Genomic DNA, 72,089 nt, shown 5'->3' with positions numbered 1-72,089 from the left:
GGATGAAATGAGTGAGCCCGAGGAGCTGGTCGTGTCCTCAGCATCACTGCCACCCCCTTCTTACTTCCAAGGCATCCTCTGCTGTGGTCCTTTGCTGGCCTCCTCCCTGGGTGACTCGAGCACTCACCATGGGATGAGGGTCTCCAGCCTTGACTGCTCACAGCATCTCTTCCTCATCCTTCTCCTCCCTTTTTACTTCAGTGGGAATTAGGACTTTCCCAGGAACCAGTCTGGGTGGATCAGAGTTACAGCCGGTTCTTGACATGCCCAGAGCTGAGCAACCAAGGGCCAGTTGTCAAGTTGCCGGGTCCAAAAGAGCAGAGGAAACTCAGGCTCGCCTCGTGCCAAGGTCTCCGTCCAACGGGATCTGATCCAGCGGTACTCTCTGGGCTCCTCACTTGATACTTTAGAATCCTGTGAGATTCACAAACCAGACACTGTGATTTTCAACTTAGTGAGAGACCTATAAGTGATTTGTCCAATGCAAGGCCAAAGTCAACAACAGGACAAACGCCAGGGGATGAGGAGCCAGAGGCACCGCTCAGCCCGGTTCAATCAGTTTAACAAACACTCACTGAGAACCAAGACATCGTTAGACCCAGTGCAGAAAACAAGGGCCCAGAGCAGCAGCAACTGAGACCTGTCTCTCCCTGCTCCCAGGAAGAGGGAGCAGACCTCGGGAATTCAGAGAGGGAAGTGGGGGTCCTGGAGCAGGAGTGACCGAACCAATCCAGGGGCTCAGGGGAAACTGGCAACGTGGTAGAAATGCGAGGAATGGAAGAATTGCCAAGCAGAAAGTGGAAGAGGGAAGCGAAGAGAATAGTGTGGTTCAGTTAAGTTTATTCGCTCAGTTGTGTCTGACTTTTTGCGATCCCGTGAATCACAGCACGCCAGGCCTCCCTGTCCATCACCAACTCCTGGAGTTCACTGAGACGCACGTCCATCGAGTCAGTGATGCCATCCAGCCATCTCATCCTCTGTCGTCCCCTTCTCCTCCTGCCCCCAATCCCTCCCAGCATCAGAGTCTTTTCCAATGAGTCAACTCTTCGCATGAGGTGGCCAAAGTACTGGAGTTTCAGCTTCAGCATCATTCCTCCCAAAGAAATCCCAGGGCTGATCTCCTTCAGAATGGACTGGTAGGATCTCCTTGCAGTCCAAGGGACTCTCAAGAGTCTTCTCCAACACCACAGTTCAATAGTGTGGTCCACTTCTGCAAAGGGCAAAGGAAAGAGCCACACACCCTGAGAAAAATTCCCTTCTGCTAACTCGGGGGCCAAGGTGGCAGAACCCGAGCTGTTATTACAGAGGTGGAAGAGGAGGAAGGGGGTTAGACCACAGGATAAAATGATAGATTATCGTGGAATATTACTCAGCCATAAAAAGGAATGCATTTGAGTCAGTTCTAATGAGGTGGATGAACCTAGAACCTATTGTACAGAGTGAAGTAAGTCAGAAAGAGAAAGATAAATGCCGTATTCTAACACATATATTCAGAATCTAGAAAAATGGTACTGAAGAATTTATTTACAGGGCAACAGTGGAGAAGCAGACATAGAGAATAGTTATGAACATGGGGAGAAGGGAGGAGAGGGTGAGAAATAGTAACACGGAAAGTTACATTACCATATGTAAAATAGATAGCTAACAGCTGTATGGCTCAGAAAAAAAAAAAAGATTATCAATACTTTTTAGCATATGTTTTAAATACCAGCTATTCATAAACAGTCCATGCTACTCTCTCTATTCATCTCACGCTCTCCCCAACCCTTGTCTATAAGTCTGTTCTCGAAGTCTGTGTCTCCATTGCTGCTCTGCAAACAGGTTCGTCGGTACCACATACACTAACATCTGTAAAGACAGAGCCAATGGGAGCTTGCTGTTTGACCTAGGGAACTCAAGCTGGGCTCTGTGATAACCTAGAGGGGTGGGAATGGACAGGAGGTGGGAGGGAGACTCAGGAGGGAGGGGACATATATACACCTATGGTTAATTCACGGTGATGTGTGACAGAAATCAAACCAATATTGTAAAGCAATCAACAATCAATTAAAAATAAATATTTTTTTTAAAGGGCCAGAAAAGTGCAAAATCAGAGACTCTAAATGTTGCATTAATTTGCTAATTGTCTTCAGAAAATATTAGCTAACAGTGACTTGGAAATACAGTGTGGTCTGTTTTATGTATGCAGGCTTTTATCTTAGGGAATAATCTAGGTCATCTCCTTTAAGCACCACGGTAGGAAATGTATAATTGGTATTGTATTGTTTTATTAATGAGAGTATTCTCCATCAATTGTTTCATTAAATTTTACAGTAAGGGGAAATGCCATAAGCACTGTTTTTCACCACTCTCTACCAAGGTTTTAAGTCTCATTTCTCTCGACTATTATTAAAAATACACAAATGATTTTATTTATTAGAATAACAACTAATATAGGAAATACACATAAAAACATTCAGTTATCATCATGCTAAATTTGGCAGCTATCAATTCCGACATGATCTCCATTACTCACATGAATACATTGTCTATTCCTGAAATGCTCTGCTGCATCAGATTTTAACTGAGTAGATCTTTGAGAGAAAGGTTTGTGTGTGCTGTGTCTTCTCAATGCATTTCCCACGCTTCTGGGACCCACACTGGGATGTTTAAGAAACAACAGTTTTTGCCGTCTGGTGCAGAGCTCTGTTTCAGTTGATCCTGGAGGCGCCCCTGTCTCCTGGGTGGCCTGGTGGCCTGTGGTTCAGTATTCCTCCAGGAAAGACTTCCCGGGTGGGCTTTGGGGAATGTGGATAGTGGCCCACAGACCTGCAGGAATTACTGCAGCTTTGACTGTGGCCCCTGCTTTGACCGGTAGCCCCCGGCCAGCAGGCAAGCACCCTAGGGGTACCACACCCCCCACCAGTGAGAAATCTTTACTCCAAGATTCCATATGTACTGATACATTTTTCACTGCATTCTTCCCTCTGATTGTAAACTCCATGAAAACAGGGCTGTGCTGTGCTCAGTGGGGTCTGACTCTTTGTGACCCCATGGACTGTAGCCCACATGGCTCCTTTGTCCATTGAATTCTCCAGGCAAAAATACTGGATGGAGTAAGTTGCCATTTCCTCCTCCAGAGGATCTTCCTCACCCAGGGATGGAACCCACCTCTCCTAAACTAGCAGGCAGATTCTTTGCCACTGAGTCACCTGGGGAATTGTATGAAAATAGGGACCACGACCATTTTAGTCACCCATTTTCACAGCAGGAGCAGAGCTCTTGGTACCTGGTGAGAGTGATGCACTGAATGCGTGCATCCTTGCCATGCATGAAAATTCACAGATGGAAGCCCTGGCCCTATGGCGTGGTGGTATTTGAAGGTGATTAGGTTCAGATGAGGTCATGAGGATGTGCCCCCCCCCAGTGGGATTAGTGCCCTTATGAAAAGAGGGAGAGACAGGAGATCCCCCTCATTCTCCAGATGCTCGCACCATGGAGGGCCTTGTGAGGACATAGGGAGCCTCGCCACTGGCCGCTGTTGGAACAACATAGACTGGGCGGCCTAAACAACAGAGATTGATTTCTCACCATCCTGGAGGCTAGAGGTCAGAGGTCAGCCTCTTATTCCCTTGGGGACAATGTGACCTGAGCTCTGAAGGGAGAGTAAAAGGTCAACTGGACGAAGAGGAGGTGATGAGAAACAGGATTCCAGGAGCGGGGGCCACAGGCGCCGACACGGGTGGCGAGCACACGACATGCAGAGACAGAGGCGGGGAGAGGGGTGAGGCTGGGGGGCAGCGGTGCAGACCCTGCCATGCTTCATCACACCCGGCAAGGACTTTCATCGTCATCCTGACCCTGCCCTGCCTTAAGAAGGGATTCTTGCCTGGAGAATTCCACAGACGGAGGAGTCTGGTGGGCTACGGTCCTCAGACTCGCAAAGAGTCGGATATGACTCAGGGACTTGCACTTTCACTGTGGGCTTCTCTGGTGGCTCAGTCTGAAAAGAATCTGACTGCCATGCAGGAGAAACCAGTTTGATTCCTGGGTCAGGAAGATCCCCCCTGGAGGAGGGCATGGCAACCCACTGCAGTATTCTTGCCTGGAGAAATCCCCGTGGACGGAGGAGCCTGGCGGGCTGCAGTCCATGGGGTCACAAAGAGTTGGACACGACTGGGCGACTAAGCACAGCACAAGAAAGTTTACTCTGACTTGCTAATGAAGCAAATTCTCTCATTATTCATTGTTAGGGAACCACCTACCTCTTTTTAGAAGCACCCCAGCTGTTGCTTGGACATTGTTACCATCGGACTCCATTAGCCTCTGTCTCTCCCACTGCAGCTAAGCTCCCTGAGGGCAGGGCCAGGCCTCTTTGGTCCTGCAGTTGCCCCTTGGCTCACTGTGTTGTCTCCAGCTTAAGGGGCCATACCTGACCCAACTAGATGCTCAAACAGCAGTTGCTGAATAAATGAACAAAGAAAACTTGTACAATAATCATGAAAAGGCTGAGGTTCCCTCGTGCCAAGTTCTGATTAAAAGATGAGAAAATGTGGCTGGGTTCTTTTCTGTGCTTTTGCAAACCTTTTTCCCAGTTTCTCTTCCTGGAATCAGTTAATACCATGAACAAGTTAAGAGCTGAATTCTGAGACCCAGCCCTAAACAGAGCGCAGTATTTATAAACATTTAACCCAGGCCACCGTCCCAAAGAGCCAAGGTTGGCGTGCACGGCAGCCATGTGGCGTGGGCTACAGGGAGTTTCTTTGTGGGTTTTAATTGAATTGAGGGTTGGAGGTCCCTCCCTACCACAAATAAAAACTGTTTTTAAATCACTAGAAAACTCCCATATTCGAACCAACTCTCAACTTTCACCCCTTCCTACTGCAAAGTTCAAAAGTTGGCAGTTTCTCGAGTTTAACTCCCCAGATTCAATTCTGTCCTAAGCTGGGCTTTTCTATCTATATTGGTGGTTACATAGGTCAACCATTCTCTTAAACTCCCCAGCCTCGGTTCAGCATTTTGGAACCCATAAACACACAAGGAAGCATTAGCAATTCAGAAAGAATGAACCATTTCAATAGGAACGCGTTTCTTCCTCCAGCCTCCGCAAGGAATTGGAAACGCCTAACGTCAGCAAAGCTAGCAAGGCCTGTGTGGCTGTAACCTCCACATCTTTTCAACATATGAGGGTTGTGCGATGTGAAGAAAAGGATGAAACCGTAAAGATCTTTACGGCTCCATGCCCCTAATAATAAGCTCCATGCAGGCAAATATTTTCACCTGGGTTATCCATAGCCTAAAACAGTTCCTGGCACATAACTCAATAAATACTTCTTGAATGATGAACGAGTGAATGGGTAAATGAATTGAAAGCTTAGTATAAGTTACAGACACTTTTCTAAATACTTCACATGGAGCAACTCCTTTCATCCTGACGACCACTTTTTAAGGTGGCCGCTATTGCTCTGTCTACTTTGGGATGAAGAGACTAGACGGAAAGGGACTACCCTGTGCAGGGCCATGGAGCTTGAGGGTCACTTTTTAAAACACATTTATTGATTTGGCCCTGCGGGGTCTCTGTTGCTGCACTGGGGCTTTCTCTAGCTGTGGCAAGTGGGGGTACTCTTGTTGGGGAGCACAGATTCTAGGGTGCTGGGGCTCAGTAGTTGTGGGCATGGACTTTTGTTACCCCACAGCATGTGGGTTCTTCACAGACCAGGGATCAAACCCAAGTCCCCTGCATTGGCACGCCGATTTTCAACCACTGGACCTCCAGGGAAGTCCTGAGGTCACTTTTAAGAGTGAGGCTGATCCCCTCCCTGGCCAGGCCCTGAAGCCAGTGCTCTTCCAGGTAACGGGCCCCGTTCATACGGCCAACCACACTCTATGCCCCCAGGTCGACGTTTCCATGCCACATGGACACCCAGCTCCATACATCTTCCCCGATTTCTAGGAGTGGAGAACAGCAGCCCGGCACATCCCACCACCCGCCAGCTAAAGGAGAGTCCGTCTACTTATGGGTTTTCTCTGCTGGGCTGAGTCACCCACCAGGGAAGCGTTCTGTAGGCACAGGAGGTACCTGGTAGGAGTGACAGGTCCTCGGGCTGAAGGAGAAGCAGCTATTCTTTGCTGGGGTCGATTTTCCATATTCGCTGGCTTCACTAGGCTGTGACTGTGAAATGAGGGCATGCTTCTTTTTAAGGCCTGAGTACTTGTGGTAAAGACCCCGGGGCCTTCATGCCCACATCCATCCCAACTTCGGGCATCCACGCCATTGTCTCTGTTTTTCAGGACACAGCATCTCCCAAAGACAAAGCCCTGTGTTACTCCACTTTTTCTTATAGAAGGAATTCCACCTCTTTCATCTCCCCAGCACAGATGACACCAAAGGTGGACTTTAACAAGAATGTAGGGGAGGTTCAAGGTCAGCAGAGAGATGGCCCCCTGGGTCACAGTCACTCCTGGAACCGGGCACTTAGACACCCAGGTCCCACCAGACCTCAGCATCCCTGCCCAGCCCGGGACACCCAGCTGGGGGCAGCCACCTCTGTCTCCATCAGCAAATATCTCAGTGGCTCTGAACCTACGTGTCCCAGAGAGAGCTCCCCAAACTTGCCCCACGCTCACCCCAATGAGGGCAGCCACAGCTATTTCCTCCAGGGTGGACCCTGGGGCCCACCCTCTACCATCAAATTCAGAAGGCCTGGACCAAACAAGGACAGTAATTCACAGAGCAATACCCGAAGTCTGATGGATTCAGTTCTAAGTAACACCATGTGTGGGACCCACCAGCTGGATCCCAGAAACTGTGCTGAGTCCAATTCCATTGTCTGGGTCCCACACACAGGCAAAAAACACCAGGCCTGCTGGGCTCACACCAGGGTCCAGGTTTCCTACTTACCATGTAAGTGCTTGGAAAAGAACTCACACACACACACACACACACACACACACACACACACACACACGCACCAGGAACTAGCAAGGATCTGCAGACACAGAGCATTGAAGCCACGATTGAAAGGGGAAGAAGAACACTGTAAACCATTCTGCAATAATCGCAGCCTTGGTAAAGTCTGCAGTTTTCATGACTGGGTGAACTGCGATCCCCCGGCACAACACATGGGCCCTCACGTGATGCTGGGCATTCAGGGCTGTCCAGAAATGGCCCACCTGCCCTTCCACACCCACTCCGCTCCCCACCGTCTGTATTCTCCGATCCCCTGACCTGTTTGGTGTACATAGGTCACAGAATTCTAGCTGGCCTTGGCCAATGAGGAGTCCAGAGGGAACCTGGGAAGAAAGGCAGGATTTTTATCCCTGCAGCTCCCTCCCTGTGGGTCCCCCGAACTGCCTGTGCCCCTTTATCCTCCAAAAGCCATCCTCTCAGCGTGATGCTCAGTCGTGTCTGACTCTTTGAGACCCCATGGACTGTACCCCGCCAGGCTCCTCTGTCCATGAGATTTTCCAGGCAAGAATACTGGAATGGGTTGCCGTGCCCTCCTCCAGGGTATCTTCCCGACCTAGGGATCAAACGCAGGTCACCCGCATTGAAGGTGGATTCTTTATCATCTGAGCCACTGGGAAGGTGCTTGGTGATGCTCCCAGGTCCCCGTAACTACCCTCACCCTTGTCCCTCTGGGTCTGGGGTGCGGACAGCTCTGTTTCATCAGCACAGCTTACTGCACTGTCTTTGGGGCTCCCAAACAGTGCATCTAACCTTTGTGAAAGGTCTCTTCATTCCACCCTTCTTCAGCCCAGCTGGAGCTGCCAGCCGTCTCCTGCGGGGATGCCGACAGACTCAAGGGTTTTCCCGGAATAGAGCCGACACCTGAAAGAGCTGGATGTATCTGAGCAAAAGAAGAGGCTTCTGGTAGCTCCTGAAAGCTTGGCACGCATTCAGTGCCCGCAGGGTAGCGCTGTGGCCCCCGGTTCTCTTTTTCTGTCTCCTCCCAACGCTCTCTTCCTCCTGCTGCCGCTGGGCTTTTGTTCCTGAACACAATAAAGAAAAGAGTCTGGAAGGGACCAGCACGAGTCTTGACACCTATAGGCAAGATGTATTATTAAGCTTGTTTTCCTATGACCTGGAAAAGCAACATCAGGAGAAGGAGAGGAATGTGCTTATGAGCTGGACAACCTCCATCCTGGCCTTCCCAGGCTGCGGTTCAGGACTGGCTTTAGGCGTCCCTGTTTTATAGGAAACATTGGCTTGCAGGCATATTTCTTGCCTTTTCTAACCGCTTGCTTTTTAGATATTATTAAAGACATGCCCGTAGACGGAGGTTCCATTGCATTTCTAAATTTTAATATTTCTCAAATGATTTGGAAATGTCCCTTTGGAGCCATGTTAAAAGGGCCCTCACATTAACATGTGAGCATATCATGACGGTATGCTCTTAGCTGAGGAATGGGAATTATTGGTCTCATGAAACACCCTTTTGGGGTCGAGGAGCTGCCTGCTCTGCTGGGGAGACAGCCCAGGGGATCAGATGGGAACAGTGGGGTGATGCAGAGCCGAAGTTTGGGGCAGGTTGGGGGCGCTCTAGGTTACCCGTAGGTCTGGCGATCTAGAAGTGGACTGGGGGTCAGGCGGGTGGGATCACCATGCCCTCGGACGGCACATGGCCTGCCGTTTAGCCTCTCCCCCTCTGTCTCTGGTTGGGAAGGACAAGCTGGCGGTGGAGACCACAGGGAGGAAGGAGCCTTCTGTTTCCCTGCAGGGGGTTTTCTGTTCCCCTGGGAAGGCTTATGCAGGTGAGTGTCCAGAGCGCCCAGTGCCTTGGTTTCCCCCTGCCCAGAATCCACGTCTACCCCACCGTGGGTTTTTTTAGTTAATTTATTTATTCATCTGGCTGCACTGGGTCTTTGTTGTGGCACATAGGATCCAGTCCCCAGACAAGGGATCAAACCCGGGCCCCTTGCCTTGAGAGCGCAGAGTCTTCCCCACTGGACCACCAGGGAAGTCCCTACCCCACTGTTTTTTGTGCTAATTGATTGGGTTGGATCATCAGTTTGACCTTGGAAGTTGCTTCCCTGGTGGCACTAATTACGGTCAAGAAACTGGCCACTGATGCAGGAGATGTAAGAGACGTGAGTTTGATCCCTGGGTTGGGAAGATCCCCTAGAGGAGGGCATGGCCACCCACTCCAGTATTCTTGCCTGGAGAATCCCATGGACAGAGGAGCCTGGCGGGCTGCAGTCCATGGGGTCACAAAGAGTCGGATACAACTGAAGCGACTTAGCACACACATAGCAGACACACGTGTCACTCACACAGTCTTTGCCTCCTTAGTTTTTGAGAGACTGGCTTCACCTCCATCATTGATAGAGACCCTCAAACCCCCCGATCCCACCCGACCCTGCATGGAGCAGATGAAGCATCCATCCCACCATGGCCAGGGTCCCTTGCCAACCCTTCAGAGAAGGTAGGGTAGGCAGCAAGAGGTGGGTAGAAATATGAGGATGGGAGGATGGAAAGAGATCCATGATGCCCATCCCACCAGACGGACCTAGAGAAATGGCCTCGTTCGAAGTAGGAGGACCTACGTTCAACTCTAGAACGCTGCCGTCACTTAAATCCCCCAAACTTCTATGTCCTTGGTAGGGAAACAGAGACGGTGACATCACTCGGCTGATGCGTGCGAAGAGTAACCGAGAGAAGACATGTGCAGGCATCTGGCACCAGGACCCTCAGGTAAGGGGCATACCGTGATCAGTACAATATTAGAGAGAGTGGATTTTCGTCTCGTGATTCTTTCTGTTCTTATTCCATGGAATGCTTATCATTTCCTCAATGGGAGTCTGCTGGACATTTGGTCTCTGGAGGAAAGGACTAGAACAGAGCACCCTCTGTGGACATTGATGCAGTTTTAGTGGCCCGTGATGCGGCTCCAAGGAAGCATTCCCCAATGGCTCTCCCGCAAGCATGAGTCTAAAAAAGGATGGAAATGCACTGGGCAAGATGGGAACAACTGGGAACATGGAGAGGTCCAGAACCACAAAATCTGTAAAACCAATGAAACACAGAGGCCCTAAAGAAAAAGAAACTCTAGAGGAGATTACTAGGCACCTCCTTTCTCTCTCTTTTTTTAAAGATCATTTTTTATGTGGATCACTATTAAAGCATTTAATGAATTTGTTACAATATTGTTTCTGTTTTACGTTTTGTTTTTTTTTTTTGGCAGTGAGGCACATGGGATCTTCACTTCCCCACCAAGGATCAAACCCACATCCCTGGAGCTGGAACGTGAAGTCTTAACCACTAGACCTGCAGGGAAGTTCCTTAGGCACCTTCAATAATAACAACAATGATAATCCATTACTGAGCCTGTCGCTGTATGTCCTATACACATTTTCTCAAATCTTCCCAACCACTCTGTAGGTCAGGTCTGATAACAGCATTTCACAGAAGAAGAGACTGAGGGTCAGAGAGGGCAGGACTCTGTCTGCCCACACACCCTCTCCGCCTCCCGGCTGAGAGCTGTCACAACGGAAAACAGGGCTTGTTTCTTTTCGGGTTGGAGGCATGTAACTGGGAACAATGGGTGGAAATTACAGGAAGGCAGATTTCAGTCTGATAGCAGGAAGAACTCTGGAACCCCAGGGTTGCTCACGGCCGGAAGGCGCTGCTTTTGGAGACTCACAGTTTCCCATGACTGGAGAAACTCACGCATTGTTTGGGAGTGGGGGGCGGGGGTTCTGGGTAGGGCAATGGAGCAGCAGAAGCGCCTCCGCATTAAATTACTTTTGGGTTTATTTATTTATTTATTTATTTTTGGTTGCACCACAGAACACGTGGGATCTTGGTCTCCTAACTGGGAATCAAACCCCTGCACTGGAAGCCTGGAGTCCTAATCACTGGACCACCACTAAGTCCCCTTGCATTAGATGATTTTATAGGTCCTCTCTGGTCTTTTCCAATGAGTCAGTTCCTCGCATCAGGTGGCCAAAGTATTGGAACTTCAGCTTCAGCATCAGTCCTTCCAATAAATATTCAGGACTGATTTCCTTTAGGATGGACTGGCTGGATCTCCTGGCAGTCCAAGGGACTCTCAAGAGTCTTCTCCAACACCACAGTTCAAAAGCATCAATTCTTCGGCTCTCAGCCTTCTTCACAGTCCAACTCTCACATCCATACATTACCACTGGAAAAACCATAGCTTTGGCCTGACAGACCTTCACTGGCAAAGCGACATCTCTGCTTTTTAATATGCCATCTAGGTTTGTCATAGCACTCTTAAAATGTGCCCAGCCTGTGAAATGATTGACTCCCCAGTTCAGAGGAGAGGGGGCATCTCTGCTTTTCCCGTCATGTTCTTGCACAGTGACTGAGCAGACGCTCTCACGTGCCAGGGCTCCAGAGAAGAACTCCCCGACATCTGCTTCCAGTCCACCCCATAAACTGAAGTGCTCTCAGTCCATAAGATTTCAGTAAGCTCTGAAACCCATCCCACTGTCTTGTGTGTGATCTTAGCTGGGAAGTGTCCTGAGCCCTGACCCTCGAGAGCACTGCTCCCACCTTCCAGACTCTTAGACTCATGCATTTGGGCGAAGAAATTCAATATCTCACAAAACCTCCAGCAAAACGAAATGAAATATAACATGTGAAACAGAACAACTTTCCTGCACACAAAACTTTCAAAAGAAAGCCAGCAAGCGTGTTCTAGACATCTCACAAAGTTCATATTGTATTGTGAACCTCTTTAATGAAGCTGTTATTATGCTACGCAATAAAACATCTGAAACCTGAAATTTCCTATTTTTATCACCTCCTGTAAGATTTTCAAAGGGGCCAAAATGATTTGTTTCAAAATGCGTACAGAAATAATTGGATTGAGAGTTTTCATGCCAATTTTCCACTTGGAATGAAATCTAGAGACTGTTACTTCATAAACCACTGCAAATATGAGCACAAAATGAAAAGGCTAAAATATGATGAAATATAAGTATAATCAAACAGAACGTACCCTGGAAGGAACCATTGATTTACCATCTCCCAGTGTGGGGTTCAGCACAGGGACCTCTTTTACATCACAAATAATTGGTTTTAACTGAATCCCCTAATTACCTCTGGAAAGAGAAACGCTATATAGGTGAACTTCTGTGTGTGAACACGTAATACTAAAATACTAAAGTGCAAATCCTACATTGCCTGATTTTTAAGCACAATAGTATTCTGGATTGTTCAGAAGAATGCTATCTTCGGTCCCTTAATTTTCTCTTGGCAACACAAATCCTTATTCCCTGTTAGAAAACTCTGGCAAAAATTGAATCCTTGTGTGCGAAGCCAATACATTTTAGCATACAAATTGAATACAAGAAGTTTATTTCAGATTGTGATTTGTTGTAACAGTCCTGCCAAATGACCAGGAATTAATCATACACCCAAACGTGTAACTATAACAGGAAGATGTTAGTTATCTCATGATTTCAGATTTAATTTTCAATTCACACCTTTCTGAAAGTCATTCTGGAAGATCGGTCGCTTAGGAAACAGACAAACCCTCCTCAATTGCAAATCAAGTTTCTGGTTTGGGGGGCAACCTTTCCCAAAGCATTCATCTCTGTCAGCGTATCCAGTGCACCGTCTTTCATGAACAGCTTCCAGAATTAAGTAGAGCAATTCTGTCTACCATCTGGCTCTCTGAGCAAAAAGGTTTTTTTTTTTCTATGCGAAAGTAAAAAACTGATGTGTCCCTTGGTCTAGACATATAATCTTTCCAAGGATATTGTCCATCTCCTCGTCCATTCCCAATGGATGGAATTTGAGATGGACCAGTCATCAGAGGTGAAAGGAATGGAATCTAATTTCATATGTTTACTCAAGTTGTTTTTAAAGGACATAGGGATTAGAATTAATTTTTTCAGAGTACCACCATCCCTGGGAACTGGCCCAATATTTACTTTTTACTATGTGACAGTTGAGCACATTTTCAGAAATGCAGGAGAAAACACTGCATAGTGGAGGCGACAGGGATCTTATTTAGTCGTTGCAGATGTTGGCAGTTAAAACTACAGCTTTCACTGGTTGATCTGCGGTTCGATCCCCTTCCTTCGGTCACAGTTCTAACTACACAGGCTTATGCTCACATGCTAGATAAAATCATAGTTGGAAAAAAAAAAAGTCATAAAAAGCTACTACAAGAGTTTGATCTCTCTTTAACTGCTCTTTTAATTCAATGGATTGTCTGTATGTACTGGGTTGGCTGAAAAGCTTGTCCGTGTTTTTCCATGTCATCTTCTGGAAAAAGACAAACTTTTTGGCCAGCCCAGTTCAACGTGAGTGCGGGTTTCAGCCATGGAGTGGGTTTTCCCTCCATCTTTCTTCCACCCCACCAGAACAATATTCTGGGCGGTGGAAAGCACAGCCAAGGTCACAAGGTACCCTGACTCCTGCTGCTGTGAAAACTTTAGAGTGGTCGTTTTTAAAACACTTAAACCACCAAGAAAAACTTTCTTAGAGAAATCTTGTCTTTGCTCTACAAATAGTAATTGATAAAACTGGTGCCCATTGGGGAGTAAGGAGCAATCTCATCTCTATCATGCAATCTGGTAGAAACTGAGGCCGCCCAATTCCAACTAACTCAGCCTAGAATCCTGAAGAACAAGATAGAACTCTGTGTGCTCAATCAAGCCTCAGTGAAACCCTATCCTTTTAGGAAGAACTGGTGTTCAGTCGCTAAGTTATGTCTGACTCTCTGCGACCCCATGGACTGCAGCATGCCTGGCTTCCCTGTCTATCACCAACTCCCGGAGCTTGCTCAAACTCATGTCCATCGAGTTGGTGATACCGTCCAACCATCTCATCTTCTGTCGCCCCCTTCTTCTACTTTCAATCTTCCCCAGCATCAGGATGGACTGATAATCAATCAACATGCCCTAAAAAGTCATGGGCGATCTACTGCAAAGATCAGATCAACTGATGCTTCAAAAGCTCAGCTCTGCTGCCCTTCTCCACTGGAGGGCCACCTCAGGCACAAGCGCTAAAGTGCCGGCCTATCTCTTACTCTAGGCAAGTGGCTTCGCCTTCCTCTGCCTCCGTTCATCTGTGCAGTGGATATTCTAACAGTGCCTTCCTCATCATGCTATTGGTAAGATTTGATGCATTAACATGCATGCGGGCTAGGTTCCTTCATTTGTGTCCAACTCTATGCCACCCTGTGGACTGTAGCTTGCCAGGATCAAGAATGCTCCAGGCAAGAATACTAGAGTGGGTAGCCATCCTTTCTCCAGGAGATCTTCTCGACCCAGGGATCGAACCTGGGTCTCTCGAATTGCAGGGCAGATTCTTTACCATCTGAGCCACCAGGGAAGCTGCATTAACACTCAGGTAAAGGAAAGAAAACAGGTCTTTCTCTCAGCCCTTGACCTACACTGCTGACATACGGAAGAGAGAAATTTTTTACAAAGACTCAGGAAATAGAAACATTTGAAAGAGGTGCCTGAGGACAGCTGGAGGGAAAGCTCCAAGCCTCCCCCTGCCCCTCCGAGGCTGCTCCCCCACCCGCTGTCCCTGCACCTCATCCTGTTCTTTAGTTTCCCTGCGGCAGGAAAAAAGACCCTGCTCCTTACAGAGCTGTTCCTCGCCTCTTCCCAGTGGCTCAGAGTGAGGCTTTGAGAGATTTAACAATGGAAGGGAAAAAGAGCCGAAGACTAATTGATTCTAATGACATCTGCCTCTTGATAGGAGCCTTTGACTTTAGCTCAAGGTTAAGCTCATCATTTCAGACCACATGACACTGGGTAACATTTTTAACTGCAGAAGGCCCTTCCTAGTCTTCTTCATATCATGCAGCTCACCTCACCTTTTTTTTTAGTTATATTTTAGGACTATAGTTGATACACAGAGTTTGTTAGTTTCTGCTGTGTGGCAAAGTGAATCAGTTAGACAAGAATCCACACTTTTTAAGATTCTTTTCCCATATAGGTCATTACAGTGTACTGAGTAACCTATGCAATACAGTAGGTTCTTATTAGTTATCTACTATATATATATATGAAAGTGAAAGTCGCTCAGTCCTGTCCGACTCTTTTTGACCCCATGGAATTCCCCAGGCCAGAAAAGCAGAGTGGGTTGCCATTCCCTTCTCCAGGGGATCTTCCCGACCCAGGGATCGAACCCCGGGTCTCCCACATTACAGGAGGATTCTTTCTATGGACAGAGGATCCTGGCAGACTACAGTCTATGGGTCACATCTATTTCATATATAATAGTGTGTATATGTCAATTGCAATTTATACCAATCCCCTCTTCAGTTCCCCTCTGATGACCATATGTTTGGTTGCTAAACTTGTGTCTCTATTTCTGACCCCACTTCTTAGGACTATGGTCAGCCTTGGAAATACAGGCATAACCTAGCATTCTAACCCTAGGGTTCTCTTTCAGCAAAGTAGTTGATTCCACTCAAAAGGGCAATGTGACCAATATCAGCTTTACAGAACCAACTTCATTCGGATTGCAATTTAGATAAAGATGATTAGCTTAAGTTTATTTTCCATCAATTGTATTGTTACGTATGATAACGGAAAAATAGCTAAAAGTCTTGATTATATGACAAAGTCTGATTTACATAGACGTAATTTTTGATGTTTAATTTTTTGTGTCTGTAATCAAACAACAAAGAACAAATATCTCACAGTTTCAGACCGGACTGTCTGTTGTGCTTAAATCAGAAGCTGGACCTCCTCTGAGTGGTAAATACTGGACTTTCTCTCCTTCCAGCATCTTTTGTCTGCATTGGAGCGGGGCAGCCTGAGCTGCTGTCACTCAGGCTCCCTTGGGTGATTTACCGAGCCTGCCATTAGGGGGAGCAGAAGGGAAGGCAGTGACCAGGCCTACGGAGGAGCTGGGTGGGCAGGGGGGGAGAGGGGCAGGAGTGGAGGAAGGGGTGAGGAGTGCGGAGGAGGGTGAGGGGGGGAGAAGGGGGAGGGGTGAGCAGGGGGAGAGGGTGAGGAGTGAGGAAGGGGTGAGCAGGGGGAGGGGGAGGAGTGGGGGAGGGGTGAGCAGGGGGGAGGGTGGTGAGCAGGGGGGAGGGGTGAGGAGTGGGCAAGGGGGAGCAGGGGGGAGGGGTGAGCAGGGGGAGGGGGAGGAGTGGGGAAGGAGGAGCAGGGGGGAGGGGGGAGCAGGGGGGAGGGGCGGTGATGGCTTCCGAGCCCAAATCTGGGAAGGAGGGGCGGCGCCAGGACGCGGAGGAGTCCCAGCGGGGCCATCAGGGGCTTTTAGGGAATCGGTCATCCTTGTCTTCGGGTTAATGATCAGGCACCCCGATCAACAAGCAAAGGTGGGGGCCTGCAAGGTAAGGTTGTGGGGGGTCCAGTTTCTGGATCAAGGGGGGATCTCTGCTCCTCTTTTCCCTGCCCCCCCCCCCAGCGAGGGGTGCAGGGAGATGAAGTCCTGGGCTCCAGATGAGAACCGGGACTTTGCAGGAATTACCAGCCACGAGGGACCGGCTCCCATCACGCTTGGTTTCCTTTTGCTGTTGTTTAGGTTTCCTATTTAATACAGGCTTCCTCCATAACCTCGGTGAGGGGGAGCTGGGGGGCGGTGCTGGGAGGGGACAGCCCGTGGGTCGCTGCACACAGGCCCCGGGCGGCTCAGCAGGAATGAGCACCGCACCTGCGGTTAAAAAAAGCCACAGTCTCGTCCTAGTCAGCGTTTCCCAAGCCTCACGGCAAGAGTTGTCATTGGAGGAGGTTGTTCATTGTCTGGGTTCCCTCACTGATAAGAACAAACCCGCTGAAGCCAGTGGGGCTTTTGTCACTGGGGCTCATAGGGGACATTGTTCTAGCACAGGGGGGTCCTGCGGAGGGGGGGGTGGTGGGGGTGGGACAAGGGGAGATGGGGAAGGAGGACCCCAGGCTACTGCGGGCTGTCTAGGCAAAGCCCACCCGGACGACCGAGTCCACGGCAGGAAGAACATGGTCAGTTCTTGTTGGTGGGGTGGGAGGGGGCACAGACCTTGTCTCCATGGAGCCTTTTGTTCCACGTTCAAGTCAACACGGAACCCATGAGACAGCAGACCTTTGCCAGCCTGGCCGTCACCCTCTCGGTTTATTCCAGTTCTTGGCATAGCGTTGACCACTATCCAGCACTGACTCACCCATTCATTCAGGCATCCATTCCTTTCTTTTCCGTCAGTGCCTGCATCTCCACTTTTGTGTTGACCCTGCTTTTTCTCCCCTCCCCTAAGTGCTCAGGTTATAGCTTTGAACACAACATAACTGGCTCAGGGAAAATATTCTATCAAAGTACTGGGACCACAGATCACACATACGAGTTCTTCCTTGGCCACACTGTTGTGTACATAAACACAAACACATAAAGCAGAAGTATAGTTCCCTTCTCTTCAAATCGAGCAGCACTTTGTTATTGTTTAGTCACGAAGTTGTGTTTGACACTTTGCGACCCCATGGACTGCAGCACACCAGGCTCCTCTGTCCTCCACCATCTCCTGGAATTTGCTGTAATTCATTTCCATTGAGTGGGTAATGCTATCTGACCATCGCATCCTCTGCCGCCCCCTTCTCATTTTGCTGTCAATCTTTCCCAGCATCAGGGGCTTTTCCAGTGATTTGGCTCTTTGCATCAGGTGGCCACAGTATTGGAGCTTCAGCTTCAGCATCGATCCTTCTAATGAATATTCAGAGTTGATTTCCTTTAGGATTGACTGGTTTGGTCTCCTTGGAGTCCAAGAGACTCTTAAGAATCTTCTGCAGCACCACAACTCAAAATGCATCAATTCTTTGGCACTCAGCGTTCTTTATGGTTCTCCAACTCTCACATCCGTACATGACTACTGAAAAAAAAAAATATCTTTGACTATGTGGGCCTTTGTCAGCAAAATGATGTCTCTGTTTTTTAATACGCTGTCTAGGTTTGTCATAGCTTTCCTTCCAAGAAAAGCGTCTACAGGGAACCAGAGCCAAATATGCATTCCACTGGGTTGAGTCGACAAGATGCAAAGTGACTACAGCCGTTGCACACCCACAAGCCCTGTCATTCAAGTAGACTGGGAAGACCGCGGCCTCTTTCTGCAGATAGTAAGCAAAAGCTCCATCTGTGTCATCAGCTCTGATTGGGCTGTGTATCCTGAACCAACAACTGTCATCAGATGAACATGGGCTAAGGCCTATGCTCCCTTCCCCAGCTGAGGGTGGAGTCCTGCTCACGGGCTAATCATGCTACACACAGCAGAGTTTGTATTGACAGCTGAGCTGACAGGACAATGGAGCAGTGATTTTTCAATAGGGATGTCACCACTCAGAAGGGAGTTTTAAAGATTTGTGGGAGTATTTCTGATTGTCACAGTTATGAAAGGGGAGCTGCTGGGACTGAGGAGGCCAGAAGCCTGGGATGTTGGATCTCCTGCCCTGCACAGGGTAGTTTGCATAGGAAGCTAGCGCTGAATCTTGCATAATTTCCATGAATCTCATTAAAAACCATGCCTGGGGCTTCCCTGCTGGAGTAGTAGATAAGAATCTGCCTGCTGATGCAGGGGGCATGGGTTCAGTCCCTGGTCAGGGAAGATCCCACATACCCCAGAGCTACTAAGTCCTTGTGTCCCAATTACTGAGCCTGCGCTCTAGAGACCGAACACCACACCTACTATGCCACAGTGCTGAAGCCGGCTCACCTAGACTGTACTCCCCAAGAGAAGTCTCCGCCGTGAGAAGCCCGAGCACCACAACGGACAGAAGCCCCCATTTCTCGAAACTAGGAAAGCCTTCACACGGCAAAGAAGAAGACCCAGTGCAATCAAAAGCAAAAAAAAAATTCAATTAAAAAAAATTTTTTTTTAATTAAAATAAAATTTAAAACATTGAAATAAAAATTTTAAAAATGAAAAGAAAAGCATGCCTGACTAAGTACAGCAAGCTGGCTTGCAAAGAGATTTGTTTTCCATAAGACGATCACCACCCTGACCCACATCACAACAAAGAAAAGTATTCTGTCCCTGCACTTACAAATAAAACACAAAGCTGAGCTCACTGATAAGATTATCATACTTGCTCATTTTTTTCACTTTAAGTCTCAGTCTGTAACTTGCCTTGACATGTTATCAACTCAGTTCAATACAGGATATTTCCCTCATCCTCTTATTTTGGAGCCCTGTAAGAAAAAGACCGCAGACTATGAAGCCCCTCTGAGATTCTCCCTCTGGTCCTCAGGGAAGAAGGGGTCACATACAATCAAATATGAAAGCCAGGACATTCTGATTGCCAGCAGAGAAGGAAGAAGTGCAGCTCCAGTCAAAGGTTAGCACATATTTAAGGGGAAGAAAAACAATTCAAAGAATATTGATAATATGCAGTTTAAAAAAGATTACAGCATTTGTCCAGGAAAATTATTAGGTTCTATGAACAAACCACTGTGCTTGTCCAGGCAAGTAAAACCTCAAGAATCTCCTTGTTAAGTTTTTAAACTTAGAATACATGGTATGATCACTTGGCTACTAAAAAGGGATAATTTTTGTCAACACTGGAGTACTTCTGGTTTTCTTAAAACTCGTTTGTAAGCTAGGGCTTCCTCAGTGGCTCAGTGGTAAAGAATCTACTTGCAATGCAGGAGATGCAAGTTCGATCCCTGGGTGGGGAAGACACCTGGAGAAGGAAATGGCACCCCACTCCAGTATTCTTGCCTGGAGAATCCCATGGACAGAGAGAGGAGCCTGGCGGGCTGCGGTCCATATGGTCACAAAGATCAGACACGACTTAGCACGCAGACACACACACACTCAGAGTTTATAAGCTGACATTGGTTTTTAATCAATGTCCACTCACATCTCTGCTCTTTCCCATAACTTTCTGCTCAGAATGACTTCTGATCACATTTCCCTTAATCCAAATGATTACTTAGAAGCAGATGCAAGCATCTGACAATTTCATCATGGAGTGTTAGTTTCTACTGATGAGTAACTCATTACCCTGAAATGTGGTGGCTTAGAACAACATTTATTATCTCACTTTTTTCTGGGTCAGGAGTCCAGATAGAGCTCAGCTGGTTCTTCTGCCTCAAGGTCTCTGATAAGCCTGCAATCGAGATATCTACTGGGGGATTGCCTGGTGGTCTAGTGGTTAAGACTCTGCGCTTCCAAAGCAGGGGGTGAGAGCTTGGTCCCTGGTCAGGGAACTAAGAGTCCACATTCCCCGGGGCAACAATTAGAGAAATCCTGTGCACCCAACTAAGACCCCAGACAGTCAGATAAATAAATATAAAATAAATAAACAGCTTCAACCATAAGGTTCTTGGACATTCTGAAGTGTCATTTGCTAAGAGACTGCTTTTGTGAAGACATCTGTGCTACATTCTTTGTGCATTCTCAAGGAGCTTATCATTTAGAAGAAGAGAACTTTGTCTTTTCAGTTTATGTCCTGCTTCTGTGGGCCTCCCTGGTAGCTCAGACGGTAAAGAATCTGCTTCCAATGCAGGAAACCTGGGCTCGATCCCTGGGTAGGGAAGATCCCCTGGAGAAGGGAATGGCAGCCCACTCCAGTATTCCTGCCTGGAGAATTCCATGGACAGAGGAGCCTGGTGGGTTACAGTCCATGGGGGTTGTGCAGAGTCAGACACAACTTTCACTTTCACACTTTCTATGGAAGCTGCTGCTGCTGCTAAGTCGCTTCAGTCGTGTCCAACTCTGTGCGACCCCATAGACGGCAGCCCACTAGGCTCCTCTGTCCCTGGGATTCTCCAGACAAGAATACTGAAGTGGGTTGCCATTTCCTTCTCCAATGCATGAAAGTGAAAAGTGAAAGTGAAGTCGCTCAGTCGTGCCCAACTCTTAGCGACCCCATGGACTGGAGCCTACCAGGCTCCTCCGTCCATGGGATTTTCCAGGCAAGAGTACTGGAGTGGGGTGCCATTGCCTTCTCCATCTATGGAAGCAGAAGTCAGCATTTACTCAAGGATCCAGCCCTTACAGGGCAGAAGATACCTACTAGAATGATGACAATATGAGGCAAATGGACAACGTCCCATCAGAGGGCCAAATTACTGCTTCATTCAAAAAAATGTATTGGATGTCTTCTGTTGCCAGATCTGTGTTAATTATTGGACACTGTGCTAGAGGCTAGTTACAATTTTCATAGCAAGCTATTATCTGAGTGAAACTAGGTCAGGGAGACAGAGGAATTAAGTAGAACATTTAGCTCCAAAAGTATCAGACACGTGACAGACTGGAATCTCGGCAAAGGTTAACAATGACAAGGAAGTCTCCTATTTGACACAGATGTGGACAGTTTTCCTCTCAACATCCAGCGATGGGCACAGAGGAGCTCTCTTGGCTTGGGTTGCTAGGAATCGAGCCTGAGAGAGGTTATCTGCTCAGGAGGCGTATTCAGAGAGTGACCTTGGGAGAAGGGTCAGGGTTGGTACCGGAAGTGGGACAGAGCAGGAGGAAAAGCTAAGCAAGAATGTGTGACTCCCTTGAGATGAGCCCCCAGGGAGGCTCGGGGTAGAGATACACACGGTCTGTCCTACCTTGAGGCTATCTATGCCCATGTCACTAGGTCAGGGGCCACAGTCTACGTGGGTTTAGCAACATGAATAGCACTCAGACCTTAATGATAGCATCAACCAGTCTGTCCTAAAGGAAATCAGCCCTGAATGTTTATTGGAAGGACTGATGCTGAAGCTGAAACTCCAGTACTTTGGCCACCTGATGTGAAGAACTTGACTCATTGGAGAAGACCCTGATGCTGGGAAAGATTGAGGACAGGAGGAGAAGGGGACGATAGAGGATGAGATGGTTGGATGGCACCACCAACTCAATGGACATGAGTTTGAGTAAACTCTGGGAAATGGTGAAGGACAGGGAAGCCTGGCATGCTGCAGTCCAGGGGGTGCAAAGAGTCAGACGTGACTGAGTGAGTGAACAACAATGATGGCAGGCTGGGTAGTGAGGCAGGGGCACAGACCTACTGAGTGTATCTGAGAGAGAATGAGAAGGGAGGAACTGCACGCAGAGGTGGGGACAGCTACTTTTGGGAAGTACTACTGCAAATGGGGCAGCAATGCGGACTTGCAGCCAAATAAGTACACGGAATCATGGGGGCTTTTCTAAAAAAAAAAAAAATTATTTGGCTGTCCCAGGTCTTTGTTGCAGGGCTGGGTATCTTTTTCTTTTTTCTTTATTTCTTTCTTTTTTCTCCAGTTGTGGCGTGTGGGATCTAGTTCCCTGACCAGGAATGGAGCTCTGGCCCTAGTCACTGGACGCCCAGGGAAGTCCCAAGATCTTTTTTAAATGGAATTTTTTTTTTTTTTGCTAACGGGGATGATCTAGTAGAGTAGAAACATGATAATGCCAAGAGGAAGGATAGTTTGGAGAGCGCTGACAGGTGGGTCCTTTACCACTGAACCACCAGGGAAGCCGCAGTTCACCTCGGTGAACAGAGGAAAAGACAGACTATATTTAAGGGAGTATATTCATGTGAACAGGAGGGCAGGGACGCCGATGGGAGCCTCTGGAGGTTCTCTTCTGATTGCTTTTAGCTTCCCCTGAACTAAAGGAGGACAGGAGACTGAGGACAGGAAATGTGTTGGAGGTTTGAGGCGAGCGGGACCAGAGACAGACTTCTCTGGTGGCTCGGCTGGTAAAGAATCCGCCTGCAATGCAGGAGACCTGGGTTCAATCCCTGGGGTGGGAAGATCCCCTGGAGAAGGTATAGGCTACCCACTCCAGTGTTCTGGCCTGGAGAATTCCATGGACTGCAAAGAGTAGGACATGACTGACTTTCACTTTCACTTTTCCTTCAAGCAACTTTGCTGATTCAAGTTGTTTTTGGTTGATGACTTCAGACTGCCTGAAATCATGACTTCTGTTCTTTCCATGTAACAGTATGTCCTTTATTTCTGTTCCATTCCTTTTAAAAAAATATAAAGTTTTTTTTTTTTTTTAATGCACTGGTCATAACAAACACCCTCTTCCAACAACACAAGAGAAGACTATATACATGGACATCACCAGATGGTCAACACCAAAATCAGATTGATTATATTCTTTGCAGCCAAAGATGGAGAAGCTCTATACAGTCAGCAAAAACAAGATCAGGAGCTGACTGTGGCTCAGACCATGAACTCCTTATTGCCAAATTCAGACTTAAATTGAAGAAAGTAGGGAAAACCACTAGATCATTCAGGTATGACCTAAATCAAATCCCTTATGATTATACAGTGTAAGTGAGAAATAGATTTAAGGGCCTAGATCTGATAGATAGAGTGCCTGATGAACTATGGAATGAGGTTTTGACATTGTACAGGAGATAGGGATCAAGACCATTCCCATAGAAAAGAAATGCAAAAAAGCAAAATGGCTGTCTGGGGAGGCCTTACAAATAGCTGTGAAAAGAAGAGAAGCGAAAAGCAAAGGAGAAAAGGAAAGATATAAACATCTGAATGCAGAGTTCCAAAGAATAGCAAGAAGAGATAAGAAAGCCTTCTTCAGCGATCAATGCAAAGAAATAGAGGAAAACAACAGAATGGGAAAGACTAGAGATCTCTTCAAGAAAATTAGAGATACCAAAGGAACATTTCATGCAAAGATGAGCTCGATAAAGGACAGAAATGGTATGGACCTAACAGAAGCAGAAGATATGAAGAAGAGATGGCAAGAATACACAGAACTGTACAAAAAAGATCTTCATGACTCAGATAATCACAATGGTGTGATCACTGACCTAGAGCCAGACATCCTGAAATGTGAAGTCAAGTGGGCCTTAGAAAGCATCACTATGAACAAAGCTAGTGGAGGTGATGGAATTCCAGTGGAGCTATTCCAAATCCTGAAAGATGATGCTGTGAAAGTGCTGCACTCAATATGCCAGCAAATTTGGAAAACTCAGCAGTGGCTACAGGACTGGAAAAGGTCAGTTTTCATTCCAATCCCAAAGAAAGGCAATGCCAAAGAATGCTCAAACTATCGCACATTGCACTCATCTCACACGCTAGTAAAGTAATGCTCAAAATTCTCCAAGCCAGGCTTCAGCAATATGTGAACCGTGAACTTCCTGATGTTCAAGCTGGTTTTAGAAAAGGCAGAGGAACCAGAGATCAAATTGCCAATATCTGCTGGATCATGGAAAAAGCAAGAGAGTTCCAGAAAAACATCTATTTCTGCTTTATTGACTATGCCAAAGCCTTTGACTGTGTGGATCACAATAAACTGTGGAAAACTCTTCAAGAGATGGGAATACGAGACCACCTGATCTGCCTCTTGAGAAATTTGTATGCAGGTCAGGAAGCAACAGTTAGAACTGGACATGGAACAACAGACTGGTTCCAAATAGGAAAAGGAGTTCGTCAAGGCTGTATATTGTCACCCTGCTTATTTAACTTCTATGCAGAGTACATCATGAGAAACGCTGGACTGGAAGAAACACAAGCTGGAATCAAGATTGCCGGGAGAAATATCAGTAACCTCAGATATGCAGATGACACCACCCTTATGGCAGAAAGTGAAGAGGAACTCAAAAGCCTCTTGATGAAAGTGAAAGAGGAGAGTGAAAAAGTTGGCTTAAAGCTCAACATTCAGAAAACGAAGATCATGGCATCCAGTCCCATCACTTCATGGGAAATAGATGGGGAAACAGTGGAAACAGTGTCAGACTTTATTTTTCTGGGCTCCAAAATCACTGCAGATGGTGATTGCAGCCATGAAATTAAAAGACGCTTACTCCTTGGAAGGAAAGTTATGACCAACCTAGATAGCATATTCAAAAGCAGAGACATTACTTTGCCAACAAAGGTCTGTCTAGTCAAGGCTATGGTTTTTCCTGTGGTCATGTATGGATGTGAGAGTTGGACTGTGAAGAAGGCTGAGCGCTGAAGAATTGATGCTTTTGAACTGTGGTGTTGGAGAAGACTCTTGAGAGTCCCTTGGACTGCAAGCAGATCCAACCAGTCCATTCTGAAGGAGATCTTTGGGATTTCTTTGGAAGGAATGATGCTACAGCTGAAACTCCAGTACTTTGGCCACCTGATGCGAAGAGTTGACTCATTGGAAAAGACTCTGATGCTGGGAGGGATTGGGGGCAGGAGGAGAAGGGGACAACAGAGGATGAGATGGCTGGATGGCATCACTGACTTGATGGATGTGAGTCTGAGTGAACTCCAGGAGTTGGTGATGGACAGGGAGGCCTGGCGTGCTGCGATTCATGGGGTCGCAAAGAGTCGGACACGACTGAGCAACTGATCTGATCTGATCTGATCTGATTTTTAAAGTCTTCACTGAATTTGTTACATATTGCTTTTGTTGTGTGTTTTGGCTTTTTGGCCACAAGGCGTGTGGCATCTCAGCTCCCCAACCAGGGAGTGAGCCGGCACCCCTTCCACTGAAAGGTGAAGTCAACTGCTGGGCCACCAGAGAAGTCCCTAAAATGAGTTTTCTATCATTCTGTTGGGGTTTGGGAAGGGTGTGCTGTGCTAAGTCACTTCAGTTGTGTCCAGCTCTTTGTGACCTCATGGACTGCAGCCCTCCAGGCTCCTCTGTCCTGGGGATTTCTCAGGCAAGAATATTGGAGATGGTTGCCATTTCCTACTCCAGGGGATCTTCCCAGCCCAGGGATTAAACCCAGGTCTCCTGTATTGGCAGACAGGTTCTTTACCATTAAGCCACCAGGGCAGCCCCTTGGGAAGGGTGTGGAGAGTGTATTTACATGTTCACTGGGGTCACAAAGAGTCAAACATGACTTAGAAACTAAAAACTGTGCTTAAAGGAAAAGTCCCTATAGTAAGTTCTAACTGGAAATGAGAAAGCAGACTGGGTAGTAGTAATGAAGAAACCTTATTGCCTCTCAATTGGGATAAAGTTTTGCTTTTATTCCGACCTCTAAGTTTTCTAAATAAATGCTCTTGAAGGCACACATGGGCAGTCCACCCACACACCCTCCCCCACGTCTGCAGAGCTTCGGTGACCAACCACGGAGGCCCACGTTTAAAATTAAATGACTGTGGACTCAGTGGTGGTGCCCAGCGTGATATACAGCTTGTTTAAGCAAAAATAATAATGACTTTCCCCACAGATATAAATTGACTCTACCCATGCATGACTTTGCATTTTAATCCTATCACTATTGAGTGGAACCAACCTTGATGAAACCAACTTAAGCCATAGCAAGAAATGTCAGTTATTTAAAAATGAGCTGGAGTCCATACTCATCGAAGCAAATAAGAGAATCATAAAGTTCTGAATGGCCTTTGTTCCGACCTTCAGATATCATGTAGGTGAATCTTTAAAGCGGTGTTGCCTGCCAATTGCCAGGCTTTCAAAGGCCACTGAAGCTGCCAGTCTTATTCAGATCCTTCCTGCCTTTCTCCCTGTCTCCCTCCGGAAACAGACACCCCATTCAGCAAAACCAGAACGAAAGTGTTGGTGAGCCAATAGCATTTGTTTCGGTGGTGTTGGTGATCAGAGAGGTGAAGACTGTTTAAACACGGCAGGGTTAGTATGAGGAGTCTTGCAGAGATAATTCCCAAGAGGTTGGAGAAAAATTAATCCTTAATTTTTTTGGTTAGAAAAGACAATGAACTTGAAGAACTTGGATCCTCCAAGTTTAGCCCCAAAGTGGAACTGACCAAGTAGAATGGCTACTGTTTTATCCTTCTGTCAGTGGTCTACAGGATCTGATGCAGCGTTGGCACATACACTTTTTGTTGGGATTTTTACCAGCTGAGCCACAAGGGAAGCTCAAGAATACTGCAGTGGGTAGCCTGTCTCTTCTCCAGGGGATCCTCCTAACCCATGAATTGAACCAGGATCTCCTGCATTGCAGGCAGATTCTTTACCAACTGAGCTATGAGGGAAGCCTGGGTAAATAAACAGAATTATTAAAGGAAAATAGTTCAGTAACAATCCTGTTCATGTGCTCTGGAATATTATGTAGTGTTTAAAAAACATGTTAAATCTCTACTTTATTGACAGACCAAAACTCCAAAGACATGTGGTTAAGTCATTTAAAAAAGTAAACAAATAATATATTTGATAAATACAGGAAAACATCTAGAGGTATATGCAACAAATATAATATACATTATCTCTGTGGGAAAAAATACTGAGGGAGACTGTCTTATCCACGTGTGCTGCGTGCTAAGCCGATTCAGTTGTGTCCGACTCTTAGCAGCCCTATGGACTGGGGCCTCCCAGGCTCCTCTGTCCATGGGATTCTCCAGGCAAGAACACTGGAGTGGGTTGCCATGCCCTCCTCCAGGGGATTTTCTCAACCCAGGGGTCGAACCCACATCTCTTACATCTCTTGTGGTGGCAGGCGAGTACTTTACCATTTGAATATTCTCAACAGGAGCATATTTTTATATTACATGTGTAGAAAGAAGATAAAGCAAATGTGCCAATTACCAACTGGTATTTTTCTCTTGTGCAATTATGATAAATTTTCATATTTTACTTATCTTTTAAATGTCCTATTTACATTTCATTTTTTTAATTTAAAAATTGTAAATTAATCTTTAGTAATTCCTATTTTTCCTACTGATAATACTATTTTTATTGTAATAGCATACTTATTTTGCTATGATTATCATATAATAAACATGTAAACAAACACAAAAATTAACAAAAATTGAACAATATTATCACTGTTTTTCAACCATTTATTTACTATGAGGTATTTCCATATGAATATTATACACCTATATCAGTATTCATGGTGATTTCATTCTATTTCATTGGATATATATTATATGGATATATATCGTTATCTTGTAACCCCCTTCTTTTTGAATATTTATGCTGTATTCCTGTTTTTAACTATTACAAACAATTCCAAGAAGTATACATTTGAGCTTGATTGGCTTGCATTTAAAAAAAAAATTTAGTAGTGCAAATTATTGTCCAGAAAAGTTGCGCTATTTTAAACTTGCAGTGAGCAGGAATACATTTTCCCCATCAGTAAAATAATTGTTGATGTCAGCATTTTAAAAAATCTTCATTATATGGTAAAAAAATAGAATCATTTAATGTTTAAATGTATGAGTCTTTACTTATTAGTGACAATGTTAATATTTGTCTTTCATTCTTTAGTGAAATTTATGCCCTTTCCTTACTGGGATATTCACTTTTGTTATTGACTTATAAGCTCTTTTTATATTTTAAGGCTATTTGGTCTTTACAACATGTGTTGAAATCTTTTTTACCATCATTTAATTTTAAACATTCTTTTAAAACTTTCATCATAAAGACTCTTTAAATTCTTATTTATTAAAATTTAGAAATATTTTCTCTTACCACTTTTTCCTCAGTCACATTTTGACAATCACCCAAAATATACATGTAAGAAAATAAAAATCCTTAAAGCACTATTACAGTTTCATTTTTTACCTTTAAAATATTTAAAATATGAATAAAAAAGAAAATGTGTGTCTAGGTGCATAAGACATAAAAACATTAAAGACTTTAATTCACCTTATATTTATTGATTTATTCATATACAAAACAGGTAGGACATGAAATTTATTTTTCCCCAAGTGGTTAGTTAATCATCCCAGTACCAACAAATATCATTTATTTGCTGTTGTATAATACCACCTTCATTATATCAATAAAACTATAAATAAACAGCTTGTTTCTGCATTTCTATTCATTCATTCCTTTATTCATTCAACCAATCTTGACTGAGCAAATAGTACGTTCTGGGCACCGCTGAGGCACAAAGAACGCAGCATAAGTGAGATGCACAGGAGCCTTGCCTTTGGAAGCTTCTGCTGAAGTCACAGGCACAACAGTGAAGGAGCTGTGATCAGCAGGAGGAACACAGGCAGAAGACGGAGCGACAGCGTGGAAAGAGGGGCAGGAGAGAAACCTTACCCAACACGATCAGAAGTGTCCGGGAGGCCTGAGGTCTCAGCGCGCCTGAAAGGAGAAAAGGGAACGTGAATGATGCACAGAGCCCCAGATGTAGTGAGGAAATAAACCTGTGAAAGTCCGGGGGTAGAGAAGCAGCCAGTGCAAAGGCCCCAGGGCAGGACTGGGCTGGGGGAGGGGAGGCCAAGGCAGCTGGACAGAGATCAACAAGCATAAGTTCAGAGATTTAGAGTAGCAGGGGGCTCTTTGCAGCTGTGGATGAAAGTGCAAGTGAAAGTCACTCAGTCATGTCTGACTCTGCGACCCCATGGACTATACAGTCCATGGACTTCTCCAGGCTAGAATACTGGAGTGGGTAGCCTTTCCCTTCTCCAGAGGATCTTCCCAACCCAGGGATGCAACCCAGGTCTCCCACATTGCGGGCAGATTCTTTACCAGCTGAGCCACAAGGGAAGCCCAAGAATACTGGGGTGGGTAGCCTATCCCTTCTTCAGCGGATCTTCCTGACCCAGGAATCGAACCTTGGTCTCTTGCATTGCAGGTGGATTCTTTACCAACTGAGCTATAGGGAAGCGGCTGTTGATGAAGGTTCTGTGTGTAGGAAGTGTGCTCTGATTCACATCACTTAAACGCGCACCTTTGTAGCTGTGTGGAAAACCGACCACGTGAGCCAGCACAGGACCAGATTCAAGCTGTGAAGCTCAGCTGGAGCTCACAGGACTTGGTGACTGACTGGACACACAGGAGAGGAAGAGGTATGGCTGCAACAGCTGAGGGGGGATGAACTGGACACGCATGAAGGTTCCGTAAGGAACATCAGGAATCAGGAGTTTGGTTCTGAACAGGTTCCGGTTGACATTCTTAGGACCTCTCCAAGTGGAGATATTAAGCAGGTGGCTGGATATACAAGTCTGAACCTCGGGGGAAAAGGTCAGGCTGGAAATACAAGTTTGGGAGGGTCAGGAGCATACAGCTGGTGTACAGGGCCTGTGGGATCTCCAAGGGAGACAAGATAATCAGAGGGCCTGGGGGAGAATGCAAAGGAATGGCCAGTGGGGGAGAGGGTGCGGTGCCCTGAGCCAGTTCGGTGTTTTCAGGAGAAGGGCAGAATGTGAGTGGTGACTAAGGTCAAGACTGCAAATGGACGGTTGGGTTCTGTGAGCTCGGGGTCATTAGTGACATGGACAAGTGCTCTTGCAGTAGAGGCTTCCAGCTGAAGAGAGCTCAGGGCAGAAGGAGTAAGGCTAAAGCTATTTCTACAAGAAATGGAGGCTGTTTGAGAAGTGTGCATAAGCAGGCACTCGCATTTTTGTTCTTCCCCATGGAAGTTAATTCAGTATCTTTGCACACTGATGAAGTAACCCAGGAGAAAGAAGAAATTAACCATGCAGGTGAGGGGGATATAGGCAGGAACAAGAGGAAATAAGGGGCTTTTCCTGGTGGCTCAGACAGTAAAGAATCTGCTTGCAATACAGGAGGCCTGAGTTCGATCCCTGGGTCAGGAAGATCCCCTGGAGAAGGGACTGACTTTTCCAGCATTCTTGCCTGGGAAATCCCATGGACAGAGGAACCTGGTGGGTTACAATCCATGGGGTTGGAAAGAGTTGGACATGACTTAGTGACAAACAACAGTTCTTGTTTCATTGGCTACTTTTGTAAATATTACACTTACTCTTGTTGCTTAGTTGCTAAGTCATGTCTTTGCAACCCCATGGACAGTAGCCTACCAGGCTCTGTCCGTGGGATTTCTCAGGCAAGAATACCAGACTGGGTTGCCATTTCCTTCTCCAGCGGATCTTCCCAACCTATGGATCGATCCCGTGTCTCCTGCATTGATGGGGGTTTCTTTACCACTGAGCCACCAGGGAAACCCCCAAAGAAGGATGCACATAAATAAAGACTCTACAAAAGCAAAGAAAGCAGATACTCTAAGTGAAAGACTTTTTAAAAATACTCTAAAACTGGAAAGACAACAGAAAATAATGTGACCGATAAACATCAGCAGTAAAATTCAAACTGGAACCTGTACCATTTCAGTTGGTACAGTTACAGGAAGACCTATAAAAACCACAGCTCTGCAGAGGAGCTGGGGACCTACCTAGTACAGCTCTGCATCCTGCAGTTGAGGACAGCGAGGGCTAGAGAGCTGCAAAATCTTACTCAAAATCAAACAGAAGCCTGAGAGTATCTTCTACCTAGAATACAGCACTACTTTCATTATATGTTCTTTGAAACATCTATTCGTAAAGGGTATTGTGATGATTTTTAAACACACCTGCACATTCTGCGAGCCCTCAGGAAGAGGCCTCTTTCCCTGAAATCTGCACCAACCCTGGTGACTCAATGGTTACAAACAGAATACAGGAGAAGCGATGGCATGGCTTTGGAAGTCATGTTGAGAAAAGGCTTGGGTAGTTTCTGCCTCACTCGTTCTCTTGGGTCACTGACATTGGGAGCACCGAGCTGGCATGAGGCCCCACGGGGTGCCCAGGCCACAGGTAGGTGATGTAGCTGAGTTTCCAGATGATGCCCCTGGCCATCAAGTCGTGGTCCCCCTTCTGCTTTCTGCCACTGAACCTTCCCAACCGAACCCCCAGACAACCTGCAGCAGAGACAAGCCATTTCCACTGTTGTGTTGTTCAGTCACTCAGTCACGTCTGAGTTTTAACCAACCCATGGGCTGTACCACATCAGGCTTCCCTGTCCTTTACCATCTCCCGGAGTGTGCTCAAACTCAATGTCCCTTGAGTCAGTGATGCCATCTCTGTCTTAAGAGGATGAGATGGGTGGGATGGCATCTCCCGCTGCACACAGAATCTCTGTGCATGATAAAATGGTTCTTTTAGGCCAAAGTTTTGGGGTGGCTTGTTGCAGCACCATGAAAATGAGTACTATTTTTCCTCCACTACTATGGATTTTTAAACGGAGAGCAAAGAGAAAAAATTTATTCCTAGTCTATTTTATCTTCGAGTCCAACTAAAGCCAAAAGGCTGCACTTGATTCAGAAGAGAAATGAAATAAAACTTGGTTCTGAATTTTAACTTTCTGCAGCACAGAGGAACAAATTATAAGGCTAGCCCAAGAAGTTTTTCTTTTTTAAATGTCACAAGATTTTCAGATGATAAACACTTGCTTAGCAGCACAGTTCAGTTCAGTTCAGTCACTCAGTCGTGTCCGACTCTTTGTGACCCCATGAATTGCAGCATGCCAGGCCTCCCTGTCCATCACCAACTCCCGAAGTTCACCCAAACTCACGTCCATCGAGTCGGTGATGCCATCCAGCCATCTCATCCTCTATCATCCCATTCTCTTCCTGCCCCCAATCCCTCCCAGCATCAGAGTCTTTTCCAATGAGTCAACTTTACGCACGAGGTGGCCAAAGTACTGGAGTTTCAGCTTTAGCATCATTCCTTCCGAAGAACACCCAGGACTGATCTCCTTGCAGTCCAAGGGACTCTCAAGAGCTTCTCCAACACCACAGTTCAAAAGCATAGCAGCACAGTACTCAAGCAAATATCTTGGCAATTAATCACATGTATACAAGATTTTTTTCCCCCTGGGGAGAAATTTTTTGTTGTTGTTGAAGAATAGAGCTGTACTTTAAAAGTATTTGAAAGCAAAAGCAAACCAGAGGTTTCTCTGCTCTTAAGTACAATAAGGCTGACTTACTTTCATAATGTAAACATCTTTTTTTTCTCTTCTAATTAAGCCAAGTAAACAAAGCAGGATGAGGGCTTGTGTTGGTGTCAAGTGTTCTCGGCAGCCCCTGAAATGCCTGGCAGGTACAGACACATTCAGAGACCTGGAAAACCAAGATACTGTATTAAGTGTTTCTGTTAGTTCCCTATGGCTGCTGTAACCAATTACCTCAAAATTTGCGGTTGAAAACAACAGAACTGGACTTCCCTGGTGGCTCAGTGGTAAAGAATCCGCCTGCCAATGCAGGAGACACAGGTTCTATCCCTGATGTGGGCAGATCCCACGGGCAGTGGAGTCGCTACGATTATACACCACAACTATGGAGCCTGTCCTCTACAGCCCGGGAGCCACAACTACTGAAGCCCACGGGCTGCAACTCCTGAAGCCTGTGTGCTTCAGGAGCAGCTGTGAAGCTGTGCAAAAGCCCTTTCACCTCTCCGGTCTCCCAATACTTATCTGAGCAGGGATTAGCCAAGGCAAATGCAGTCACAGACCAGCAACCAGGCATCACCCAGTGAGGAATGCTGACACTCAGGCCCCACCCTGGACCAACTGAGCCAGCACGAGCATTTAAGCTGGAGCCCCAGCAGCTTCCAGCGCACCTTCAAGCTTGAGGAGCACTGAGCAGTTCCTGAGGCAGGATGACTTGCCAATAAACGTGAATCCCCCGTGCCTATAAACACCACAAAGGCACTTACATAAAATGGCTGAGTTTACATTTAATAACTGAAGACTAAAAGGAAAGAAAGGAGGAGAGTAGGCCATTCTTAAAATTAAAAAAAAAAAATGGCTAACTAGGAACAGGCTGGTACTGAAACACTAATTTCTGGGACTCTTTTGGGGAATCTTTTTAAGAAAAGATTGCTCACGCTACATAGGGAAAAGAAATCCAGATATGAGTCACAGCTCACTCACATTTTTTTAAGGCTGTATTATCTGAAAGAAACAGGTGAATTCCTAGGTTACTGGTATATGATTCTTGTGGGAGTTAAAACAATTAAGTGTAAAAACAAAACAAAAAGCTTGGAAGTCATGTCTCCATCTCTCAGAACAAGAAAAGAGCTGCATAAACTGAAAGTGTGAAAGTGTTAGTCCCTCAGTCATGTCCAACTCTGTGCAACCCCATAGACTGTAGCCCACCAGGCTCCTCTGTCCATGGGATTCTCCAGGCAAGAGGACTGGAGTGGGTTGCCATTTCCTTCTCCAGGGGATCTTTCCAACCCAGGGATCAAACCCAGGTTTCCTGTATTGTAAGCAGATTCTTTACCGTGTGAGCTACCAGCAAAGCCCTGTACAAACTGAAAGTCAAAGAAAGGCAATGCCAAAGAATGCTCAAACTACCGCACAATTGCACTCATCTCACACGCTAGTAAAGTAATGCTCAAAGTTCTCCAAGCCAGGCTTCAGCAATATGTGAACCGTGAACTTCCTGATGTTCAAGCTGGTTTTAGAAAAGGCAGAGGAACCAGAGATCAAATTGCCAATATCTGCTGGATCATGGAAAAAGCAAGAGAGTTCCAGAAAAACATCTATTTCTGCTTTATTGACTATGCCAAAGCCTTTGACTGTGTGGATCACAATAAACTGTGGAAAACTCTTCAAGAGCTGGGAATACCAGACCACCTGATCTGCCTCTTGAGAAATTTGTATGCAGGTCAGGAAGCAACAGTTAGAACTGGACATGGAACAACAGACTGGTTCCAAATAGGAAAAGGAGTTCGTCAAGGCTGTATATTGTCACCCTGCTTATTTAACTTCTATGCAGAGTACATCATGAGAAACGCTGGACTGGAAGAAACACAAGCTGGAATCAAGATTGCCGGGAGAAAGATCAGTAACCTCAGATATGCAGATGACACCACCCTTATGGCAGAAAGTGAAGAGGAACTCAAAAGCCTCTTGATGAAAGTGAAAGAGGAGAGTGAAAAAGTTGGCTTAAAGCTCAACATTCAGAAAACGAAGATCATGGCATCCAGTCCCATCACTTCATGAGAAATAGATGGGGAAACAGTGGAAACAGTGTCAGACTTTATTTTTCTGGGCTCCAAAATCACTGCAGATGGTGATTGCAGCCATGAAATTAAAAGACGCTTACTCCTTGGAAGGAAAGTTATGACCAACCTAGATAGCATATTCAAAAGCAGAGACATTACTTTGCCAACAAAGGTCTGTCTAGTCAAGGCTATGGTTTTTCCTGTGGTCATGTATGGATGTGAGAGTTGGACTGTGAAGAAGGCTGAGCACCGAAGACTTGATGCTTTTGAACTGTGGTGTTGGAGAAGACTCTTGAGAGTCCCTTGGACTGAAAGGAGATCCAACCAGTCCATTCTGAAGGAGATCAGCCCTGGGATTTCTTTGGAAGGAATGATGCTACAGCTGAAACTCCAGTACTTTGGCCACCTCATGCGAAGAGTTGACTCACTGGAAAAGACTCTGATGCTGGGAGGGATTGGGGGCAGGAGGAGAAGGGGATGACAGAGGATGAGATGGCTGGATGGCATCACTGACTCAATGGACCTGAGTCTGAGTGAACTCCGGGCGTTGGTGATGGACAGGGAGGCCTGGCGTGCTGCGATTCATGGGGTCGCAAAGAGTCGGACACGACTGGGCGACTGATCTGATCTGATCAGAGAACTGAGGTCTTGGGATAAACTAACACCCTGAAAACTACAGACAGGTGAGGACCAAGAACACAGGACCGCACAGCAGAAGCTGTGGGACCAGGAGCAGGGCTTTCGTGGTTCCCACAGCACACTGCTAGACACTGACGATGGGCTAACAGACTAAGCAAGATCCCCACATTTTCATGGATTTCATGTCCAGCATCCCCATCAGGTTTTCATGGGGAAGATGGGAGAAAAATCCCCTTGTTTGGCTGGGGGTGGGAGGAATAGTAGCCCTTTCAAAATATGTTGTGACAGAAGTTTAACCAAAGTTTGACTAACACACATTTGCTTCCATTGATCAGTGGGGACAGAATAGTTCAGCTCATTTAAGAGCTAAAGCACGGAAATTTGGAGGGTCTGTGTCTGACCTTTTCATAAGTAATCAAGGTACTCCTGTTAAGTCTCATTTAGTCTTATGGGGGAGACAGGTTCCTTGCAGTGAGCTTTTTCTCCAAACATAAAGTATGAGAAATCTCTTAATTGTCACTATTTTCCAGGAGTATGGGGTTCAGATAACAGCAGCATTAACAGTAAGGCTTTTCAAGGATGATCTAAGATTCTTCACTATTTGTTCTCTGACTCTCCTTTTCTTTATGTAGATCTGAGTTTCTGACCCTTATCCTTTTCCTTCTCTCTGAAGAACTTTTAAAACTGTTTCTTGCAAGGCAGGTACTTTTGCTTCTCAGAGAAGATCTGTATTTCTCTTTTACTTTTGAAGGATAATTGTGCTGGATACAAAATTCTAGGTCATTGTTTTGTTTTGTTTTGTTTTTCTATCAAAACTCTGAATATGTCACCCCAAGGTCTTCTACTATGTATGGTTTCTGGTAAGAAGTCTGATATGATGCTGACCTTTGTTTCTCTGCATGTAAGTTCATGGAGTGTGCAATGCTGAAACTCTGTGTGTCCCTCATTGGTTCAGTGCATCCTCAGAGACAAGTTCCCAGTAATTTGAGTGGCTTTGATCCACTTTTCTTTTCCAGTTTTTTTTTCTTAAACTGTTCTTGATGGAGTGCCTCTAAGAGAAGCATGTAGGGTGCTCACTAAAAATGCAGACTCTTGGGTCCAAGCACTCTATGAGAATCTCTGGGGAAAGGACACAGGATTTTATCTTAAAAACAAGTCTCTAGGTGGTAAAACCATTGCTTCATAGTTACGTATTTTATGTCTCATATAATTATTTAAGAGTGATATTTTATGCTTTCCTATATATTTAGATTTCAATCCATCTTAATTTGCTTTCTGTTATGATGCAAAGGGATTCCTTGGTGGTTCAGATGGTAAAAAATCCACCTGCCATGTGGGAGACCTAGGTTCGATCCCTGGGTTGGGAAGATCTCCTGGAGGAGGGCATGGCAACACACTCCAGTATTCTTGCCTGGAGAATCCCTATGGACAGAGGAGCCTGACAGGCTACAATCCATGGGGTCACAAACAGTAAGACATGACTGAGTGACTAAGCACAGCACGTGATGCAAAAATCTAAATTAACTGTATTTTTAATGTTTTTACTTTAATTATGCCAGTAGCATTTATTAATAACCCATCTTTTCCCACTAAATTAAAGCATCACCCTTATGATAGATTGTGGAGTTTCTCACAGTTTTAAAAAAAGACACATTCCTTTATTCTTTTTGTAAAGTATCATGTACTAATCATAAAGAATGTGACATGCAGAAAAATTAGGTTCTTTTAAAAACCCAGCTGTCTTAGATTGAACAGCTGGGTATCCCCCCAAAATTCATGTCAACCTAGATTTGTGAACTTATTTGGAAATGGGATCTTTGCAGATTTAATTACATTAACATGAGATCTTATAGGATTAGTGAAGTCTTTCAGTCACGTCTGACTCTTTGCGACCCTGTGGACTGTAGCCCACCAGGCTCCTCTGTCCATGGGATTCTCCAGGCAAGAATACTGGAGTGGGTTGCCATTTCCTTCTTAGGGTGGGTCCTAATTAAAAGAATTAGTACTAACATAAGAAGGGAACCTGGGCTTCCCAGGTGGTACAGTGGTAAAGAATCTGCCTGCCAATGCAGAAGACACAAAAGACATGGATTCAATTCCTGGGTCAGAAATATCCCCTGGAGAAGGAAATGGCAACCCACTCCAGTATTCTTGCCTAGGAAATCCCATGGACAGAGGAGCCTGGTGGGCTACAGTCCATGGAGTCACAAAGAGCACAACTCAGCACACATGAAGAAAGAACAGATGCACAGTGAATGCCATGTGAGGACAGAGACTGAGACTGAAAAGCCAAGGAAAGAAAGAATGCAACTACCAGAAACTAAGACAGAGCATGGTATATAGTCTTCTTCCGAGGCTCCAAAAGAACCAACCTTGCCAACATCTTGAGTTTGGACAGCTGGACCCCAGAGCCGCAAGCGATTAAGTTTCTGTTGCTTTGTGCCACCAGTCTTGACTGTGGTGCTCTACTACTACTAAGTTGCTTCAGTCGTGTCCGACTCTGTGCGACCCCATAGATGGCAGCCCACCAGGCTCTCCCGTCCCTGGGATTCTCCAGGCAAGACAGTTCTAGGAAACCAATATATCAACTACCAAGAAATAACTAACTTTAACATCAAATGGCCCTCATTCCAGATATATTTAGTTCAGTCGCTCAGTTGCATATGACTCTTTGAGACTCCATGGGCTGCAGCATGCCAGGCTTCCCTGTCCTTCACCAACTCCCAGAGCTTACTCAAACTCATGTCTGTTGAGTTGGTGATGCCATCCATCTCATCCTGTGTTGTCCCCTTCTCCTCCCGCCTTCAATCATTTCCAGCATCAGGGTCTTTCCCAATAAGTCAGTTCTTTGCATCAGGTGGCCAAAGTACTGGAGCTTCAGCATCAGTCCTTCCAAAGAATACACAGAGCTGATTTTCCTTTAGGATTGACTGGTTTGATCTTCTTGTAGTCCAAGGGACTCTCAAGAGTCTTCTCCATCACCACAGTTCAAAGCTTTCTTTGGTACTGAACTTTCTTTATGGTCCAACTCTCACATCCATACATGACTACTGGAAAAACCATAGCTTTGACTAGATGGACCGTTGTCAGCAAAGTAACGCGGCATTTAGCATGATGTACTCTGCAAATAAGTTATATAAGCAGGGTGACAATATACTGCCTTGATGTACTCCTTTCCCAATTTGAAACCAATCCATTGTTCCATGTCTAGTTCTAATTGTTGCTTCTTGATCTGCATACAGATTTCTTAGGAGGCAGGAAAAGTGGTTTGGTATTCCCATCTGTTTAAGAATTTTTCAGTTTGTTGTGATCCACACAGTCAAACGCTTTTGTATAGTCAATAAAGCAGAAGTAAATGTTTTTTTGGAACTCTCTTGCTTTTTCTATGATCCAACGGATGTTGGCAATTTGATCTCTGGTTCCTCTGCCTTTTCTAAATCCAGCTTGAACATCTGGATGTTCTTGGTTCATGTACCATTGAACTCTTGCTTGGAGAATTATATGTAAGCATGAAGTGTAGTGTGAAAGTGTTAGTCACTCAGTCATGTCCAACTCTTTGTGACCCTATGGACTGTAGCCTGCCAGGCTCCTCTGTCCATGGGATTTCCCAGGCAAGAATACTGGAATGGGTTAACATTTCTTACTCAAGGGGATCTTCCTAACCCAGGGATTGAACCCCGGTCTCCTGCACTGCAGGCAGATTCTTTACCATCTGAGCCATCAGGCAAGCCCATAATATGTATTACACATATTATACATGTAACAGATTGAGAGAAATATTTCCCATACAAGGTAATTCTGTACACTCTATATCATTAAATATTATTTTACTTGAATGGAGAAGGCAATGGCAACCTACTCCAGTACTCTTGCCTGGAAAATCCTATGGACGGAGGAGCCTGGTAGGCTTCAGCCCATGGGGTCGCGAAGAATCAGACACAACTGAGCGACTTCACTTTTACTTTTCACTTTCATGCACTAGAGAAGGAAATGGCAACCCACTCGAGTGTTCTTGCCTGAAGAATCCCAGGGATGGCAGAGCCTGGTGGGCTGCCGTCCATGGGGTCGCACAGAGTCAGACAGGATTTAAGTGACTTAGCAGTAGCAGCATCTTAAAAAAAAGAAAAAAACTGGATTTGTACTATTAGTCTGCTGATGGTTATTCCTGTTTCTGTGCTAACAGCTTGGTGTTTAATTTTTTTATTATTATTACTCCTTTTTTTAGGGTTTTCTTGATCATTCACAACTGTGTGATCCTCTACATAAAATTTAAAATTAGTTACTCTTAAGTCACCCTCGAGAGAATTTGGGATTTTGATGTCAATTGTGCTAATTTTCAAATTTGACTTGGGAAGAATTGGCCTATTTTTGGTCCTGACTTCTCATTCAAAGATCTGGCACGTTTTTTTCATTTACTCAAGTCTTGTTTTCACCAAGAGTAATGGATTTATTTCATCACCAGGATCTTGTAACTCCTTAAACTTTATTCCTAATTACTTTACAGTTTTTGATGCCACTGCAAATAAAATAATTTCTTTTTTAATAGGTTATTACTTGTTCAAAAGGAAAACTGCTAATTTTCCCTCTGCTTATCTCTCTCGAGTTTTAAGCCTCTTACTAAACTCAGTTTTGATGGAGACATCTGAATTTTGGCACTTGGCCTGTGAAGCGCTGCATTAACCCCTGGCTTTCCTGTATCCCAGCCTCCTTGCCAGCCAGTGAGCTGCACAACCGCGTCATAAAGTGCGGTGTCTCCAGGGCACAGCACCAGCGAGCTCAGCTCAGAGGAAAGTGGTCTGTACCCAGGGTCACTGACACTATTTTGGCCTGCTTGACGAAACCAGCTCCTAAGAAATAACGCCGTCAGTCAGTTCCTACTGAGGCACCTTTCACCTGCGCCAAAACCGGACGAGCCCAAGATTACGACATTAGCATCTTACCAGGAAGCAAAAGTGCTCTGGAGCAGAGGCCAGGGAGTCGGCCTCCCGCGCGGCGGGCCGGCGGAAAGAGCCGAGCGCGCTCGGAAGCTCCGGCCACGCCTTCCGCAGGGAGCGTCAGGGGGCGGGGCTCGTGCGACGGCGCGTTGAGCGCGGGGCATTGTGGGAGGGGCGGCCGGTGCGGCCGCGGCTGCCATCTTAGCAACTCCTGGCGTTGCGGCCTTGTCGTTGGAGGCGGCCTTCGCGGCGGCCCTCGACCTCAGAGAGAGACTAGAGAGTCAGCTCGCTGACCAGCTTTCTTTCCCTCGGCCTCGACAGACCTGCCGGCCCGCGTCCGGAGGCGGAGGCGCGGGTAGCCCGGCACGTGCAGGGCCCGAAGCCAGCGGTTAGTCACAGCGTCGCCCGGAAGGATGGGCCGGTCTCGGAGCCGGAGCTCGTCCCGCTCCAAGCACACCAAGAGCAGCAAGCACAACAAGAAGCGGAGCCGGTCCCGGTCGCGCTCTCGGGACAAGGAACGCGTGCGGAAGCGCTCCAAGTCCCGGGAAAGTAAACGGAACCGGCGGCGGGAGTCGCGGTCCCGCTCGCGCTCCACCAACACGGCCGTGTCCCGGCGCGAGCGGGACCGGGAGCGCGCCTCGTCCCCGCCCGACCGCATCGACATCTTCGGGCGCACGGTGAGCAAGCGCAGCAGCCTGGACGAGAAGCAGAAGCGAGAGGAGGAGGAGAAGAAGGCAGAGTTCGAGCGACAGCGGAAAATGTGAGCTTCCGCGCGGGGAATGGTGGGGGTGAGGGGAGTGAGGGTGACGGGGGAGAGGGGCTGGTGAGGGGAGACGGCGAGAGGGAGGTGGTGAGGGGTGACGGGGGAGAGGGGGTTGTGAGGGGAGACAGGGTGACGGGGGGCACCGGTGGGGGGGTTGGTGAGGGGAGACGGGCTGACGGGCGAGTGGGGGGTGGCAGGGCAAGAAGGGGGTGACGGGGTCAGTGGGGGATGACGGGGACACTGAGGGTGACGGGGGGCAGTGAGAGGTAGCGGGGGTGGCGGGGACACTGGGGTGACGCGGGAGTGAGGGGCGGCGAGGAGACAGGCGGTGGCTGGGTCGGGGGAGGTTAGAAGGGTCGCCGGAACCGGGCCCCGCGGGCTTGCAGCCTCGGTGTCTGGAAAAGCGGGGGTCAGGACCTACCCGCGAGTTGGTTGGGAGGAACACAGCGGGGACCGGCCTGGGAGGGCTTGGAGGGGAGATCGCGTTTTGGCGCGAGAGGCGGCGGCGGCGGCGGCCAGTCCCGGAAGTGGGGGGTGCAGTTCCGAGCGGGCGGGGAGCCGCGTCGGCCCCCGAGGCTGACTAGGGATGCGGGCCTCTATCGCGTCGGAGACGTAGGACCCGAATTCTCGGGGTAAAGAAAAACACTCCAAAACCAGGCGTTGAACTTCCGTGTGTTCCTCCTGTTGAGTGATGTCGTGGTCGCTTCTCCCTTCTTGAGCCTCCTCTCTTTTTTTTTTTTTTTTTTTGAGGTGTAAAAAGCAAAACCCACGAAGCTTAAGTGTATAGTAAGATGGATCTTGACGCGTGCATTCACTTGTGTAACCACCATCCCGAACAAAGCCGACTCCCTCCTTTTGCTGTGCTGTGCTTAGTCGCTCAGTCGTGTCCGATTCTGAGACCCCGTGGACTGTAGCCTGCCCGGCTCCTCTGTCCATGGGGATTCTTCAGGCAAGAATACTGGAGTGGGTTGCCATGCCCTCCTCCAGGGGATCTTTCCGACCCAGGGATCGAACCCAGGTCTCCCACATTGCAGGCGAATTCTTTACCGTCTGAGCCACCAGGGAATTGTACTGTTTATTCATTTTGCTGTGTAGTTCTCTGTAGCACACTTTGGTGCAAGCCTATTGTTTCCCCTTATGGTGTACTTGCTGTTGAGAAGACAGATTTGCTTTTACTTTTGCATTGAACCATGTAGAAGAGGCACCTCTCGAGTTCTCTTTTGATCTAAGACTAGGTGCACATCAGTTCAGTTCAGTTGCTCAGTCCTGTCCGACTCTTTGCGACCCCATGAATCGCAGCACGCCAGGCTTCCCTGTCCATCATCAACTCCCGGAGTTCACTCAAACTCACGTCCGTCGAGTCAGTGATGCCACCCAGCCATCTCATCCTCTGTCGTCCCCTTCTCCTCCTGCCCCCAATCCCTCCCAGCATCAAAGTCTTTTCCAATGAGTCAACTCTTCGCATGAGGTGGCCAAAGTACTGGGGAATCAGCTTTAGCATCAGTCCTTCCAAAGAACACCCAGGACCGATCTCCTTCAGAATGGACTGGTTGGATCTGCTTGCAGTCCAAGGAACGCTCAAGAGTCTTCTCCAACACCACAGTTCAAAAGCATCAATTCTTCCACACTCAGCTTTCTTCACATAGTCCCAAGCTAATGAAATGGCTTGGGATAATACGGTCTAATCATGAAATTTTGGTTTTAAAGTGTAGGGTTCTGTTTTGGTTCAAGACTGTGGTGCTCTGGTGCTTTGGGTCTTCTTTCCCACCCAGAGTTCGACTTGCTGCCTCTACCTGTTTAACCAGCCGTCTTCCATAGCTCTTGAGTGCATCTTCCGAGTGTGCCCGTGAGGCAAGACAGTTACTGAATGTTGAATTTTCCCGAGCCAAGTTTTTCTTGTGTACTGATTGTGAAGGGATTTTAACTTTCTCTGCAGTGTGGCTTGTTTCTAAAAGCAAATCATTAAGAGGTCTGGGAATAGAAAACTAATATTACCGTGGAAGCATTACCTGAAGAGTCCCTTCACTGCATTCCTTTAAAACATGGAAATGCTTTCATTTTTCCTTAGAAATGTCAGTGATTGTATGAACACCAAGTACCCATAATTGTGTCAGAGGAAATTTCGATTACACAGAATCCAGTTTTGTAAAGATGTAGCTCTCAAATAACTATCAATATATGAGTATTTAAAAAAATTAAGACATCTCTGAGATAAATTTACATATGAAACCAAAGGATACCTCCAAAGAGTAATGGTTTGCCATTTGCTAGAAAGCTCAAGACTAGAAAGCTCAAGAGTATGTATGGGAGGAATAGTTAAAAGGATTTAGCAGACTTCACACAAATAACAGAGAAGAAATCCAGAGATGAAATGAGAACATAGAGCAGTTATGTAGTTACAAGTTGATAGAGGAGGCACACTTCCATTAGCATGTATGAAGGGAGGAGGGGGCAGAACTAGCATCCACCTTACACTGAATTCCTGTGTGTCCTGCCGTTAGTCACTCAGTCATGTCCAACTCTTTGTGACCCATGGACACTAGTCCACCGGCTCCTTTGTCCATGAAATTCTCCAGGCAAGAGTACTGTATGGGTAGCCATTCCCTTCGGAGAAGGCAGTGGCACCCCACTCCAGTACTCTTGCCTGGAAAATCCCATGGATGGAGGAGCCTGGTGGGCTACAGTCCATGGGGTCGCTAAGAGTTGGGTACGACTGAGCGACTTCACTTTCACTTTTCACTTTCATGCATTGGAGAAGGAAATGGCAACCCACTCCAGTGTTCTTGCCTGGAGAATCCCAGGGACGGGGGAGCCTGGTGGGCTGCCGTCTATGGGGTCGCACAGAGTTGGACACGACTGAAGTGACTTAGCAGCAGCAGCAGCCATTCTCTTTTCCAGGGTATCTTCCTGACCAAGGGATTGAACCTGTGTCTCTTGCAGTAGGCACTGCTTAATATGGTCTAATCATGCAGAGGAGACAATTGAAAGGTCTAGGTTTCACAGCCGTGGGAATGGGCAGAAGTAGTTGTCTATCTACAAATTGTGTTGGTTAGCTCATTCATCTAATACTTATGGAACATTTGAGAAGTGCCAAGCACTATGCCAAGAGCTGTTATTCTGAAAGATTGGCCCTCCAGGATCCCCTGGAGAAGGAAATGGCAGTCTACTCCAGGATTATTGCCTGGAAAATCCCATGGACAGAGGAGCCTGGTAGGCTACAGTCCATGGGGTTGCAAAGAGTCGGACACGATTGAGCAACTTCACTTCCATGCCCTATGTCAAGAGCTGTTATTCTGAAAGATGATTGACCGTCCAGGATCTCAGTCTAGCTTGAAGATGTGTAGGTGGGTAGGTAGGTTATAATACAGTGTGGTAAATTCCGTGATAGTGATGTGGCTGTGAAAAGGAGGCATCCTAGACAGCTCAACACCTTAGTTCTCTTGAGGAATGAGTGGCAGATAAAGATAGGAGACTGTCAGGCTTGCCATAGGATATGTGGGCACCCAGGGAGGGAGTCCCCCCACCCCTCCCAGAATAAAGGGAGAGGTGCAGATGGTCTTAATGTGGAGTAAAGATATGAATATGGACTTGAAATTCCGTAAGTACGAAAGTCATGGAGTGACTGGAAAGGTAGATTTAGGCTGGGAATCATGGGAAGGGTCTTGTAGGCTGAATTACTGAGCTTGAATTTTGTCATAGAAATCAGAAGGGTTTAAAGCAGGCAAATGGTGTGGGGTTGTTGATTTTGTTTTTATACAGATCAACTGCTTTGTAGGATAAATTACAGTAAATACACATAGGAGTAGTGAAGGAGCAGTTGTTGAAATGGACAAAAGGGACAGATTTAAGGAACATTAAGAGCAAATAAAATTTGATGTGAAACATAAGGGAAGTAAAGCATTATTCTTGGCTCTATTGTGGCCATTGCACCTCAGCTACCAGATGTTTAAGTCATGACACTGTGGGTCAGACTCAGGTAAAATGTCAGAAGCCTGGTGCATGGTGGAGGGGGAGAAATAAAGGGAGTTTCCACTTGGCACTTCCAATGTAGGCACTAGATTTTGAATATAGTGAGTTTATCCAAGCTTGATAGTGGGGGACTGAAACCTGAGAACCTTTGATCCTAGATAGAATGACCCAGGGAGAGTGTGGGGAAGAGCGGGGGTCACAGGGATGTCTATGTTTACCATTAGACAGAAGGAAAGTGCGTGGTCAGGCAGTGAGTGAAGAAGGAGCAGAAGACACACTGTCGAGTGTACCTTCTTGTGAGAGGTCCAGTGTGAGGTGGAGAGAGACAGCAAAATTAAAATTGATTGGGCTTTAGCGATTAGAAAGTCTCAGTAAGATTGGAAACCAGGCTGTTTGGCCATTTACACTTCTGAGACCTTGAATAAACTACCTACCTTGGAGCTTGATTTCTTATCTGTAAAATGGAGATAGCTCTCATGTTTATTGTGAAGGTTAGAAATAGTGCATTTTGGGTACGTAGGTGATATTTGTCATGTATGCAGTGAGACTCAAAAATGTTGTTTGTAACTTACATGCAACCAGATTGAACCTGGTGAATTTAAGAAGTGACCTTATAAGTCATAATTTTAATACAATAAAAGGCAGACCTTAAAATTAAAAAATTCTTTTTCTCAATTTTGAGGTTGATAATTCAGTTAGAAAGATCTCCTCCTAATGTCCCAGTCATTCGGTGTTGCGCTCTCTCTCTGCTTCTGCACCCTTATTTTCACGTTTTATTTTGAAATGCTTTATGCCTGTTGTAATAACTGTTGGGGAAAGAGTGACTGAAAATGACTTGCAACAAATCAGGATAATAGTGGCGTAGTAACTAGTGTTCAACTGCATGACATCTTGAGCGCCTTCTAAATGAGAGTATCTGAAGTGAACTGGGGTCTATCTAGTGATGGTGAGAATACTTGGGAGCTTATTGTGAGAACAAATTCAGTGTGTTGGAACTGCATGTCAGGGAGGATAGGGCTTTGAGAAGAACTTTAGGGAGAAAGATCAGGCTGATGTTGAAAAGAATTTTATCAATTTTTAAAGTATTTTGTAGCTAAGTTTTTGTGCATACCTGTGCTGTCCACATTTGTCTGGGGAAATCATGCAGAGTAGGTCATTGCCTGTGGAGCAGCTAGGTTGAGGGCCACCCCTCAGCCACCTGCTTTGCCTCAGAGCCCATCAGAGATGTACATGATGCTGTGGTGTATAAAGCTTTGGGCAGAGTAGTCAGTACTGAGTAAATACTGTTTCCTAATATTATGAAGCAGTTCCTAGAATTAAGCTCCTTGCACTGAGTTTGTACATTTTAAAGACTTAAAATAATATTGCGCGATACTTTGTGCAAAGTCCCACTCGAATTAATGGTGCTGTGTTGCTGGGCCTTGGCTGTTTGTTCTAGTGGTTGCCGTTTTAAGGTTGATTGTGATCAGTGTTTGTTGTTTTTTTTTTTTTTTAACTTTAAACATGATCAGTGTTTTTAAAAGACCTGAGACAATGGAGAAAACTTGGTTTTGATTCACCCCTTTCATCAGCATCAGGTTCTTAACAAGGGGATGAATTTAGCAGAGGACTTTGAGGAAAAATTAAGAGTATCAAGAATGACACTCCTATGACCAAAGTTTAACGAATTGGGTATGCAGTGATTATAGTGATACGTTTCATAAGATACTAGTGATGAAATTGGGTTGTTGTTTTTTTTTCTTTTCCTGAGAAAGTTTCAGTGCCACTTTTGAAAGTCAGCCTAGTAGCTGCCTTATCAGTGATTATGATAATAAATTTGTCATCAGTAAAAATGAACTCAATTTTTTTTAAGACCTATCCACCCATCCCACCCTCCTTCAGCTGAGTGGTACAGGAACGTTATGTTGTATTAGGTTTTATTCAGTTTTATACCATATATCTTTGCTTTTGTGGGAAGACAAAGAAAGGGATCCAGACAAAAGAAAGGTGGAGTAAAGGGATCCAGAGTCACAGTCGGGAGTCCAGGCTGTGGCTTCTAGCACAGCGCCTACTGCACAGGGGTGGTTCCTAGGGGCTTGTCCTGTCTCTCAGGTGCTTAATCCCCTGTGCTTGTGTCATTGAGTTTCTGGATTCACGTGTGTGGAGGGAGGGGAATTAAAACAGTATTGGGCTTTTAACTTTTTCAGAGCTGGATCTAGAAATTGATTACTTTTTTCTGATTGCTGAAATAGCAGTTCTAACCTTACCAAAAATAACAGCGATTATATCGTTGATAATCCGTGTAGGGGGCAGCTCTGCACTGGTGCCCTGACCTTGCCTGTCTCCTGGCCGGGCACAGCAGCAAGGCCTAATTACAGTCTGGGGTGGGGGTGCCTGTTCCTCCAGAAACAGAGAGAGATAAGCAGCCTTGTGAGAAAGTCCACTGGGCCATTTCCCATCTCCTGGTTTCAGTTAAGCTCGGCAGTTTCCGCTTGCCCTCCCCTCGAGACCGTGAAACTGCTGAGCTGTAGTTACAGAGTTGACTCCTTAGCAGCAGCTGCCTCTTGCCTACACTGCTTGTCACCATGTGTGGCATGTCACCTGGCCCCTCTGGTTTGGTGTCCATCAGTGGGGGCAGAGACCCAGGGAGCTGATACCATGCTGGTGTGGCTTTTGCTGTAAGTAATAACACTGAATTTATTTAGGCTCATTTCGTACTTACTGACCAAATCTGTGGAAATGTGGCCCCATCAGCCATTGTGCTGTATTGCTGTCATTTAGGGACTGTTTGCTTGTCAGAAACACTAAATATATGTCAGATCTCTTCTATCTTTACCAAACTCCTTAGTTATATAGGCAGCTTTTCTACTGATAACCTAACTCAAAGCCTTATCCCATTCTTTTCCCTCTTTACTACTTTGTGTGGAAAGTTTTTAATTGGAACTTGGTTTATAGTGTCCTTTTAAGAGTTGAATTGTACCATTTTTGAAATTTTTAAATGAAATTTCTTCTAGACTTACACATTTATTAATTTTATAAGAACCAACTAACAAAAGAACGTGTATAGGGTATGTGTATACTTTTAAAACTTGGTGTTCGGAAAGCTTTCCAGTTTACCAAAATGGAGTACTATAATCCTCATACTTCATACAGGTTCAGCAATTGTTAGCCTTGCTTGTTTCTTTTCATGTTTGTCTTTCTCTTTGGATGAAGTAGAGAAACAACATGGTTATATTTGAAATGTAGTTTTAATTTGTATTGAAGTCACTGCCTGATTTCCTTTAGATATTCTGGTCACTCATTTTTAGTGCTGAGGTAAATATCTGTTCTATTTTACTGAGCTGCTGTAGATGAAGGCTTATTGGAACTGCCTTAATACGGTATTTTATTGAAACTTAAAAAAGGAAAAGGAGCAAGTTAGAGTACATGTTAGGCTTTCATGTTTTTCCTCCCAATTATAATCACCAATAATGTAATGTTGGGAAGAGATAGTTAAGAGGCAAGCAACAGAATCTTCAGAATGGTTATTTCACATATCTGAAACCTTATAGAAATTATGCTTTCTCAAGAAGCTCCTATCTCCCTGGCAGAAATACGTAGAGATTATAAATGCAGAAACAGATATGAATCGGAATGTTAGATATGCTGGTGTTAGTATGGTATCGCTGAATAAATAACAGGAGTTAAGAATGAAAGCACCTTAGTGGAAATTGAATCACCCCCAAAATAGTTGACTTGAAGTGGATTAGGATATTTAAAGGTCACTTAGAAACTATAAAGTCTTGATAGATAAATTGAATGACTTCATACATACATATGAGTCATCAAAAGATAGAAAGTTTACAGATTTTGTTTAATTTTGTGGTTGTGAGAAAGTTGAAGCATTAATAGATTGACCTCTTAGTATTTAGGTATACTTTCAGAGTCTTTTGCATTCATTTCAGCACAGATTGTCTCAGATAATGCTGTTGAATAGAAATGCAGTGTGAGCCAGATTAAAAAGAAACCATTAATTTTAATATATTCTGTATCTTTATTTTTTTCTTTTTACTAATCTTCAGTTCAGACTGGATGCATTTGACTAGTGGCTGTCGTATTGGAGAACACTTGTATAAAATGTGCGAGGTTTCCACCATGGTGCCTTGATAAATGTCAGTATCTTCAGCACCGAATTTCGCCTTGAGTAAATAAGTTCATATATACTATCTAAATGGGATTAGAATAATTCAGCAATATCATGGTGCATTGAACTTTTTAGTAGAAGTGATGATACAAATGCATTTCATCCACTTCCCTATATCTGGAGAAGGAAATGGCAACCCACTCCAGTATTCTTACCTGGAGAATTCCATGGACAGAGGAGCCTGGTGGGCTACAGTCCATGCAGTTGCAAAGAGACACAGCTGAGTGACTAGCACTCCCCATATTTGGTAGAGCTTTGAATTGACAGTTAACAAAAGAAAGAACAGGTTCATTAAAGGGTAAGAGTTGTGAAGCTAAGTAAGTCTGTGTTTTGTCTAAAAGCTGAAGTACTGTTGCTTTCGCACTGTGAATTTCTTTGGATCTGTATTCTTACCTTGCTTGTAGTGGGGGAGGAGGAATCAATTTAATTGGTCTGAATTGCTTGCTACATAAGTTTCTCCTAACTTTTCTGTAATTCATTGCTTAGATTAAATGGATTGGCAGATGAGCAAATCATATATTTAATAGCTTGTCCTTTCATTATAAAGCTGATAGTTTAAGTAGATTTCCTGTTTCAGATTTACTCTGCGGTTCCTAAAGCTAAGGCATTAAGCTCTTTGTATATACTAGTCTTTTTGTATTTACTTTAGAAAGTGACAGAAGAAAAAACCATGATGTTATATTTATTTGAATTTTGGTATCACTTGACCTCTTGGTATCTATCTTTTCCTTGTATGTTACATGAGAATGAGTTGTAAAATCATAGAAATATATAATCGGACTCTGTTTTACAGACTTAGAACTAGTTCTGTTTCAACTCTTCATTCATTATATTATCAAAATCACTTTTCCCACTTTGTTTGCTAGTCGGCAGCAGGAAATAGAAGAAAAACTTATTGAGGAAGAAACAGCACGAAGAGTGGAAGAACTGGTGGCCAAAAGGGTAGAGGAAGAATTGGAGAAAAGGAAGGATGAAATTGAGCGAGAAGTTCTCCGAAGGGTGGAGGAAGCCAAGCGCATCATGGAAAAGCAGTTGCTCGAAGAACTCGAGCGACAGAGACAAGCTGAGCTTGCAGCACAAAAAGCCAGAGAGGTAACGCTCGGTCGTTGGGAAAGTAGAGACAGTCCATGGCAAAACTTTCAGTGTCGGGTGCCTCCTGCTCAGTTCAGAAAGAGATGGAATACAGACTCATTCCTTTCTCGTCTAAACTTAACATTGCTGTGAAAGTTAATTTTTTAGCCTATTCACATGTGCTGACTGATACTTAAAAGTTATTTCCATAAAACTATCCAAGGATACTTTTTGATTGAATGAAACTGGCTTACATATTTGAGAAGTGTTTGAAACTTTTGCCATGGCTGCAGGACTTACATTCTTCTTTGGGAGGGTGGGGGGAGACAGGGAGTGGTAAAGGGAAAAGGTTAATAATCCACCTGTGGTTATGTGTTCTTCTTTTCTGTTCATCACTCTTACTGCCTAGACTGTGAGAGGCTTTTTGCCTTCAGTCAGATTAAAAAGAGCAGGGCCTAACGTTGAGTGACAGCACCTGCTTTTGATAAATAGGTTTTCTTGCTCTTCTTTTTTCCTTCTTTTATTCCTTGCCCCCTACCCCAAATCCTGCTTCAACACAATGGACTAATTCTAGCATTCTGATCATAAGGCCCTCCATTTTCCTAATGTGTTTCAAGGATCTTTTTAGGAAAAATGTCCAGATTATTCATCCACTTTTTTAGTATCTACTAACAACTCCTTTTTTCCTCTAGAGAGTTATGAAGGAACAGGTTGTCCTTGTCTGGAGTCAAGCTAAACACACGATTTGTTTTATCAGCAGCTGGAGCAGAAGTTGAAAATGTCTTTCTGTGAGACAGTAATTTGCTACTGAAGCTTTATGGCTTGTTTGCACTGATTACTCCAGGATCCTAAAACTTGGTGAAAGTCACTGAAACACTCGAGGCAAATTACTTTACAGCACTGAGTGTCCCTCAACATAGTTGGATAATAACTGAATTCCATTGATGTGTGCCATAGGAAAACCCGTAGTTCTACTTTGTTGAACTTCAATGTTTTATTCAAAATAATGTGATTGATTGTCATTTTTAATCTTGACATTATTTGGACAAGTTGACCTTATATTAAATCTTTGTTTTCCAGTAAGCATAGTTTTTCAAATGCATTTTCCCTCGTGCTGTCTTTAACTAGATATACACGTCTATATTTAGTGGATGTCACAGCCTCTGCAATTGAGTATATGAAATTTTGATTAGTGCTTTTCATGACGAAGATACTTTTGGAGTAATGGTGCTGTCTTGTAGCGAGTTATTAATCATAGGAAGATTTTTTTCTCTTCGTTTGCTTTTTGTTTCATATTAACAAATTTTTTTTTTACACGGACACAACCCTCCTGACAGTCTTCCCAAATATTAAAATCATTTGAATATGTATGCTGTGATCTCAACACTGCCCAAACCATCAAGCAGTCTTCATATAGTTTGCATTATAAAATCTCATTAAATTCTCCAAGAAAAAATAAATTACAGAATTTTATTTCCTGACCATGCACCCCCTGGATTCCTGATTTTCAGTTCAGATTGTAGATGACAAGATAAGCTGCCTTTAGAAATTGTCAACAATTCTGAATGTTAAGTCCATTTTCCCCATGGAAGAAGCCCTTAGTTCCATGAAGTATGGATTACCATTTGTATTTTTCACTAACAGTAAATGTATTTTTCTTATTAATTGTTTGCCTTAGGAATGATGAATTACATTTTTTGTTCCTTCTTACCATAAACATCTGCATTCCTCAGCTCAGCCTTCCTTGTATGTTGTTTCTTTATAAATGGTTGAGCTGCTGATGCAGGTTTTGCCAAGCTAACAGTACAAATCATTTTAAAGAGGAAGCTGGCGCGTATGGCAGCCGAGGAGCACACTCTGCAGGACACTGGACAAGACAGTAAATATTCAACTTTTAATGCTGATTAAAGGAGTATAGGTAAAGAATACGTAGGTATACATAATTGGTGAGACAAATATTCACTTTATTTATCTTTTATATATTATTTTTTAATTTGGTAAATACTATCCAGTTTTGTAGTTGTCCTTGTTGATTTGTGTGATGTTAAAGTATTAGTAGTAACTGCCAGGAAACTGTCATTAGGGAGGGTGTAGTCGGTTGCTGTTTGGACTGGGAGGGATGATTGAAATTTAGCGCTAGAAACAAATGTTAGTGGCTGCACAGTTTATCATTTGTCAGACAGAAGGTAGCTATACAGCTGCCCTGTTAAGTCAGATCAAAAAAGTTCAGAGGAAGATTAGTAAGTATTTATCAATTAAAAAAAAAAAAACATTTTATCTTTCTAACATCTTAACATGTCCTCCCCTTTAGGAGGAAGAACGTGCAAAACGTGAGGAGCTGGAGCGAATACTAGAAGAGAATAACCGAAAAATTGCAGAAGCACAAGCCAAACTGGTATGTATAAAGCAAACATGAAAACCAGTTCAGAGTTCTCAGGACTATTGTTAAGGAATTTGAGGCAGGAGTAGGAATAGTTCACTAGATTTTGGCTACTACCTCTAGAGGAATCTCTTTGGGGCAAGCCAGAAATTCTGGTTAATCTGGAGAAAATTCCAGGATTCACAGTGGTTTAGAACAGATTTTCTAGGGGAAATTGAACTGTCCCTAATTTTTTTCTATCCTAACCTCATTCACATTTCTTTACCTAAAGCACAAAACCAAAAATCTGAACACCTACTAATATGTAATATTTCACTTGGCATAAGTTGCTGTTATCAATTACTAGACAAAATAAGTAGACAGTATTTGATAAAATGTACCAGGTTAGCAAGTGTTTTGTGTTTTTCAAGTTTATAATCTAACAAAGAACAGAGACTTAAATAATGGCATTATGAAATAGGCATATGAAAGGAAATACAATTTTTACATTTCAGTAAAGTCAACATAATACCAAAGTAAATTTTTTCAATAGAAAAGCTAATACACATCACTTCTGTTTTTCGTTTCCATTCTGTATTTTAGTACTCCAGTTTTTTGTGTTTGTAGCATATACTAGCATTTAAAAGTAGGTAAAGTTTTTGTTGCAGTAGGATTTTCCCACTTAAAAGTGTGAATATATTTTGAAGCATACTCAGTATGATGAAAAAGAAAGCTAGAATTAAAGGAGTATAGATATAAATAAATCAAAAACAAAAAAGGATAGTCAGACATTATAAGGGAAAACTTTCTTATATAGATGGCATATAGGAATTCTACTTCAAAGTAAGAATATAAATCAAAGATAGAGGGACATGTACTTAACGGTGAATGAGCGTTAGTGGTAGTTCCTGCCCAGGAATGAAAACATGGCCCAAGAGGGACTTTTGATTGTAGACAAGTTTTGCGTAGTTGGAAATGGTTGTGAATAATATAGCCATGGGAAAACAGTTGCCACTAAGTTACACTGTAGACTGGGGGGGAAGCAAGATGTAGGTTCCATTTAAGTGGTTTAGAAAAAACAAATTCTGTGACTGTGTTTCTAAAGACACAGAAAAAGATCTGGGAGTGTCTAAGCAATTTGAGTTTGAGCAGACTCAAACTCAGAGATAGTGAAGGACAAGGAAGCCTGGAATGCTGCAGTTCATGGGGCCGAAGAGTGGGACAAGGCAGTTAGAGCTGGATCCTTATGGCCAGGTTGGGGGAATGAGGGAAGACTGCGAATACTTGTTTATAATGAATAAGAATGTGAAAGGTAAACCACCAGCAGTTGGTTCTAGAGCATGATCTTTTACAAGATAATGTACCCCGCATAAGAGCCAAACTCGAAATACTCTGAACAACTTACTGAGCTTGACATAAGGACTCTTACTTAATATCACTGTCCTGGTTAAAGTGAAAGCCACAAGGAAAGGGGAAGACTCACTTCTGCTTTACCAAGGAAGAGACATTAAAATCGGCTTAGGTAGAAGAAGCACCATGAATGTGAAGTGGATGAGAAGTCATAGTAAGATATATCACTGTATGCTGATGAATAAGTATGCGATAATTTTTTTTTAAATAATTCCACATAAGGAAATCTCAGTACAAATAGTGTAAGTTGGAAGTATGCCTCTTAATTTTAGTTTTGCAAGTTGAGCTTTGAATGGTACACGCAGTCTGGTTTGTAAGGCATGGATATTTGTGGAAGACAGGAGCAGTATGGTTTGGGTTGAAACACTGAAGCCAAAGCACCCAGCAGGTGAGGTGGGATTCCTTTCAGAACATGGTGTAAGAGATTGGATAGTAAAGGGGTTTGGGTTGTGGATGGCCTGAAACCCTGGATGGTGACTCTTGAACTGGGTGTATGCTGCTGCAGTCCTGATCCTCCTGACCCGGGCTGTCTGGGTGCCTAGGGACACCTCCACCTCTGATGTTCCTCTAAGAGTGTACCCACGTGAACCTTAAATTTAGAGCCTTCTGTTTGTCATTACTGGGAAAAGATGAGCAAACATACTCTGGAGCAGCTTCTCAAGTGGTAGGAAAACTGGCCAGATTTTGTTTTTGTCTTCTAACCCTGGTTTGCCTCAGACCCCTACTTTTGCAAAACACAGTTAGGATGCATTATTAGAAAACTGAGATCAGAGTGCTGCAGGAGTTGCTGAAATGCTTACTGGCTTCTCTTTTGTGGGTCAGTGACAGTTTGCACGGTCCTTGGTCCCTGGACCATACTTAGACCAGCTGCTCCGGGGCAGTATTAATAGATGGTGCAGTGACGCTACTGTTAACTGCATGTTGCCGGTGAAACTTGGGTGAAAAGAAAGGTATCGTACAGGGAAAGAAGCTAGAATTTGAAAGTTGGTAAGAATTTGGACATAATTAGTCCATTTGCTTCTTGGTTAGGTTCAGTAAAGTTGCAAGTATAAGTTACTGTTCATATTGGAAAAGATTAATTTTTATTTGGTTCTCTTGGTGAACATTTCCTTGCAGGGAAAGTATAGTATCCTTTGTGTAGGAAGAGACAAAATGTATATTTTGCAAAACATATATTGCAGTTTCTTTAATTTTTGTTTTCTCTCCTCTTCCTCTGAATTTTGAGTGCAGTTCTTTAATCTTTATACATATTTACCAAGAAATGGGCTTACCTTACCTTACCTTACCTTACCTTACCACTGGTGGCTCAGTGGTAAGGAACTCGCCTGCTAATGCAGGATATACTGGTTCAATCCCTGGGTCAGGAAGATTCCCTGGAGAAGGAAATGGCAACTCACTCAGTATTCTTGCCTGGGAAATCCCAGGGATAGAGAAGGCTGGCAGACTACAGTCCATGGGGTCACAAAGAGTCAGACATTACTAGGGCATTCTACATGGAATATATTGAAAATCTTGTTAAAATGATAGATATAATGTATAAAGAACAATATGGAGATAAGGAGGAGTCAAGTCTCTTAAAGGCTTTAATGTATTAATTGTGGAGACAAGCACAGTTCCAAGAAAAGTCAACTAATAATATGGAACTGCTTGGTAAGGAGTAAGAATTATGTGAGACAACTGACATGTCACCCTGAGAACCTTCCTGGAAGAGAGACCTCTGATCTGGACCCTGATGGACAGTTAGAATGAGGACAAGAGTGTGAGGAAATGAAATGTAGTGCAAAAGCCTGGAGGGAAGTAGAAATGGAGAAACAGCAGGAGTTGGGGGACGGGAAGAGCAGTAGCAGTTGTGGTAGTAAAACCACTTTGTGTGTAGCAAGCTGTGTGATAAGTAATGGGAGAGTAGCTGTAATATAGATTCCTGAAAATAAAATCCCTCCTTAGTAGGGAAGCAAAGAAATGGCCCTCTCTTTGCTTTTTCTCTAATACTACATGCCACGTTTGAAGATCTTTTCCTCCTGTCAGTGCCCAGTGCTGGCAGGGATGTGGTCACAGGGATCCTTTGTGCAGAGCGCTGTCCTGTGAGTGGAAATGGGCATAACCATTTTCAGTTCAGTTGCTCATGGACTGTATCCCACCAGGCTCCTCTGTCCATGGGCTTCTCCAGGCAAACATACTGGAGTGGGTTGCCATTCCCTTCTCTAGGGATCTTCCCGACCCAGGGATAGAACTGTGTAATACAGGGAAAGTAGCTAAATACAAAACTTGCATACATACTATGATTTTCCTAATTTGAAATGTACATTTGCACATTTAATAGAAAAATATGACAAAGTGCTGAGATTAGATATCTCTGATTGGTAGGCTTGTAAGTGATTTTATACTTTTCTCCAGTTTCTACAAGTAATACATGTCACCATTGTGATCATAAAAGAGTAACTAACTAGTAAAGAAAGTAAACTTAGGCCACACTTAGACTAACATTTAAGTAGGTCCTCATGACGAAACTAGAGAGATAGATCCCAGTAATGTCTGTAATAAGAAACACATGAGCCAAGTGCTGGGCTCTCATATGTGACAATCATGTTAAGTGGTCTAGACCAAGAGTAATTTTTGCTTATTTCAATTCCAAGTTATCAAGATACTTGATTTTATCTGTTCATAAGGAGACAAAATATTAATGGACATACACATTTGATTAATAAAATCAAATGAAAATTAATCAAAATGTGAATTGACTTGGCTTGGCTTTTTGGCACACTGGGTTAGTATTGGCAGTGTACAGCTAGCATCAAATATTTGCAAGGCTGTTAGCATGATGAGATGGAGAATTTTAATTTTCTTCAGTGTTAATACTTAAAAACTGTGTGAAGGTCTTCTTTGCACAGTTTTTTAGTGATGTGTCTGGGAAGGGCCCAGATACTGTTTTGAAATGTATATGAATCTTACTTATTCAGAAAGGGAAACAAACTAAGGTGATAGGTGTTGGCATGGAATAAAATGTTCTAGGCGGTTATATCAGTAGGAAAAATGACCCTCAAATAGTTCCATGAAATTGTAGATCTATCATATATTTCTTCTCTTTAATGTTGAATAGTTTTCCCCCTTTTCCCTTATCAGATAGGGAGATTTCCCATGTTCATTGTGCTACATGACGGTTGGTATCTCACCAGTTTGAGAGATTTAAAAAATAGTACCATTGTATACTATATATGAAATATATCCATATTCTTAGTTTAAATTAAACTAGATCTTACTTTGCAGTTAGGAGAGACTGTAAAAAGTTTTTAGAAAGATGCAAGAAAGCACTTTTTTTTAAAGTATGTGTATACATGTTGTTGAAGTATAGATGGCTTTCAGTGTTGGAGGTGCGCAGCAGGGTGCTTCAGTTATACCATATATTATTTTTGAAATTATTTTCCATTATAGGTTATTATATTGACTGTAGTTCCCTATGCTGTATAGTAAATTTTTGTTGCTTGTTGCATATCTATTTTTTAATTAGAAATCTAGCTTTCTATTCATACTAAGACAAGAGGAATAACAGTGTCATAATTTTTTAGGCAAAAACTCAAAAAGTTTTCTAAAATATATATTTGCATACTATGTATGTATACAAAAGCTTTTTAACTATACTTGATAAAGGCTTGAAAACACAAAAGAAGAGAGATGGAGAAATTGGAGAACATAAACTAAATGAAATGGGAGTGCTGAATATGAAATAGAAAAAATGAAACAAACTAGATAAAAGTAAAAGATCATCATATAGTCCAGTTGTTTAAACATGGCTGCTCATTGGAAACATACCTGGAGCTCTGGAGAAAAAAGGCAATACCTGAGCATTTGTATTTTTCAAAAGAATTTCAAGATAATTCTGATATGCATGTGGATTTTAAAAAGTGTTTACAGGTTTTTCTATTAGATCCTAGTTTTGATGATACAAAGTTTTGATTATTTGTCTGTTGACCAATTGTGATAACAGTGGTATTGAGTAATAGTTACATAATCACAGTAGTAAAAATGTTTTATCAGTTTTCACAATCAACAGCCAGACCCCCCCCCCCAAAAAAAAAGATAATTACAATTACAAGCCATAATGGGAAGATGCTTAACAGTATAAAATAATCACATAAAACTTGGGGGTGTCAAGCAGAGTGATGTGGTAAGTGGAAGTACGTGGATGCACATGTCTTCATCCCCCCAGTCAGTGTCTTCTGGTTGGTGTATTTAATCTGTTTACATTTAAGGTAGTTATTGATATATGTGATCCTATTACCATTTTCTTAATTGTTTTGGGTTTATTTTCTGTGGGTCCTTCCCTTCTCTTGTGTTTCCTGCCTGGAGAAGTTCCTTTAGCATTTGTTGCAAAGCTAGTTTGGTGGTGCTGAATTCTCTTAACTTTTGCTTGTCTGGAAAGCTTTCGATTTCTGCATCAAATCTGAATGAGAGTCTTGCAGGGTTGAGTATTTTTGGTTGTAGGTTCTTCTCTTTCATCACTTTAAATGTATCATGCCATTCCCTCTGGCTTATAGAGTTTCTGTTGAGAAATCAGCTGATAGCCTGATGGGAGTTCCCTTGTATGTTATTTGTTGTTTTTCCCTTGTTGCTTATAATATTTTCTCTCTCTTTAATTTTTGTCAGTTTGATCACTATGTGTCTGGGTGTGAGACACCTCCTTGAGTTTATCTTTCCTGGGACTCTCTGTGCTTCCTGGACTTGGTTGACTATTTCCTTTTCCACGTTCAGGAAGTTTTTAGCTATTATTTCTTCAAATATTTTCTTAAGTCCTTTCTCTCTTCCGTCTCCTTCTGGGACCCTTGTAATGCAAATGTTGGTGTGTTTAATTGTCCTCAGGTTGTCCAGAGGTCTTGTAGTCTGTCTTCATTTGTTTTCATTCTTTTTTCTATATTCTGTTCGGCAGCAGTGATTTCCACCATTCTGTCCTCCCTTTGTCCGTTCTTCTGCCTCAGTTATTCTGGTGTTAATTCTTTCTAGTGTATTATTCATCTGTTTGTTCTTTAGTTCTTGTAGGTCTTTGGTAAACATTTCTTGCATCTTCTCAATCTTTGCCTTCATGCTTTTTCTGAGATCCTGGATCATCTTCACTATCATCATTCTGAATTCTTTTTCTGGAAGGTTGCCTATCGCCACTTCATTAGTTGTTTTTCTGGGATTTTATCTTGTCCCTTCATCTGGGACATAACTTTCTGCTCTGTCATCATGATTAACTTTCTGTAATACAGTTTTTGTTTTAGCCGCTATGAGACGGCTTCTTCTGGCTGCTTCTGTCTGCCTTCTGATGGAGGAAGCTAAGGGGCTTGTGTAAGCTTCCTGATGGGAGGAACAGGTGCTGGGAAAAATTGGGTCTTGCTCTGGTGGGCAGGGCCTTGCTCAGGAAAGCTTTAATCTGATTGTCTGCTGCTGGGCCTGGGGCGGGGGTGGAGGGGGCAGTGGGTCACACTCCATCCCTGGTAGTTGTTTGGTCTAAGGTGACCCAACCCTGGGGTCTCCAGGGCTCTGTGGTAGGGTTAGTGGCAAACTCCCACAGGGTTTACGCTACAGGGGACCCTCCAGTGCCCCTGTCCCTGCGGTGAGCCCCTGCCACCCAGCCTCCCCAGGAGGCCCTCCAGCACTAGCAGGTGGTTTTGGTTCAGTCTCCTGTGGGGTCACTGCTCCTCTTCTCTAGGTCTTGGTGTGTGCAAAATTTTGTTTGTGCTAAGACTGGAGTCTCTGTTTCCCTCAGTCTCCTGGGAGGTCTATGATCAAATCCTGTTGGCTCTCAAGGCCAGATTCCCTGGGGATCCCCAGTCCCTTTGTTGGATCCCAGGCTGGCAAGCCTGACGCGGTGTTCAGAACCTTCACAACAGTGGGAGATCTGTTTTGGTATTATTAGTCTCCAGTCTGGGGATCACCCACCTGGCAAGTATGGGGTTTGATTTCATCATGATTGTGCCCCTCCTACCATCTCACTGCAGCGTCTTTGTCTTTGGATGTGGGTCACTGCGGCGTCTTTGTCTTTGGACGTGGGGTGTCTTTTTTGGTGGGTTCCAATGGTGGTTCTACAGCTCGTTAAAGTTTTGTTACTCTCACAGGAGATGAGTGCATGTCCTTCTACTCTGCCATCTTGAACCAAAAGCGCTTTTTAATGTTAGTATAGTAGACTGAAAAATAGCCCCCAGCCCCCTGAAAAAAGATAGCCATGTTCTAATCCTCAAAACTTGGGAATGTTACCTTATATGACAGATAAAGAGTTTTACAGATATAAGTTCAGGTCTTGGGGTGGAAAGTCTATCCTGAATTATTACTATGCCCTGAATGCCTTCAGGCATTCACCAACTCCATGGATGTGAGTTTGAGTGAACTCTGAGAGTTGGTGATGGACAGGGAGGCCTGGCGTGCTGCAATCGATGGTGTCACAAAGAGTCAGACACGACTGAGCGACTGAACTGAACAGAATGCCTTCACATGTATCCTTTCAAGAGGGAGCTAGAAGAGGTTTTACCACAGAACACACAGGAGATGGCAAGAAGAGAGAGGTTGAAAGATACTAGCCTTGAAGACAGGAGTGATGTGGTCAGAATGGAAGAAGTCGTCCTCGAAGCCCACAGGAGCAGGAAGAAGCTCACAGTGGACTCCCCTAGGCCTTCCCAAGGGAGCACAGCCTGCTGACACCTTGGTATGGGCCCAGCGATGCTGATTTTGGATTTCCAGCCCTCAGATGAACTTTGTGTTGTTTTGAGCCTACCTAGTTTGTGCTAACTTGTTACCAAAAAATGTGGGCATATTTTTGGAATTGGACAGTGGATAGAGGCTGGAAGAATTTTGAGGCACATGATAGAAAATGCCTGGACTGCTTTTGAGAGACTCTAGGTAGGAATATGGACTTGCTAAAGTGCCTCTGGGCCCTGCTTGTTATGGGTGGGAAGAAAACAAATAACATGTTAATGGAAACTGGAGGCGAGGAATTCCTTATGATACAGTGGGAGAAATCGTATCCTACAGTTGTGCAAGAGGTAGAACTTATATCATAATGATCTTTAATTCTAAGTAAAGTGCAGTCTTGTTTCTTCTCATAATTTATGAAAAATTCAAGGAGAGAAATTGAGCAAAGAACCAGAAAGTAAACTAGATGAGAGCTTGATGTGTGTGCTAGAAAGAAGGCCAAGGGTATGACTGGACTCTTGCTAATGCGGAAAAGGTTAGGCGTGTGACTCACAGGTTACCTCAGGCATTTTAGCAGAAACCAGGAGTAGATGAGATTATCCAAGAAGGACCCGTGGAAGAGCCTGTTGGCTCATGGCCAGATGTGCCTGGAAGATCAGAAGCACTGCCAACATGGACTGAGAGAGAAGGCACCATGGCAGAAGGGTTTCAGACTCCAAGCAGATGAGACAGCGGTATGGAGTCAGAACAGAGACGGGAAGATCCTGGCGGAAGGAATGTGGCCCTAGAATGGCAGCACCTTGATTCTGCTGCAGTAATAACTGCCTGCTGGATACACTTCTGTTGTTTTAAGCTGTCCAGTTTGTGGTAATATGTTACAGTGGCTACCGGAAACTAACAGAGAACAGAACATTTGTAATAGAGCTGAGTGTATATGTAAGTTGACTGGTAACAACATGTTTATACAATTTAAGAGATGGGAAAACGTGGTATGGCATCAAATTTACAGGTCAATTTAAATATCTTAATTTGAGATGGAATGGTGGGCAAGTTAGGGTTTTCAGGCATTGAGAGGCTTGTTCCCAGATGATAAGGTAGAAAACTGATTTAATTATGTTGATGTATTCTGGGCAACTATTTTTTAAAAACTGTGAACATTAAATGTATTGACATTGTGCAGTGTGGTGTGAAGGACAGAGGCTATAGAAACAAGAAAGCCACTGAGGTCATGAAAAGGTGGGCACTTGATAAGGTAGAAATAGAAATAGTAAAGAGAGAACAGCTGAACTTGGTGAGTGAGGAGGGTGTGCAGAGGGAGGAAGAAGAGGAGAGGGAAGAGAAGGAAGTCTGCTGTAGGAACCAGGAAGGCCCGGTGTGGTCATGCCAAGAGCTGGGGGTCACCAGGCATTAAAGGAAAGCTTTCACAAAAGGAATGCTTATTGAACAAGATAAAAGAACTGAGTAAAAGAGAATTTAGGGCACAGAATTAAAAGAAGTGCATCTAGAAGAGTACAGTTTCTTTTTTGTGAAATTTTAAGACATGAATGGTAAAATCCTGAAAGTGTCAGCTCTCTCTCTTGTCAGTAACGTCGAGCACTCTCTCTCTCCAGAGATCTGGAAGGCAGTGATATCTGTACCCAGTGTTTCATACCATGCTCAGTTACCAGGCAGTTCTTGAAGCAGTTGTTTGTACTGTAGGTAAAATGAAAAGAGAGGAGATGTTATCTAAAGTATGTTTGTTTTATAAAAGGTAGCAAAGGGGAATTAAACTGGAGAGAAAGGGGGCTAGAGGGAGGGCGGTCACGGTTTCTCTGTAGATGAGTAGCTGATGATACGTGATGGTATATATCCTCAGAAGGTGTCTGTCAGAATAACTGAGTTGCCATGGGCCCTTGAGGGGAAAGAGGGTATTACTTTTTTTAAGCCAAACCCTCCCCCCCTTTTTTTTGGCCTTGTACATGAGTAACAAAATAGTTTGCCAAGGGTCAAAACTAATTACATCAGATTTTCTTTTTAATACTTTTTACTCATTTTTTATCTAAAATGGGACCTGTATTATACTTGTTAATGGAGGGAAGGGTGTGTTAAAATTGAAAAATGGCAGAGTGAAACATATGCTTTGGAAGGTTAAAATGCAGAAATTCACATTTCCAAGTTAGGGGCATGATTCCTAATTGTAATATTTTTTTATTTTTTCCCATCATTCCTGATACATATTTCATAAAAATTCATATGTATTCCAAGTAGAGAGTGATGGTTTTCAGTATCGCTATTTGCTAAAGAAACTGCTGCTAAGAACCTTGATCCAAAATCGTAGACAGTTTAAGGAGAACGCTTAGAAAAGCGTTAATTTTTAAAAAGGTAATAGAACCTCTGGGTAAAGAGGGACGGGGAGACAAAAGATCCTGGGAGAGGGGCTAGGTAGACCCTTGTATTATGGCAGTATATGCTGCTTGTGTATTTCATCTCAGCAATTCTTTTGAATGGGGTGAGAGTTGAAAACCTTTTTGAGACCAAGCAGGGCCCTGGGTGCTGTGGCTGGGAAGGCTGGCCTGCATCATCAGCATTGACCTTTCTCTTCGGCCTCCATGGTGTAAGAGAACTTGGTGCTGTCCATCGGTATGAACACGCCTGTGCGTGTCTGCCTCTCACTTGGAAGAATGGTTTCTTGTGTGCACATTGGAAACGAAGATGGGAGAGGAATAAAATTCATACTTGGTTGCAAACGGGATCATGAGAGACAGAGCAGCAGGTCAGTTAGCTGAGGGCTGCAGGGCCTTAGAGGAATCCCTTTCCAGGCGGCTGTGGAGTCCCACCACACACACTGATGCACAGTCAGTTCCATCTCTTGAAAGGCACTGAGTTAAAATGAGAGAAGACTGGTTTTTCTCAACTAGCCTTTTTTAATATAAAGTTTACTTTATTGTCAAGGTTTATCAATTTACCAACATACTCATTAACTTGCAGTTGAAAAGGACTTTGTAATTTTATCAGTTCAACATAGTTTTCTTATTTTAGAGCTAAAATAATGGTTTTTCTTTGGTCACTCTGCTTAGGCCTCATATTTTTTGTTTGGCTTAAAGGATAATTTCTAGCATTTATAAAGTATTGTACTTTACAGTGTACACTCATAATTACCTTATTACATCTTGTAATTACCCTATGATATAATTACTCTGTGATCATTTCATAGTTATTATCATTGCTATTAGTCATTCTTTATATATAAGGGTCAAAAATAATTAAGATTTCCCCAAGATTATTGAAGTACTGAATCTTAAAAACCAACTTTTATGCATGTCAAATTCTTCTGTTTTACAAAATCTTTTTGAGTGTTTTACAAATAGGGAGCCTTCCCTTATATATTAAAATTGTTGAAAAACTTATTTCAGGCCACATTTTGGAATACATGTTCTTTACACAAAGACACTTATTTCTGTACCATTTTATTTGAAAATGTCTGTTTTGTTACTCTTTATTTTTTTCTTACAGTTTTGTTGAGATATAATTGACATACAGCACTGTATAGGTTAGTGTGTAGCCTAAACATTTGACTTACGAAATGATTACCATGATAAGTTTGCTGAAAATCCATCTTTTTTTTTTTTTGCCCCAAAATATGCTTAGTTTAAAGCCATAATAAAACAAACTATGAGTGTATGTGCATAGAGGCGGGAAAGGCGCTTCAGGTTCCGAGACTCGTTCATCGTCAGGTGCCGGCAGCGGGCCCCGGGCCTCGCTAGCACTGGGCATAGCACTTGTTAGAGTCATCCCAGCTTCATAATGCTCCCCCACTACACAGACACTGTCATCTCCTGTATTTGTAGACTTAATGAAAATTAACCTTTTCTTTTTCTTCACTCAAATCTGAAGTTAATTTCAGTACAGTTGAAATAGTTTTTTCTGTCTGTGAAGGAAGTTGCTTTTTAAAGCTTGTTTAATTTTTTTGATTAGGTAGTATCACATAATTCTGGGTTTAACAGTTACACAGTATTTTCTTTTATAGGGTTTTTCCAGTCTTTTACAAACCATGTTGCAATAAATTTGTTCAATTTTGCATGTATGCAAGTATATTTATAGAATGAAACTAGTAGAAAATGAAATTGCTGGATATAAAAGTGCTATGAAAATGTAGTTTGGGGTAGATAGTGCCAAAGTGCTTTTCATAAATTTCTCAAGTGGGTTGTTGAGGCTGTGATATAAAATCCTTCAATCCCCAGGGTTCTTTCTAATATGCTTTCCTTAAGGCCGAGTTAGAACTTTAGGGATGTCTGTATTGGTGAAAGTTTCTGAAGCACAGGCATGCACCCTGAGAGTCTTTACTACACCTTGATTCAGCTGCATGTGCCATGCCCTGACCATCTAGAAAGCAATTACAGGAGAATAATGGAGATGAAAGCAATGAATTTTTTACTTTGGAAATAAAGCCATTCAGATGATGCAATGAATATTTTACGATCAAGGTCAAATAGGGAGAAAAGGACAACTCAGTGATAACTGAGATTCAGAAGTCAAGGGTTAGAGCAGGTGGTCTAAACCTTGGCACTGTTAAACTTTGGAGTGAGTTGTTTGTTGTGGGGGCTGTCCTGTGCCTTGGGTGTTTGGCAGTCTGTTCTCTCCCCACGAGATGCCAGCAGCCACCCTCAGTTGTGATGACTCAAGTCACCACCACACACTGCCTGATGTCCCCTGGGGGAGAGTGGAGTGGAATTGCACCTAGTTGAGAGTTTAAGGAAGTGGACGTGGTATCTTTGGAGAGAAGAGCGACTTGAGGAGGAAGGACCTGGTGAGAATGGCCTGAAATTTCTTGGTGCAGAGAGGAAATCTGTAGAGAACACAGAAAGTTGGTTGCTTGAGACTAAAGGAGTTGAAGGCATTGCAGGAATTAATTTTATTGGTGTCTATTGAAATTAGCCAGGGAAGCCCAAGAATACTGGAGTGGGTAGCCTATCCCTTCTCTAGGGGATCTTCCCAACCCAGGAGGTACACCTTCAGATTAAAGATAAACCTGGTAAATTTTCTTGAAGTTGGACTGCAAGGAGATCAAACCAGTTCATCCTAAAGGAAATCAGTCCTGAATATTCATTGGAAGGACTGATACTGAAGCTGAAACTCCCAATACTTGGGCTACCTGATTCAAAGAACTGACTCATTGAAAAAGACCCTGATGCTGGGAAAGGTTGAAGGCAGGAGAAGGGGACAACAGAGGATGAGATAGTTGGATGGCATCACTGACTTGATGGACATGAGTTTGAGCAAGCTCCGAAAGTTGAAGGACAGGGAAGCCTTGCATGCTGCAGTCCATGGGGTTGCAAAGAGTCAGGCATGACTGAGCAACTGAACTGAACTGATTGAAATTAGTGTTTTATAGTCAGCCAAGACAGAAAGGTTTATTTTTCTCTCCAGAAAAAAGTTTATTATTTTTTGGTTGTCAATATGACAGTATAATGTAGCACCATTGAGAATTTTTGTATGCCTTTCTGATTACAAATTTAGTTAAACAAATTGGTAGATAGAATACTCTTTAGAATTCATGCCTCGATTCGTAATTGACAGTTTGTTAGTCTGGTTACTAAAATGATAGATAAAAATAGGTAATAGGACAAAATGTATACTGAGCTCAAGGCATGATTATAGAAACTTCTTTGATCTTCAGAATGTTCACATGCTTTCCTAACAATTTGTTCATATATTTTTCATAAAAAACAATATCGGAAAATGTTGGAATAACTTATAAGGAGTTCTTTTCGACTTCCTCAGTGTTTTTCCCTGATACCTTCTATGTCATCTTAGGCAAGATTTTTTTAAGCATAAACTTTTGTATACCCCTTTTGATTAATTTGTCAGAATATTACAAATAAAAGATTCTAATTTTTTACTTTTAACTTACAGGCTGAAGAACAGTTGAGAATTGTTGAAGAACAAAGAAAGATTCATGAGGAAAGGATGAAACTAGAACAAGAGCGACAGCGTCAACAAAAAGAAGAACAAAAAATTATCCTGGGCAAGGGGAAGTCCAGGCCGAAACTGTCCTTCTCGTTAAAAACCCAGGATTAGACTGCGAACTCTGAACTTTTTACGAAGAAATATGGAAAAACTTTGTATGGTAGCTTCATGTTGAAGTGGTTTTTTTGTTTTGTTTTGTTTTTGTTTTTTTAATTTGGAAAATCTGGAAAGTTAGCTTGTTTTAATAGGGGCTATGCTCTACACTTCCCTCCCCTCCCCCTGCCCGCCCACCCCTCCAACCCCCTCTTAACGTCCATTAAGTCAGGTCCTTATCAGATCATTGTTACCTTCTAAAAAGCGATCTATTTTTCACCTGTTGGACTCTGTTAGTGGTCTGAGGAAGAACAGATCACTTTGTAAACTATGGATGGTCTGATAAGGTTTTTACTGACCCACTGACTTTAGAATTACACTCTGTTTACTACATCATAATGCTGGTTTTGCTGACTTTTTGTTTTTTTATATATTTATAAAAAAAGAAAAAGTTGGTGATTGCATTGGAAGCCCCAGGGCATCACTGGACCTTTGTGGTGTATTGTTACCCAGTGTCTCGTGATACCGTTGCTCTTGGTGTTCCTGACACAGGTAAGGAAACAGTTGGTCCCCTCTGGTACAAAATACATACACAATTCAGTATTGTCTCTGTTCACCTTGTTTTTATTTCATTGACAGAATCAAACCAGCATTCCCCACTGTGTAAATAAATGATTTTGCTGAATAAAGTAAAGTCTTAAATTCATATGTTGAAGCAATTTTTTTTAAAGTTCTGTTAAGTCTTAAAGAGGGTGGTTTACTTTTTGATGTCAACAATCTAGAAATCCTAGGACTATGCTATATATTTCTTCTAGCTTATACTTTGAACATAGGATTTATATGTACTTTAAATATACTTGAGAATTAGTATTTAATGGCTATTTTTACAAATACCTAATTTATGCTGACACAAATTATGGCAGCAGTATTACCTTTAAGAAAGATTAAGCACCCAGAAAAAGATTTAAATTCTCGATCCTACACCTCTATTTTAGGATAATAAGTATTATCACCACAATTATACTTAATAAAGACTAGAAAAATGCTTCTAAAAATTTACAGTATCTTAAATTATTTTCACAGTGGGCCATCAGAAAGAACTTAGCTCTGTTCTTTTACAAAAGGCTAAGGTGGTCAGATCACCCTCAGTGGAGGGTACCTGCACGTTTATTTTGGGGAAAACACATTTCAACTTAAAAGTTTTTCTTTTGTTTTTGCATGTGGTATCTTATAAATGACTTTTATACATTAGAATCTGCCTCATTTATCTTTACATATATTTAAGTCAACTGGCATTAAAACATTTATTCAAGAAAAGGAGATGGATATAAAAAAGCTGCCTGAGATGCATAGATATGTCATGAAAGTAGAGAAACCTTCCAATATTTTTGAAACAGTTTGACCAGTCTTTTAAAAAGTAAAAACATAAGTTAATGAGATGACTAAATGCTAGATTATTTTGTGTGTGCATGCTTTAGTTTGAGCTCTTCATGAGTCTAATTGTGGTAAGGAACAATAAACTAGGTTTAAGTATCTTTAAAGATAGAATTTTAAATAGGCATGAACTATAGTGAGAACTGACTTTTAGTAAACATGGTACCTTCTACTCTAATAAAACATTCACTTTATTTACCTAAAGAATTTAGATTGCTTATGAATCCTTTTTTTAATCTCTAGGTTAGCTCTAATTATTTTATGATTCTTAACACTTTTTTTTAAATGTAACTTTTTTTTTTTTTTTTTTTTTGGGTGCAGATCCATTGTTCCTAAGTTGTGTATTCAAGTTTTTGGAAATGTTTATTTAAAAATTGTTTTGCTATACAAGTGTTCTAAACATTGTATCTAAGAGAGTAGCCTGGACTTTAGAATATATGAAATCAGCTTATGCGTGCCTTTTTTAATTTTTAAAAAATTTCCTGCCTCATATGGTGTGAAATCACAGTGAGTTGCTTAGTAACGTATTGCGGTATCCCTTTGCTGTTGGAGACTCCCGTCCAATAATGAAATTGTTCCTGCTCCAGGCTGCAGGAAAGAGGATGGAATTGTTAATAAAATACACCCAATCTTCTCTGTGCAACAGCAGTATGTAGTCATTTGTTTTCTTCATTTCTACTGCTTTTGTATACATATTATAAAAGTTCAAATTCTTTCCCAAACTATTAGCAGTTCAGATGTTCCTTAATTTATTAAGTATGCTTTTCTTCACAATTTGTTTTTTAAAGTTATAAGTTCTTACTGCATTACAGAACTAATGACTTTGTTTATTTTTATTACAGTATTTAAAATATGTAGTTATTGCCATTTATATTGTGGAGTTTGCAGAATGAAATCAGTTGTATAAACTAAACCTTTAAATTAGCTGTGTGTGAGGACTCTTTAATGCTTGCAAAGAGGGGAAGGGGTTTGTAGTTAAAGATACACTGCTTCAATTTCTCTTGCAAAGACAGCAAATTAGGCTCTCCCTGTCCTCAGTTAATTTCTGAGTCAGTTTTACTAGTATTGTCCATAGCTTTTCTGTGTAACTACCAGTACTTTAAGAATTTGCAAATGGTGTACCAAAAAAAAAATTTGCAAAAGAAAATTCATACTACTTTTTAAATTTTCTGAGGTAAAATAAGCATAGAATCCTGGCCAGTTGAGGTGTATGTATTGTTTCCAAGGCTTTGTTTTATATCAGATTTCTCAACTAAAGTTTCTCCAAAGATGTTAATAAAACCAGAGCTTCTGTCATTGATTGTCCAAGTTTTCTGCTCCTTTACACCCAGAGCCTTCCATCTGTTTTGTCTGTTGGCCATGAGAAATTCTAAAACAGGGTATCAATTTTTGAGACTCCATCCAGGAGGCTTGTGAACCCTCGAGTACCGAAGTATGCCTGACTAGCGAAAGGACCAGAACCAGTGAAGATACAGGCTCTGGGAGGTGTGAAGGCCAAGCAGTAGGCCCACTCTGATTGGTTGAATCACCACTGGTGGAGGTATTAATTCTTCACCGTCACCTTTGTCGTTGATAAATTTTCTTGTTGACCCTTGTGCTTTAAGTGCTGTTTTCTTTTTTTAAACAGTCTGTGGCCCAGTGCCACAGAGTTGCCAGTGGGGCAGTAATTTGTTTCATACTGTATGTTTCGCAGCAGACAGCCATAATTGGTCTTCAGATGGTCAAGTCACATTGCCTGATCCATTTACTGTGTATCTGTAATTACTAGAATGAGTGACTTGCAGCTAGGAAGCAATGGAAAGGGATACAGACAACCCAGCAGGACTTAAAGGTTGGTATGTGTGTGATTGGACTTGATGGGACGTTGTTTCACAAGATTGTCCCTTTCCTGAGCCTCTGGTGGTTGACCAGGGGATGCTGGGACAGGTTCACTTTTTTTTGTTTAAATCTTGCCACGTCTGAAGCCAGTAAGTTTCAGAGTAAAAGTAAAATCAGTGTTCAGGTAGTTTTCACTACCACTCAAGCAAAGGTTTGTGTGTGTTCAGTAGCGTCAGGAACTGCTGATCGCTAAGCCTGGTTTATTAGGGTTAGAATAAAATGGGTTCTTTGTATACATTTGGATAATGATTGTTGCCTTCCTCATTTTCCAGGCTTTCACAATGGATTAAATTAATGACAACATGAATTAAAGGAATATATAATTCCAGTTCTAGGTGCTATGAAATTTCTTACTGCAAAGTGGGATAAAGGAGCAAAAATGGTTTGATGGAGACTGCTGGTCAGTAATAACCCCTTACATGTTGAGAGCAGAATTTATTATATTACACAGGATGTCTGTATCTTATCAGTGCACAAAGTGGGAATCTCAGCATGTTCAGTCACTAAGGCGTGTCCAACTCTTCCCGACCCCACGAACCATAACCTACCAGGCACTTAACGTCCTTCACTATCTCCCAGAGTTTGCTCAAATTCATGTCCATTGAGTTGGTGATGCCATCTAACCATCTCATCCTCTATTGCCCCCTTCTTTTGCCTTTAGTGTCTCAGCATCAGGGTCTACCAGCTCTTTGGATCAGGTGGCCAAAGTATTGAAGCTTCGGCATCAGTCCTTCCAGTGAATATTGAGGATTGATTTCCTCTAGGGTTGACTGGTTGGATCTAACGCAAAGTCTTGTGCCAGGTTCCCCAGGTAGTTGGAGCCATACCTGCATTCTTTCCACATACAGTGCGTTTGCATTAATAAAAAAGCAGTGATCATTTGAGCTGGAGATTTATTAGATTACTATGTGTTTGCCCAGTTGTGTCCAACTCGTGGTGACCCCATGGACTGCAGCCTGCCAGGCTCCTCTGTCCATGGGATTTCCCAGGCAAGAGTACTGCAGTGAGCTGTCATTTACTTCTCCAGGGGATCTTGCTGACCCAGCAATCAAACTCATTTCTCTTGTATATCCTGCTTTGGCAGGTGGATTCTTTACCACTGGAAAGTCTCCTTGGAAGCCATCTGTAGTAGAAAGGAATGGTATTTGGTTCCTTAAAGAATATATCAGGGTCTATAAGGTATGAGTTACCATGAAACTTCCCAAAGGGAAAAATTACTCTCTCAACCAAGAACTAATAATTTTTTCCTAGCAAACTAATAGACACTAACTTAGCATGCTGCAATGTGTAATAATACGAATTTTATAAGCTGATGGGGCAGGAATGTGTGGCAAAGGTGATCTAAGAAAGAGTTCTGTTTTCAAAGGTCTTAAGAGACCTTTGAAGACCTTTGAAGACCTAAGAGACCTGAGAAGACCAAGCAAAGTGTCACTCTGGGGGGAAGAGCTCTTACAACTTAAGTCACTTGTAGGACATGAACTGTATGTAGTGCAGTAGAGGCTTCCAGCTATGTTAGAAAATTCATGGCTTTGACAACATTGAATCCACAAGAATCAAACGTCAGCAGTTTTTCTGTAATGTTAAACTTAGACATTTCTTTAGTTTTTTGAAAGTTAAAGGTGTCTTTCAAAGTAAGTCTTGGAATACTGTACAAGGAATATGTAAGAAAAGTAAGTTCCAAAGACTAAAGCTTGAGTATGAACCCCAAAGGGGTAGGAACATGACTAGTAAGGCACATTCACTTGGACAAAATGCATTGCCCTCTTATTTTTAAAACTACCACTATTGAACTTTTATATTGACCACTTCGTTCTATGTTTATTCAAATTTATATCCATCAACTTTTATATTTGGTTATGTCTGAAATCCCTCAAAGTTTGATTAGAGTTTTAAAAATTTCTTAACACTGGAGGTAGTTGAAGTAATTTTTGCTGAAATAAAATCTCATTTTTAGATGTAGGGTTAAATATGTGCCAGTAGAATTACAGGTTTTCAAAAATAACCACGTTTCTTCCAGTTGTAAAATGAAGTCCAAATACAAAGTCCAGATACAAAGAGCTATTAAACTGACCCATACAGGCAGATGGGACTGGTTGTTTTTCCTTAAGTAGATATACCTACAATAGATACAAGTGACTTGGGGTAATGCTTTTAATTGTAATTAAAGAGCAGTGGTGTTGCTACTGCTGGTACTTTTCACATAGTTCCTACAGTAATTTTTACTGAAAGTTAGATTCACACTAAAGTTACATAATAGGAATTGTTTTGTGTAATTTTATTTTTTG

General features: G+C 43.5%; 1 protein-coding gene across 2 annotated transcripts; it reads left to right on the top strand.

Moving 5' to 3' along the window:
• Positions 1 to 40,245: 40,245 nt before the first annotated feature.
• ARGLU1 (arginine and glutamate rich 1) lies at positions 40,246 to 67,198 on the top strand. Of its 2 annotated transcripts, none has more exons than XR_008701153.1 (4): positions 40,246 to 40,816; positions 49,817 to 50,042; positions 51,843 to 52,416; positions 66,346 to 66,499. XR_008701153.1 is itself a non-coding variant. In XM_055542991.1 (4 exons), exons 1-4 carry the CDS (start codon positions 40,470 to 40,472, stop codon positions 66,508 to 66,510), a joined length of 822 nt encoding a protein of 273 aa, XP_055398966.1. In that variant the 5' UTR covers positions 40,247 to 40,469; the 3' UTR covers positions 66,511 to 67,198. The 2 variants fall into 2 exon arrangements, 1 of the variants encoding a protein (XP_055398966.1); XM_055542991.1 differs by having other exon boundaries at positions 40,247 to 40,816; positions 52,333 to 52,416; positions 66,346 to 67,198.
• The last annotated feature ends 4,891 nt before the right edge of the window (positions 67,199 to 72,089 follow it).

This window comes from Bubalus kerabau, chromosome 12 (assembly GCF_029407905.1).
Source record: "Bubalus kerabau isolate K-KA32 ecotype Philippines breed swamp buffalo chromosome 12, PCC_UOA_SB_1v2, whole genome shotgun sequence".
NCBI lineage: Eukaryota > Metazoa > Chordata > Mammalia > Artiodactyla > Bovidae > Bubalus > Bubalus kerabau.
The sequence above is the reverse complement of the archived record's forward strand: the minus strand, read 5'-3'. Positions and strand labels throughout refer to the sequence as shown.

What these genes read in the sequence shown, in the direction of transcription:
- ARGLU1 (XM_055542991.1), top strand. Translation starts at nt 40,470, where the DNA reads ATGGGCCGGTCTCGGAGCCGGAGCTCGTCCCGCTCCAAGCACACCAAG. An exon ending in CAGCACAAAAAGCCAGAGAG is followed by an intron (nt 50,043 to 52,332) that starts GTAACGCTCGGT and finishes CCTCCCCTTTAG; the next exon opens with GAGGAAGAACGTGCAAAACG. An exon ending in CAGAAGCACAAGCCAAACTG is followed by an intron (nt 52,417 to 66,345) that starts GTATGTATAAAG and finishes TTTAACTTACAG; the next exon opens with GCTGAAGAACAGTTGAGAAT.